Below are 72,089 nucleotides of genomic sequence, written 5' to 3'. Positions count from 1 at the left end.
GAAAGAGGCTACAATCTCTCAGAAGCAGGACAAATCACTTCCTCAACAAATAAGAACTTTTCACAGACAGTTGCTAAATTGATATAATCATGATGAGACTCACTAATTGATTATTTGAATGCACTGAAAGTTTTTTAATACATTTTAATTCAAGTTTGGTCTCTGTGATGGGATCATTTTTCTTTTTGTTATTATTTATTTTGATGTAATTTTGAATGAACAAGCAATGCGCCTGAAGTAAATTTCTGTGCAGACAATAAAGTGAATTGAATAGTTTTACTGTCCCATTTCATACAAACATGAGGTACCACCGACAGTTGCAATCTTCACATGTACGGTGGCTGCATGAGGTAATGTGAGTAAATTATTATTGCAGAGGTGACTAATAGTGACTATGAAACCACAGGATTATGTTCAAAATCCAACAGGTTTACTAGTGTTCTTTTGGGCATCTTTACCTGGTCTAGTCTATATGTGACTCCAGCCCACAGCGAAGGCATGACTTTTAATTGCAAAGTGAAATATCCCAGCAAGTCATTCAATTGTATCAAACCACTACACAAAACTATAGCAGGACTAAAACTGGATGGACCACCCATGAGTAACCCTGACACCAGACAGAACAAAGGCATGTTGATTAAAGTCAACCTTGCTTTGAATAACATCTGGGGCCTTGTGCACAAACTGGGGAACTGACCCATATATCCATCATTCTGACATAGTCAAATATCGCAGCGGCTAGAATTCTCCAACCTCTCCTTTGGTTGGAATTCTCCGGTTCTGCTGCTATGAATGGAGATTTGGCTAAGTGCCAAATTCTCCATTCTTGCTGCAGCGGTAACAGCGGCATGAAAGATTGGAGAAATCTGGCCAGAATCAGCAACATTGCTCCAATAACATCCAAAACCGTGTACTTTCCTAACACTAGGACGGACCCACCAAGGGTGACTGCAGAATTTGCAATATTGATTATAGACCCCATGAAGTCCCGTGGCATTAAGTAAAAAATGGACAAAGAAACAATCTACTGATTACCATCTAACCACCCTCTTCTTAGCTGAGGAATCAGTACTCCTTCACATTGAACACCAGTTGAAAGAAGCACTGAGGGTGGCAAGGGCACAAAATGTACTTTGAGTTGGGGACTTCATTGTCCATGATCAAGAGTGGCTTTGTAGCAGCACTTCTGACTGGGCTATCTGAGTCCTGTAGGACATAGCTACCAGACTGTGACAAGAGGTGGGAGAACCAAAAAGACAAGAATGTCATGTTCACTAACCAACATTTACTGATGCATGTATCCATGACAGTATTGACAGAAATGACCATTACACCACTCTTATCAAAGCAATGAGACAAGTATTGTCTCGGCAAGTTTACTAAAAGGGAAAATAACAGTATCAGTGGGGCATATTCATAAAGTAACTTGTGGTTCAGAACCAGTTTTTATGCTGAAATTGCACGGAAAAGCTTTGGACAACTAAAGAGATAAAATACCTAAACTGGAATAAAATAAAATATGAACATGTTGAAGAAATGCACAGATCTCTTACCGACTGCACATCAAAAACTATCTTTTATTGGTGTAATCATTCCTCATAATTTAATCCTTTTAGTCCAAATATCATTCTGGCAAACCTCCTCTGTACTCCCTCCAAGATCAATATATCCTTTCTAATACATGGTGTTACGAATTCCTTATGAACTCTAGGTGTGATCTAACCAGGGCTTTGTACAACTGAAACATGACTTCCACTCCCTTGTATTCTCATCCTCGAGGTATAAAGGTCAACATTCCATTAATTAACTATGAATCAGGACTCTGAGCTTTTGTTGAACCTCAATTGTTTCTAGCTTTTTACCATTTAGTGCCATGTTCTTTTTTAGTTCCAAAGTGGATGATCTCACATTTGCTTACATTCAGATCCATTTAGTGATCCATGAATTTCTTAATCATTTTCTGATTTTATCTCATCTCGTTGGTGTCAGTTATTTAAAACGAGGCTGACTTCTGCTGGGTTTCATACTTTGTGTGTCCTCAGGTTGCTCACCAGGGCCAATCCTGGAACCACAGCTCCTTGACGAGAGGAGAAGAGTTGCCACGAGGAAGAGGTGCTTCTTAAGACATGGTTCTGCTGTCTCTTTCCACTTTTGTCAGCAGCAGAGTTCATGTGGTTAGTTTCTGTCTGTGTTGTGGATGAAGTGCTGCTACATGGTGTGGTTTGTAATAAGTTCCTCCCATGCATTAATGCCAATTAATTACCCATTACTAAAAACCTGCAGAGTTTCTGTGGGATTGGCTGTTACTCTTGAGTTGTGAAAAGGAGATTCTACTTTGGAAGGCAATTATTTGGCGTGTGGATGCAATGTCCAGACCAGCAGAAGTGATTCTGAATAATCCCAGTTGTGATGTTGGACGAACTGGCTTCGGTAAGGATGCCGGAGTTTGTCCTCCTGTCTTCCCACTTGATTTTGAGTATCTTGTGGAGACACCACTAATGAAAATTCTCTTATGCCTCGAGTAACCTGAGGCTCAATAACATTGATTTCCATCTGCATTGCTCATACACTGCCAAACATGGTGTCGTTTGAAAATTTGGAGGAATGGTTTTCTCTTCCATCATCTAAGTTAATAAAGACAGTGAATAGCTGAAACCCCAACACAGATCCTTGATTGACACCTCTAGCCAATTAAAGTACCATTATCGCCTTGTGCTGCCTCCAAGCACTCAGTCAGTTTCTTAAACATGTCAATAATTTATCTTGAATTCCACAGGCTTCAAATTTAACTCGTAGTTTATTCTGAGGGATGTTATCTGGAAATCAAGGTAAATAATATGCATTGATGTCCATCACTTTAGTGGCATCTTTAAAAAACTTCAGTCAGGTTAATCAAACATGACTTACCCTCTACAAATCCCTGCTGGTTCTCTAATCAGCTGAAAATGCCCCATGCCACATCCCACGAATATATGAAAACAAATAGGCTTTTGTGTACCCTCCATTCACACTCTACAGTAATGGTTCTCAATCAGTATGTATGCCATGAGGACCCCCGAAGTGTGCTGTGAAAAAAGCTACAAAATGAATGTAATTATACTCAAACTAACTGTAATAATCTTACTGATAAGGATAGCATCAGGGTGGTAGTAAGGGATGATATAGGAACCAAAGAGCAGAAAGTGGAATCGTTGTGGGTGGAGATTAGGAACAGCAAAGGGAGGAAGACGTTAGTGGGTGTCATCTATAGGCCCCCAAATAATGATCTGGAGGTAGGGCGGGCTGTTAACGCACAAATAAATGCGGCGTGCAGGAATGGAACGGCGATAATTATGGGGGATTTCAATCTACATATTGATTGGTCGACCCATGTTGGACGCGGTGGGCTTAAGGAGGAGTTCTTGGAATGCTGCTGGGATAGTTTCCTTGAACAGTGTGTGTTGGAGCCAACGAGGGAGCGAGCTATCTTGGATCTGGTGTTATGTAATGAGGCGGGTAGAATTAGGAATCTTGTGGTGAAGGATCCTCTTGGGAAGAGTGATCATTGTATGGTGGAGTTTCTGATGCAGATAGAGGAGGAGAAAGTGGGTTCCCGGACATGCGTCCTTTGTTTGAACAGAGGGGAGTACGGTAGGATGAGAGAGGAATTGGTGAATGTTGACTGGGGGAGCGCGTTGGAAGGTAGGTCTGCTGAGGAGCAGTGGAGGACCTTTAAGGAGATCTTTCTTGGTGCTCAGCAGAAATTTATTCCGATGGTTAAAAAGGATCGTAGGAGGAGAGATAATCAGCCGTGGATAACGAAGGAGGTGAAGGAAAGTGTTAAATTAAAAGCGGATGCGTTTAGAGTAGCTAAGAGTAGTGGGCGAGAAGAGGATTGGGAGAGGTTTAAATGTCAATAAAGAATGACAAAGAAGTTGAGAAAGAAGGGTAGGAGAAACTATGAAGCTGGGCTAGCGCTTAATATAAAAAAGGATAGCAAGAGTTTTTATAAATATATAAAAAGGAAGAGACTGGCTAGGGTGAACGTTGGACCCTTAGAGGATGAGAGGGGGGACTTAGTGGTAGGGGATGGGGAAATGGCTGAGGCCTTGAATAACTTTTTTGTTTCGGTCTTCACGGAGGAGGACGTGAATAATTTGCCGGGTGTTAGAGATGGAAAGGTGGTAGGACTGGAGGGTCTCGATGACATTACTGTTACTAGAGAGGCGGTGCTCGACAGACTGGAGGGACTGATTGTGGACAAGTCCCCAGGACCGGATGGAATGCATCCAAGGGTTCTGAAAGAAATGACGGTGGTGATAGTAGATGCCTTGGTGATTATTTTCCAAACGTCGCTGGATTCTGGGGAACTGCTGGAAGATTGGAAAGTGGCTAATGTTACGCTGTTGTTTAAGAAGGGTGGCAGGCAAAAGACAGTGAATTATAGGCTGGTTAGTTTAACGTCTGTTGTAGGTAAAATGTTAGAATCCGTCATCAAGGAGAAAATAGCGAGGCATCTTGAGGAGAATTGTTTGATAGAGCAGATGCAGCATGGTTTCGTTAAGGGGAAGTCGTGTCTGACGAATTTATTGGAGTTCTATGAGGATGTGTCTAGGGCGGTGGATAGAGGAGAGCCGGTGGATGTGGTGTTTCTTGATTTTCAGAAGGCGTTTGACAAGGTGCCTCACAAGAGGTTATTACAGAAGGTCAGGGGGCATGGAGTTGGGGGTAGGGTGTTAGCGTGGATAGAGGATTGGCTGTCAAATAGGAGGCAGAGTGTGGGGGTCAAAGGGTGCTATTTGGATTGGCGGTTGGTGACTAGTGGAGTGCCCCAGGGGTCAGTGCTGGGGCCTCAGCTATTTACCATTTATATAAATGATCTGGAGGAGGGAACCGAGTGTATGGTGTTGAAATTTGCTGATGACACCAAGATTGGTGGAACGGCAAATTGTGCGGAGGGTGTGGAGAGTCTGCAGAAGGATCTAGATAGGCTGGGCGAATGGGCCAGGAACTGGCAAATGGAATTTAATGTTGGCAAATGTGAGGTTGTCCACTTTGGTAGGAATAATGGTAGGAAGGACGATTAATTACATGGAGAAATACTGCAGCATGCAACGGTGCAGAGGGACCTCGGAGTCCTTGTGCATGAGTCGCAAAAACCCAGCCTGCAGGTGCAGCAGATGGTCAGGAAGGCAAATGGGATGCTGGCCTTCATAGCGAGGGGCATTGAATATAAAAGTAGGGAGGTCTTGCTGCAGCTGTATAGGGCACTGGTGAGGCCGCAGCTGGAGTACTGTGTGCAGTTTTGGTCGCCGCACTTATGCAAGGATATTTTGGCCTTGGAGGGAGTGCAGAGGAGGTTTACTAGGCTGATTCCAGAGTTGAGGGGGTTGAGCTATGAGGAGAGGCTGAATAAACTAGGCTTGTACTCGTTAGAGTTTAGAAGAATGAGGGGAGATCTCATTGAGACATATAAGATGTTGAATGGGATGGATAGGATAGAGGTGGAGAGGCTCTTCCTGCTCAGAAAGGACAGTAGGACTAGAGGGCACAGCCTCAAGATAAAGCGGGGGTGGTTTAGAACGGAGTTGAGAAGGAACTTCTTCACTCAACGGGTGGTGAATCTCTGGAATTCTCTGTCCGTTGAAGTGGTGGAGGCTGCCTCGCGAAATATTTTTAAGATGCGGGTTGATAGGTTTTTGATAGGCAAGGGGATTAAGGGTTATGGGGAGAGGGCGGGAATGTGGAACTGAGACACGACAGACCAGCCATGATCTTATTGAATGGCGGGGCAGGCTCGAGGGGCTAGATGGCGTACTCCTGCTCCTATTTCTTAAGCCCTATGTTCTGAGGCTAGTCTTCTGTCACCAATCACCCTAGATTTACAGTGTGTTTGGAACGCCATTCAATGTCTGCAGAGGGCAGGTCAGCTCTGAGTCTTTCAAATGCCACCTAAGTGGACCCAGCTGGTTTTAAGCACCACCTCTGTTCCTTCTGCATTGGGCAACCCTCTACTCACCTAATAGTGAGCTTGTATTCTATGAGAATATGAGGAGATGTATTGATGATCTCCCATGGCCAGCAAAACACTAATCTTCATCTTCAGTTCTGTGATTGGCACCTTAAAGACCTGACAAATATTGTGCCTCCCATGCAACTGAGAAAGAGCCACACATGTGTGGTTTAGATTTTTTTGATGTAGGTCAGGCCCTTGTGATGGCCAATGGGACTTGGAGCTGAAAACAACAGCCCCATATACTCATAGAAAAAGCAAAAACTCAAAAAGGGTGCAAAAACCCTGGGAGAAGTGAGACAGGGAAAGGTAAAAAAAAGATGAGAGGACAGAGAGAAGTTAAAGACAAAGTTCCCAGTAATGGAAGAAGACAGAGAAAATATGAGACGCGCCTCAAAATTCTTTTATAGACTTGAGGTGTGCCATGACATATAAAAGTTTGGGAACCACTGCTCTACACACCTGAGGTTCTCCGACTTAAAATCCTCTTCACACATTGCGACACTCTCACTCTCCCCCTCAGATATGCCTGAAGACCCACTCCTCATTCCTCCCAGATATAGTTTTGTCACACAGCCCCTCATGTACTCATACTATCCCACTTCACGCTCCCCTCAGTTCCACTCTACACCACGCTCAGGATATTACCACACAAGTTCACAAAATTATGTCCTACCACCTTCATCTGTTTCATGAATAGCCTTTCCTCCATCAGAAGTGGGAATGTTTGCTAATGATCATACAATGTTCAGTTTAATTTGACTTCTAAGCTATTGAAGCAGTTTTTGCCCGCAATGCAGCAACGCTTGGACAACATACAGGTGTGAGTTGATATGTGACAAGGAATATTTATGTTTTACAAGTGCTAGGCAATAGCTATCTCCACAAGAAAGAGTCTAACTATTATCTCTTGACATTCAATAGCAGCACCATCGTCAAATACCCCAACATCAACATCCCGGGATTACAATTGACCAGAAACTGAACTGGACTAGCCATATCAATACTGTGGCTACAACAATTGGTCAGAGCTTGGGTTTCCATGATCAGTAACTCACTTCCTGTCTTCCCAAAGCTCATTCAGCATTTACAAAGCACAAGTAAGGAATGTGATGGAATATGCTCCACTGGATACTGCAGCTCCAATTAACAATCTCGAAGTTCAACACCATCCAAGACAAAGTAGCCCAGATCCATCACCTTAAACATTTATGCCCTCCGTCATCGAAGCACAGTGGCAAAATCTTGACAAGACGCGCTGCAGCAACTCATCACAGTTTCTTCCACAGCACTTTCCAAACCTATATCATCTATCATCTAGAAGTACATAATAACATAGTTATTTGCATGTTTCCCTCTAAGCCACACACCATCCTGACTTGGAACTATATCGCCATTCCCTCACTGTCACTGGGTCAAACTCCTGAACACACATCATGCACAGCAAGAGTTCAAGAATAAAGCTCAGTGCCAGCCTCTCAAGGGAAATTGGGAATGGCAATTGGAGCTTTAGCAGTAATGAGCACATTTCAACCGACTATATCTTATTAAAAAAAAATTCAGTCCCTATCCCACTCGGGTCGGCCAACACTTCACTTTCATAGAATACACCTACAGTTCCACAGCACACTCTCCTCATTTACAACATCAGCTCCACTCCCTTTCCCCTTGGGTATTCCCACAGTTCATTCCATACTGTCTCAGGTTATCTTGCATTCCCATTCTATTCAGATTTTTCTATACTTCCAATCTACACCCCATCATCAGATATTCCAACCAAGTCAGTTTGTATATCAGGTAGTCTGACAAGTTAGTCCTCAAATTCCTCCCTCCTCATGCTTTTCACAGTTCGAATCCCACTCTAGGTCTCAGCAGAGCACTCTTTAATCCCAATTCATTTCCACTTCAGTTACTCCGAGAAATCCTGCTCCACACATTCTCAATGCAGAATCTCTGCAGTTCCACTCAGATCCAATCAACTACCCTGAGACCCCAACACCAAGCAGCCTTCTGCTCTTCCTACAGTCCCAGTCCATACTTCCCTCAGTTACACCTACACTGTCCAATTCATCTCTCAGTCACCTGTCACCAATTAGTCATTTATGAGGGGACCTTTCCAATTTGTCAATTCCCCTCCCAGGCAAGTCTTGAGCTGTCAGTGTGGTTTTTGACACTGGGTCAAATCCAATACATTCACCTGTTTTTTCAATGTCACGTTTTGCTGCTTATTTTAAACATGTCATTTTAAGTCATTTTGCGTTCTTCTTGAAGAGGCAGAATGGTTAAATCCAAGAATTTGTCAGTGACTTTTGCTGACCATTTCTTTGAATTGCAAGTGTAGAATATTTAGCTTTTTTAACTTTGTGTTTAATATAATTACACAGAGCTGTAATCAGAAACAAATGGGACACCAAGTCAATGGAGATAACAGTAAGGGTGTTGAAAACCGCTCAGTGAGGTGGATTTACCACTCTATTTTCCTGGTGGCCTGTCCTGCTCAAATTAAACATCACTTTTCTTTATTTCATCTCTCTGTTTTGTGCAGGGGCACAATCGTAAAAATAGAAACTCCAACCCCCCCACCCCTCCCCCCGGCCCCCGCCCCCTGCCCCCACCACCCAACCTTATTGAATGCTCTCCAAAGCTGCTTGTGTGTGTGTGTGTGTGTGTGTATGCTATTTGATTAACATTTCAGATGGTGAGGAAAGTTTCTGGAATCCTTCGTATCAAGTTACACTGCAAAGGACATGAGAGAATCAGGACTGCTGGAAATGTACAAACTGAAAATGTTGGCAAAACGTAGGCAGAGATTCCAGATGGAAGTTCTTCATCAGGACCATCTCCACTTGGAACTTGGACCTATTTTTATTTTGACCTTTGTTTTCAGTTCCCCGACAAGGAGCTGTGTTGTTGTGTGTGGCTCAGACCAGCAGGTGGTGCTCTGAGCTCCCAATGAGGAGCAGCTTGCCGGTGTATGGTTCTGGCCACACTCTTTCTGCAAGTCCGAGCTCTTTTCTATATCGGTGTGCACAGAATTAGAAGCAGTGCAGTTGCTGAAGACTTTGCTGAGTCATAATGACAATCTCTGTTTGATAGTTAAATAAAATGAAAAAGAGCTTGCCATTAAGTTAGTTTCTTTCACAACTTCAAAACATCCAAAGTGTGGTCCCTGGTGTCATGCAGGAAATGTGAATTCTGTAGACTAATGACGATCTGAGAGAATAAAAGCATGCTCCTTAGTTCAGTCTTAATGGGAGACCACTAATTTTTAAATTGTGTCCTTGGTCGTAGAATCATGCACAACGGGAAACATCCTCACAGCATCCCACTCAGTCAAAGCCCATAGGATAATATATGTTTCAGTCAGATCAACGCTCTTCTAAACCTCAATGGGCCAATCTGTTCAATATTTTCTCATTAGATTACACCTTCTCCCCAGTGATCTGTCCAGTGAAACTTCTCTGAACTATTTATTTTATAAGAAGATCCCTTTTTAAGTATAGAGACCAAAACTATATACAGTGCTCCAGATGTGATTTCACAAAAGTCCTGTACAACTGCAGCATAACTTTCCTACTTTCATTTTTGATTTTCATTGCAATGGACCCTGACATTCCATTTGCCTTCCTAATCACTTGCTGCATCTGCATACCAACATACTGTGACCCTTGTTTAAGGGCACCTGTTACTCAGAGTTTTGAAATCTCCTTCCTTTGAAATGACATACTTTATAATATTATAACATATTTTAAGTGTGTAACTTAAATAATTAGATGAAATGTATTACTGTCGGAAGACATTGGAAAGCAGTATCTGAAGGTCCAGATTTTCTGTGTATAACTTTGTATTTTATTCCTTATTTAAATTCATAGAATTTTACAGCACAAAATGCCACAGGATATAGTTGAGGCTGAAATATTGTCTGATTTCAAGAAGAAATTAGATCTAGCTCTAGGGATATAGGGGGAAGGGTGGAATCATGATATTGAATTTGATGTTAAGCCATGATCAAAATGAATGACAGAGCAGGTTCAAATGGTTGAATGGCCTTTTTTTGCTCCTAGTTTCTATGTTTCTATTAGCAGGATGTTCAGCTCATCCTGCTCTTTTTAGCTGTGGTGGAGGTGGGCAATTAATACAATTCCCCTTGCTCTTACCCCATAGCCCTGTAATTTTTTAACCTGAAGTACCTATCCATTTTATTTAGTCTGTTAGTATATCTGTTTCCATCTTCATGAACTGCTTCAGGCACTGCATTCCAGATCGCAACAACTCATTGCAAAACTAAATGTTTCCTTGTGTTGACTTTTGTCAATCACCTGAATTCTCCAGTTACTAACCCCTAGGACACTGAATACAGATTCTTTACTCTCCAAAAACCAGTCAGAACTGCTTTTTGTTCAGTGACAATACTCTCACCTCTGGATCAGAAGTCATTGGTATGAGTCTCAAAGTTGATGATCTGAACTTGGACTCCAGATTCAGTGCGTGGTAGAATCCACAGTTACAAAGCTTGTATTTTTTGGATCAGACTCTAATTGAAAGCATTATGAACATTCAGGTCTCTAGGAAAACTGAAATACAAACATAAATGGAAATCAGGTATCTGGAGAATTGAATCCTCCTTCAAAGTTTGAAGAGAATATATGTGCACAAATGAATACCCAGAGCGATGATAATTCTATGATGTTTGGATCCTGCTAAATTCTAATTGAGCCTACTGTTCCTACTAATTGTTAATTTGCTTGTCTTACCACATGTTACCTATACAATTTGTAATAAGTCATTTTTAAAATGTTTATGATGTTAGGAATTTACTGTACTTTGAAGCTTCTGGAAAAAAATTCACTACGGTAAATCTTTTTTTCCAAAGGTGAGGGGAGGGTGGGGAGAAATAGTTTGATGGAAGCCATGGTATAAAAGCTTGTATTTTTTATCTTAGAATCAAATTAAAGGGAAATTGAATCACCAGTCTTCATGGGAAATTAGAACTTAATTTAAATCTAAATCTGAAAGTAAAAGGTAAATTTTAGGTTGCTAGGGAAACTGAAACTGGTTGAAACAAAATTACAAGCCAGACCCAGCCAAGTTCAGATCCCAGTGGTGAAATTCAGGCAGGCTGAAGAAAATGAAAATTGAACCTAGGAGCTGGCAATAAGCAAATATAAAATTTTGGTGGCATTTTCCATCATTTAAAAATACGATAAAACATACAGGGCCCAATTTTACCATTTTGATTTTAAGTGCTGGGCGAACTTGAATCTGGGAGTGTTTCGGATCCGCCTTTTAGACTCGTTCTCCAGCGCCCCCATACAGACTCTGCCTGAAAAAAAAATCAGCGATTCTGAATTGTGGTGCAGAAGCCTGTGGTACTTGTCACACCCAAAACCCTACAGCAGTGATGAAAGCGTTCAACTGTGCATGCACAGTTCTAAAAAGTAGAAAAACATTCTTTTGTCATATCGCTCTTGGGCCGGATCATGTGTCCCCCTGGTCTCCTCAGACATTGTCCCATCCCCACAACGTTACTGATGCCCTTAACCCCCCACTCTCACCTCACTACTCAGACTGATTGCCCACCTTCCCCTCCACCAATCGCACGCAGGGTGGCAGCAGACCCCTCCTTCTGCTCCACCGATCACTCACAGAGTAGCAACAAACCTCCCCTGCCTTAACACCCTCCCCCGACCACCGGAGAACCACTTGACCCATTCCTTCCCCCACACCAGAGAGCCATCTGACCCACCTCCCTACTCCCTCAGTGACTTATCTGACCCGCCTCCTTCACCCCCACCACAGAGCCACCTGACCCCTCCCTCCACCCACGACAGAGACCCATGTGACCCACTCTCTCCCCCTCCACCAGAGAGCCATCTGACCAGCCTCCCTCCCCCCACTGCGAGCCAGCTGACCCACCTCTCTAACCCCTCCACCAGAAAGCCTTTGACCCATCTCTCTCCTCCTTCCACCAGGGAACCATCTGACTCGCCTCCCTCCCCCACACCAGAGCGCCATCTGACGCAGCTCCTTCCCCCCGAGTAAGCCATCTGACCCGCCTCCCTAAACCCACCAGACAGCCATTAGACCTGCCTCCCTCCCCCAACACCAGTGAGCCATTTGACCCGCCTCCCTAACCAATCTGAGTCAGAGAGCACTTGGAAGCTCTGAACATACTTCCTCAGAAGCTGGAGTGTCTGAATTGGACCTTTATGGACCATGTCTGTTTTGCGCCAAATCTGGATGGGCGAACGCTGTGGTAAAGGGGAAAGTGCTGGTAAGTTTGAGTGTGCAGCCCAGTAAATCAATTTAAATGCTGTCCCAATGGTGCAGTCCCAACGGCGGCCATTTTTGGCGATTGATAAAGGGGGAACAGGTGCAGAGGCGGGCACAGATCGCGTTACTCACCTCACGTCCAACTTTACCAAGTTTTTGTGCCTGAAAACGGGTGCAGCTTGATGGTAAAATCGAGCCCACAATGTCAGGGTTATAAATAAGAAATTTATGAAATGTTATGAGAAAAGCCAAGGACCCGGGCTTTTACCTTTTGAGAGAAGCGCAACTAATGGGATCAGAAGTGGATGCGATTTCCACTCATGCCCAGGATTGGCTCCTGGCATCAAGTATACATTGGCTGGTCAATTACATGCCAGCCATGAAGAAACATGTCCTGAGAAGCCTTAATTTTGTCGGTCAGAGTAGGAAGATGATGGGCAAAGCGACCAATAAGGGTGCAGGTGAAGGTTTAAAATACCTGAAGCGTGGTAGTTGGTATTGAAGAGCCTCAAGGAGTTACTTTGACATTCAATCTTTGGATTACATTTACTTGTCTTGTGACAATAGTGTGCATTTCAGAATTGTGTTTTTTAAATCATGTTCTCTGCAGTTAAGCAACACTGGGTTTTTATTGTTGCCGAGCTGTCTGCTAAAGTCCTTTTACTGTTGCTTCAATGGTTTAAATAGAGTTTTGTTTATTTTTACTTTGGGCAATTTCTGGGATTTTTTTATGACCCTGCACTGTTAGGGGGAAGATTGATTGACAAGCCAAAGTCAGGTGGCTCCTCCCCAGAAGAATCCAAGGATTCAGTAGTAGTTTTGGGTTTCGAGTTAGAAGCTGTCCTGGTTGTCAAGTGGCAGGCAGGCTTTCTCTCTCCTCTCCTTGGTCTTGTAAATTCTGCCGGCTAGCTGGAAGCAAGTCTCCTGGCCTTCCTGGAATGAAAGTTGTTTTGAAGATGGTTTGCTAGTTAGTAACTAGAGTCTCTCTCTCTCTCCCCCCTGATAACTTCAAGCTTGTCTGTGTGTGTATCAAGAGAATTGCAGCATCCATCAAAGGATTCCAGCATCATGTAAGCATTTGTATTTTCTGTGCTAAACCAGTAGCAAATGTTTTATTTATGGGTTTTTTTAGTTGGAACGGTATTTAGCTGCTAAGTTTATGCAATGTCATGGTTGAGTTTTCTCTGGTTTGTAATGGGTAAAAGGTATTGCAAATTTTCTTTCTATACATGTTAACCGTATTCTTAAATAAACTTTGTTTGATAAAATCTCTCTAGTGGGTCATTTGAATCATACTTGAAGTGCAAAATCTCATGTTTACCCTTGCCAAATTCAAATTGCAAAATTTATGATCCAGATGGGCTTCATAAAATGCTCTGGAGTTTCTGACCTGCGCAGTGCTGTCACGGTGGACAGTATGTCACGCACACTTGGAGCCCATGCCAGGCAGAATGAGACTGTCTGGAACCAGTCTGTCACCACACCTGACTTCTCCAACAGTCAGGTCTCACAAGAGATAATTTCTCATTAGTATATTGGTAAATAATGTATCTTTGTCTTTGTTAGTAAAATTTCAGATAATGTGCTTCATGAAATTATTAGGAAAGAGGCCTGGGAATCATGTTGCCCTCACATAGAAGTCTACAAAGTTTATTTCAGAGTTTCAGACTTGGGTGGAGGGTGACAGGGTTGCCTCATCAGTACCAGCTAAGGTGCTGTTTCCATGCCATCACCCTGCCTCCTTGCTTTAGCAGAACAGAAAGTCCTCTGAACAAGGCCTCCCTGCCTCCCATGAACATCCTCACATTGGTCTCTACCTCCTCACCATCGTGCTTCTAAGACCCTGGTATAGCTTGCTTAAAGGTTGCCAGTGCCAAATATTTTTCTTAGGCTATTGACTTCATGACTGTTGACACAGTTGCACTACCATAAATGATCATTGAACAGTAAGTTGCTACAGAAACACCCTTCAAATTCCTTGGACAAACACCCACCTCCCCCAGTTCTGAAATGCGCCCTCCAGCAAACAGTGTCACACACAGCTGTCCCTTTGAACCCACTACAGCTCATTGGGACAGAAACTAAACTCAGTGGAACCTACTTTAGCCTTGGCAGATCTAAGAATCCAGGTGGCCTACAGTTCATTGACAATCTCCTCCTCCAGGCTGCTGAGCAAGGCAGGAAGTCCTCTTACTGAAGACTGATGGGAAGAGACTTTCTCAATGAATAAAATGAGGAAGTAGTGGAGGCAGTCAGCAGCTGTCCAGAAAACCTGGATCCATTACCAAAAGCAGATCAAAAAACCTCTTCACAGGATCAGGGTGACTGACAACATTAAGAACAGAAAAAATCGGAGCAGCAGTAGACCATTCAGCCCCATGATCCTACTTCAGTGGTCAATAATATCTGAGGCTGGAGGCACACTGGCACAAAAGGGTTTTAGGCATTGATAAGGTATATAGTCAACATCTTTTCTCAAAGGTAGCAGAGTCTAAAACTAGAAGGTATAGATAGGTTTAAGGTGAAAGGGGAGAAACACAAAAGGGTCCAGAGGGACAATTTTTTCCACACAGAAGGTGGTGTCTGGAATGAGCTGGTAGAAGCAGTAGTAGGGGCAGGTACAATTATGCCTTTTAAAAAAAGCATTTGACAGTTACATGGCTAAGATGGGTATGGAAGAACATGGGACAAATGTGGACAATTGGGATTCATTTAGTGGTTATAAACTGGGCAACATGGACAATTTGGGCCAAAGGACCTGTTTTCATGCTAAAAGCCTCTATGACTCTATGCGAAGCAGCAGGTAGGTTCATTTAATAGATGTTCACATTATAGTGTTCAAAACCCAACTGCTGGCAATCTGCGGAGGCCCAGATCATGTCACAGAGCGATCACATGACTATCCTCCGAAAAGGACCATGCCACAACACAATAATTCCCCAAATGCATGACAAAAAAAATTATGACTGATCTGAAGTGGCCTTAACTCTTTAATTTTCCTACCTGTCCCTCATAACGTTGACTCTCTTGTCAATCAAAATTCCATCTAACACAGCTCTGAATATGTTCAAAAACTCACCTTCCACTGCACTTTATGGACAAGTATTCCAAACACTCCCAACCCTCCAAGAGAAGACAGTCCTCCTCACTTCCACCTTATTTGATAGTCTGCCCTCTTGATCTAGATTGGCTATGAGGGGAAAAGTGTTTTCAGCATGGCACAGTCGGCCTGTGGAAAGGTTGCTGCTGAGTGGCAGAACGACACTGATCCTAGAAGCTGAAGCAAGCGGGCAAGGTGATGACATTGTGATTTCTATAGTCTGAATAATGAACCCATTCCATGCATTTCCACAGAAGAGGGCCCAGAATTTCAGAGAGAGGGCACAGATTGGTGGCAGTGTCCCCTAATTGTCATTCTAATAACCATGGAGGAACAGATGCTGCAGCTGGCTGGCTACCAGGAAGACTGCGCCATCACTGATGGTGAGGCTGGAGCACCCATGGAGGAACATGAGTCCCTGCAATGAGCCTAATGGGGATCAATTAGAAATTACAAATGACAGTAACAAACAGGTGCCTAAGCTGTAGGCTCTGTGGGCTTACATTGGAATGGTCAGTGCAGTGACAGGCAGCTATTATCTCCGGGTCATACCCCAATCTGAGGAGGAGGAAGAAATGGATGGAGGTTCTCAGAGGGTGCACCATCCCACTCTTACTCTACACTCTCCACCAGCTCAAATACTGTCACCTCAGAGGGCATGAGGCAAGTTACAGAATTAGGGTCATCACCTGGTTTAAGCACTGTACGAATATCAGAGCAGCAGTCTGCCCTCTGACCCTCAGAGGACTGTGGGAGACTTAACCAATGCTGATCCCCAGGCTGATGATGAAGCTCTAGAGCTGTGACAAAAGAGAAAGTGCCTGGGGCTCTGCAGAACCCCCTCCCCTACCCCCCGCCCCACCCCACCCCAATCCCATATGTGACAGGATCTGGTAGAGAATCCAGAAAAAGTGATTGGCTGCACTGACTGCGGAATGTAGAGCTTTGGTTCACTAGGTTGCTGGAGTTCAGAAGAAGCTTTCATGATCAGAATTTTGTAAGCCTCCCTGGCATTTACAGCTTGCAGCATTCCAAGTGGAAGGAGAAGCAATCAAGCAGGGCTGCTTCATCCCAGATGGTGTTGAGCTTCCTGACTGTTATTTGAGCTGCACTCAGCCAGGCAAGTGGAGAGTATTCCAATGCACATATGCCCTGTAAATGGTGGGCAGGCTTTGGGAAGTCAGGAGGTGAGATACTAACAGCAGGATTATTAGCCATTGTGCATAAAATGTTTGCAATTAAATTTTGAAGAAACTTATTTGGCTTTGCATTGGACCTTCTCAAATGGTGAACAAAGTTAACATCTCGCTTGCAATCCATTGCACATAGATTGGTGTTCACATGTGACATCAATGACGAAACCTAACGTCATCTAATTCCATTTTACAGTCCCTTCCTCTGCCATAAGTAAATTCCCAATCCAGCCAGAGCTTGAAGTTACACACTTTCCTAAAACAAACATGTCCAAGTCACCTTCTCATAAACCTAAATGTTCAAATCTTCCAGCATTTTCCATAGTCCGGTGATACACTGTTTAGCATTGCTGTCTCCCAGTGCCAGAGACCCGGCATCAATTCCGGCCTTGGGTGACTGTGTGGAGTTTGCACATTCTCCCCATGTTTGTGTGGGTTTCATCTGGGTGTTCCGGTTTCTTCCCACAGTCCAAAGATGTGTGGGTCAGGTGGATTGGTCATGCTAAATTACTCCTTAGTGTTCAAAGAGGTATAATTTAGGTGGATTAGCCACGGTAAATATGCAAAGTGTGGGATAACCTTTCGCAGAGTCGATGCAGACTCAATGGGCTGAAAGTCCTCCTTCAGCACTGCAGGGATTCTATGGTTTTATGGTTTTCTAATCTTGCTTCAATGTAGCTCGTGAAAAAAAAAATCCAGTACAATCATCAAGATGAAATGTTCAGCATTTATTGCATCAGTACATGGCGTGTGGATATTACCTGTCCAAGTTAGTACACGATTGGCAACACTAATGTTGTGGAATCTCATTTAATACAGAATTTTCCACACACCTGTTTTCTAAACTGTGGCTTACAATACAACAAATCATGTCCATGTTTAGAATGTTACAATTAAATTGTTCATTACTTTCACTTGATTCGATTACCAGCAGTTTTGAAAATTACCAATAAGCATAAGTTCTCAATTAATACAGCAAAATATCTTTAATTAATGTCAAACAATTTCCAGAGTTATTGGCTGGAATTTTCTGACCTTATCCACAGCTGTGATTTTCCAGGCCCGCTGCAGTGAATGGAGTTTTGGCTGAACACCAAATTTTCCATTCTCGTTGGCTGTGGGGGAAGGCCGAACGAGATCAGGGAATTCTGGCCATTCTCATCAACTAACAAGAAATGATACAAATGAGTCAATGTCAACTAAATTAAGTTGAACCAAAATATCTGCAATGGAGGTTAAGAAGACAACGGTTCACATCAGTAATATTAATCCATTGTTGATATCGGTGACATTGGAGCATATGAGGTTCCAGTGAGTTAGTGTAACACATTCCAATACTTCTCCTGCCACAGTAACTGCTCTTCTGCTGCTATTTCAGGTCACTTTCCTCTTCCTCTTTCCAGCCAGCTGGAGCTAATGTATTGGCCATCATTCTGACAGTGAGTTTCACTCACTCTCTTGATCAATGTGTTGTCCATATAATGATGAGTGTCAGAGATGGCATCATTGCATGTCTGAAAGGTAGTGGCTGCTTTGGAGGATAGAGACACAAACCCCAATCAAAGAGTTTATGACAAATCAGAGCTTCATAGGGCATTGTTCCACAATGGAGTTGAAGTGATTATGTAACGTTGTTCAGCATTGGCTGGAGGTTATTGATTGTTACTGTGGTACAACTCACCCCCAGCCCAGATGAATCCTAATCCACCATCTGTAACATCTGCTTCTCTCCAATCAGTCACTGAGGATCAAGCGCCAATTTTGTTTGGTGGCAAACAGTACAGTAAATTTTGTGTTTACCTGGCATTTTACCAAGCCAAATTCTCTACTAACCAGAATTGCTGATGTCCCCTTCGTAGTTGTCACTTTACCAGCCAGAAGAAATTCGAAAGCTCTCCCATATATGTATATTACATTATTTTATATTTTAATTTTTGTTTGAAAGTACAGTTGAAGGTTTGAAGCAAAGAATAATGTTCTTTACTTTTGGAGCATTCACATATTCATTCGTGTTACAAGTATTTTGCTGTCTTCCAGTGGTAAAAGGACCCCCCATTATCTGGAATTTTTGCCTGACCAGCAAACCCATTTCTCGGGTATGCTGGAAGCAATGAAGAGTGATATTGGACTAGAAATGTTCATTTCTAGTCTCCACAGATGCTGCCAGGCCTGTTGAGTTCATTCAACATGTCTGTTTTTCAGATTTCCAACATTTGTAGTTTTTAGTGAAAATCTCAGCAATACTCAAAATACGTCATAAAAGGAATGTTCATAATTAACATACTTCCTCTCATTCCCATTCCCAGAGGTTTTCCTGTTCATGGTTCTCAGCTCTTCACCAAGTTAGGATGATGGACAGTCTGCATGAAGGACGGTCAGTGTGAGGGATCATCTGTGTGAGGGATGATAAGGATGATTCTATATCTGGGTGGTGTCCCTATGACAGGGAATCTGTGTTCTCACTGCTGACTACAGTCTGATGCTGGTGCCTCTTCTTTACTGTTCCATTCTTGGAATCTGCTGCTTCTTGGACAGAACAAGATTCATTGGACTGGTAGAGAATTAATCCCTTTTCAAACAGACACTGTTTGCTGCAGCAATGGTTCTAAAACTAGGACTGAGACAGATGTTCAGTGTAAGTGGATAATGGTTTAAAAACATTGGAAAATTGACTTCCTCTTAATAAATCTCTTTATTGTGTTCAGGGTGTGCCGGAAGAAAGACTGCATTGTTAACCTCATCACTGTTGGGAATAGAATTTGGCAATAAATGAGGCAGGAAAAAATAGCCAAATAATTTATCAAAAGGTGAACAAAACATATAATCCCAGTGCTTTTGACTCCACTATAGACCCAGGACCATCCATTTCAGTAATGATGCTGTTATGAATCAATCAGGGACATTGCAGAAAAGGGACTGGACATTGACAGTGATGGATTCAGTGCCAATGAAGAATACAAGCATTTCTAACACAAGCACAATGGGCTGAATGGCCACTCCTATGGTCTGATTCTATAATTCTTGGAACAAGGCAAATTTCCTGGTATTGTATTTAATGAAAGGAATTGTATGGATGGCGTGAATTTCTGATGTTGACTGGATTCCTTTAAAGTTCACAGGCGGGATTTTCCGGCCGCACTTGTCCCAAAACCAGAAAATCCCACTCGCGGTCAACGTACCTTCCTATGGTCTGCCCCTCATCCACTTCGATTCCTGTGGCAAGTGGAACGGGAAAATTTGCCTCCACAGCTTTTGGGTTCTCTCCTTAGATTACACCTAGACAAAATCTTTCACAAAACACTACAGCATGGAAATAGTTTCTTAAAATGGGCCAGTAAAAGGGAATATGAATGTCCAGTGTTAGACCCCTTTAATATATCAGCTACGGCATTGATTCATTGAATTGATGTTTGCTTTGGATCATTTTCATCCGTCCCAAATGCAGCTTTCACCACTCTCCGTGCATTCTCTGTGAGATCATCCAGTGCTCCACTCAGCAACTTGTAGGTCATAAGCAACGATGATCCTGCTCCAAAGATGGATCCTACAACTGGAATGACGTCAAGTGCAAGCTCAACACCAGACACGACAACAGCAGTGACTCCCCATGCTAATCTGTTCATTATATCTGGAGTTATTTCACCCACCATGGGACCTTTCACCACAGCTTTCAGTTCTTCCACAGGTTTCCCTGCCTTATTGGCCAGTCTTCGAAGGGAGGCATCATCCAAACCCAGACATTTACGGAAATGTACGATTCCTCCAATCAGTATCCCAATATCACAACCAAGGGAGACTCCAGGAACTGGCACTGCTCCCAATATTCCAGAAAGTGATGCCAACATCCAAACTCGCTTCTTTAGCTCTTTCTTTTTCTTCTCCACAATTTCCAAGGTTAGGTTGGGAAGGGCCAAAATGTACACACTTCTCTTTGAATTGGGAAGATCATCTTCAAGAACTTTACTTAACAGGTCAAAATCATACAGATGCAGGTCAAAGTTTGAAATCAGGAAAACTTGGGGTGATGAGATCCCTGCCTCTTGCAAGCTCGTGATACAGTAACTCCTGATCTTTTCCAATTCTTCCTCTTCATTAAATTCCCTCCTTCCCCTTTTCATTGAATCAAGGTCACTATCAATTTTAGATCGAACGAAGTAGAAATTCTTCCCCAGCCGTTTAATCTCTTGAGTGAGTTTTACATCATTTTCTGTGAATCGACAGTGCGAGATAATGATGAAGAAATCGTATTTTTCAAATTTCATTTCCTTTAGGTATTTATTCGCTGGGAATTTCTTTGTTCCAATTCCTGGTAGATCCCATAAAATAACATTTGGCAAACTGGGATGCTTGTATCCGGTTGGTTCCATTGTGGTTTCTGTGTTACCAACCTCAGCAGCATCCTCATCATCGATTTGAAGTCCTCTCATCGCATTGATGAAGGAGGATTTCCCTGCGCCTGTTTCTCCTGTCACTGCAATGTTCAGCTCTGTGTTGTCCAGGTCATTAACTTTTTTCTGTATCAGCGGTGTTACCTTTTCCACCCCACCTGATTCAAAATTAGATTTCAGATTCTTCAGTTCATCCTCACTGAACAATGAAGTGTTTGAAGCTTCAGCACTTTGATCTCTGAAAGGAAACATTTTACATGATTTGCACCAATTGAAAATAACTCCTATTTACAACACATTGTCACATCTTCAGAACGTCCTTACACACCTCATTGAATCCTTTTGCAAAACAAGCACAATTGTCACGCAGCTTATTAAGACAGCTAATTTATGCACAGCAGATCCCAGAGTGAGCTATTAGATGAATGACCAGTTAAGTTGTCTTTGCGTGAAAGTTACCTTTCCCCTTTTTAATTATGGACCCTTTAAATACTGATCCCGAGATGCCCCAGCTAAGGGCAATCATCTCCTGTTTCTCCAGACAGCAGCAACTACAGACTCATCTCCCAGCCCAAATTCCTCTTCACCATCTGTGAAACACCTTAGCCTGCCCTCAGTCTGACTGAGGCCTCCCCAGTGGTGCCTCTTACTTACTGATTGTGAGGTTCAGATGCATTGATAGGACTTGTGCAATGAGGGTTGGTTGAAGTCCAGACTAAGGGCCCTGTTTCTTGAGGCTTCACCTCCTCTGCTGAAGGGCTGAAGGAGAGGTTAATGGAGGTACATGACCTGTAGAATTGCTCACGACATTCTCATTAATGTGCTGACATTGAGCAATGGCAATGTTTTGCAATAACAAGTTGTGATGTAACTAAAGGAACTGAAGAGATACAATATGAGCAGTTTCTTGACCAACCTGGAGCTGGCTCCTCCCATCCTGCTTCTCTTTCTCTCGCTGCTTCCCTTGTGTTAGCGTCCAGTGATTCCAGAGTTTCCTCCCCAAAAAGGGCGAGAGGGCAGAGTCTTGTGGCTGCTCCCCCTGATGTCACTTCTTTAACTTTGGTTATGTTGGGTTTTCTCCTTTGAGAGGAAAGTAGAGAGTGACTATGAGTGGCAGAACTTTATTTACCATCAGATAAAGGACAAGACTGGTGTGAGGAATCATCTTTAATCAGGCTGTGAACGGGAGTAAACTGCAAAATTCCTAATGAAGGTTTTTCCATCTTCGCGAATTCAGAGTGTGAGGGAAGGAATATGGTAACAAAAATATTGAAATGTTTATGTTCTCATTACTGAATTGAAGCACTTCAAGTGTGCATCTTGATCTCTGGAGAAAATTCTGAGTATCATTGCACTTTCTTGCTATGACAATTTGCTATGACAGAAATTAATTTTCTAACACAGTCCATTATAAAGTCAGTCAGGTATTTCCTCTTCCTCTGGGAGTAACACAGCTCAACAGAAGGTGCCCCAATAGCAAGGGTGAATTTGGTTTGAATTTCAGGGAGCAGACTTCCAATTTGTAAAGATGCATCAGTGCAGATCACTTCTCCAGTTCCTACTGGAACATTACTCGGTCCTTCCTCAGACTGAGTTTTCTCCATACTGCTTTCAACCACGACAATATCACTGGTGTGCAGATTTTGGGTAGACTGCCTCACTGGTTCTCCATGTGACTCCCTTCTTCTCAAATGATCGAGATACTTCTTCAGTCTTTTATCTTGAACTTATATTTCATATGATACTGGGCCTGTCCTGGCCATGACAACACCTGGGCCCAACTCTGACCAGTCCCAAAATTTTCTATTTGTATTAGATTATCAGCTTTGGGTGTTTTCTCAGACTTTGTTGAATCATGATATTTCTTTCACACACTCTGTTTAGCCTCCACCCTCCCCGCTAAATTTGGAAACACCAGAATTGGTTTGAGTACACCTATCCATCACCAACTCAGCAAGATTTGGACAAAGGAGAGCCAGTGGACGTGATTTCTTTGGATTTCCAGAAAGCCTTTGACAAGGTGTGTTACAGAAGGCTGCTAAATAAGCTAAGGGCCAATGTGTTAGAGTCAACTGGCATGGATAAAAGATTGGCTGACAGACAGAAAGCAACGAGTGGGGATAAGGAAGCCCTTTTCAGGATGGCAACCAGTGACTAGTGGTGCTCTACAGGGGTCAGTGTTGGGACCACAACTTTTCACTATGCACATTAATGAGCTGGAAGATGGAACTGATACAAAAATATGTAGAGGGACTGGTAGTGTTGAGGAAGTGGGAGGCTGCAGAATAAATTGAACAGGCTGGGAGAGTGGGCAAAGAAGTGGCAGATGGAATACAATGTGGGAAAGTATGAGGTTATGCACTTTGGTATGAAGAATAGAGGTGTAGACTATTTTCTAAATGGGGAAAGGCTTTGGAAATCTGAAGCACAGAAGGACTTGGGAATCCTGGTTCAGGACTCTCTTAAGGTTAACATGTAGAGTCAGTTGGCAGTTAGGAAGGCAAATTCAATGCGAGCATTCATTTCTGGAGGTCTAGAGAACAAGAGTGGAGATGCACGGCATCGTGGGGGTGAAGCGGAGCAGGGTTTGAAATGCGTATACTTTAATGCGAGGAGTATTCGCAATAAAGTGGATGAACTTGCAGCGTGGATGAGTATCTGGGGCTTTGATGTTGTGGCCATTTCAGAGACATGGATAGAGCAGGGTCAGGAATGGTTGTTGCAGGTTCCAGGGTTCAAATGCTTCAGTCAAAGTAGAGAAGGAGGTAGAAGGGGGGGAGGGGTAGCATTATTAGTCAAGGATTGTATTACGGTGTCAGAGAGGAAGTTTGATGAGGACTTGTCTGTTGAGGTAGTATGGGCTGAGATTAGAAATAGGAGAGGAGAGGTCACCCTGTTGGGAGTCTTTTATAGACCTCCTAAAAGTTCTAGAGAGGTTGAGGAAAGGATTGCTGAGACGATCCTGGATAGGAGTGAAAGTAATAGCGTAATTGTTATGGGGGACTTTAACTTTACTAATATTGGTTGGAATAGCTATAGCTCTAGCTCATTAGAGGGGTCAGTTTTTGTACAAAGCATGCAGGAAGGTTTTTTGACTCAGTATGTAGATAGGCCAACTAGAGGTGAGGCTATATTGGATTTGGTGCTGGGAAATGAGCCAGACCAGGTGCTAGACTTGGAAGTTGGTGTGCATTTTGGTGATAGTTACCACAATTCGGTTACGTTCACCTTAGTGATGGAAAGGGATAGGCATGAACCTCGGGTCAGTAGTTTTAGCTGGGGGAAGGGTAATTATGAGGCTATTAGGAGTGAATTAGGAAGCATAGGTTGGACTAGGAGACTACAGGGTCTCGGAACGTCCGAAATGTGGAGTTTTTTCAAGAAGCAGCTACTGCGCGTCCTTGATATGTATGTCCCTGTCAGGCAAGGAGGAATTGGTCGAGCTAGGGAACCGTGGTGCACTAGGAAAGTTGATTCGCTGGTTAAAAAGAAAAAGGAGGCTTATGTCCGGATGAGACTTGAGGGCTCAGGTAGTGCACTAGAAAGCTTTAGATTGGCTAGGAGGGAGTTAAAGAGTGAGTTAAGAAGGGCTAAAAGAGGACATGAGAAGACTTTGGCTGATAGGATTAAGGAGAATCCTAAGGCGTTCTATAGATATGTTAAGAACAGAAGGTTGGTTAGGGCAAGATTAGGGCCAGTTAGAAACAGCAGTGGGAATTTATGTGTGGAACCAGAAGAGATTGGAGAGGGATTGAACCAATATTTCTCTTCGGTGTTCACGCAGGGGGACATAAATGTAGCTGTGGAGAACACTGGGTTACAGGGTTGTAAACTGGACAGTATTGCAGTTGATAAGGAGGATGTGCTAGATATTCTTGAGGGTTTGAAAATAGATAAGTCCCCTGGGCCGGACGGGATTTACCCTAGGATTCTCTGGGAGGCAAGAGAGGCGATTGCAGAGCCTCTGGCTCTGATCTTCAGGTCGTCGTTGGTCACTGGTATAGTGCCAGAAGATTGGAGGATAGCGAATGTTGTCCCATTGTTTAAGAAGGGGAACAGAGACTTCCCCAGGAATTAAAGACCGGTGAGTCTTACTTCTGTTGTGGGCAAGGTTTTAGAAAAAATTATTAGGGACAGGATTTATAGTTATTTGGAGAGTAATGAATTGATTGGAGATAGTCAGCATGGTTTTGTGGAGGGTAGGTCGTGCCTTACTAACCTTACTGAGTTTTTTGAGAAAGTGACCAAAGAGGTGGATGGGGATAAGGCAGTTGACGTGGTATATATGGACTTTAGTAAGGCATTTGATAAGGTTCACCATGGAAGGCTTCTGCAGAAAATGCAGATGTATGGGATTGAGGGTGATTTAGGAAATTGGATCAGGAATTGGCTGGCGGATAGGAGACAGAGGGTGGTGGTTGATGGTAAGTATTCGTCATGGAGTTCAGTTACGAGTGGTGTGCCTCAGGGATCTGTTTTGGGGCCACTGCTGTTTGTAATTTTTATAAATGATCTGGATGAGGGTATAGTTGGGTGGATTAGTAAATTTGCTGATGACACCAAAGTCGGAGGTGTGGTAGATAGTGAGGAAGGGTGTCATAGTTTACAGGGAGACTTGGACAAGTTGCAGAGCTGGGCCGAGAGGTGGCGGATGGAGTTTAATGCGGAAAAGTGTGAGGTAATTCACTTTGGCAGGAATAATGGATGTGTAGAGTATAGGGCTAACGGTAGGACTCTGAATAGTGTGGATGAACAGAGGGATCTAGGAGTATGTGTACATAGATCCCTGAAAGTTGGGAATCAAGTAGATAGGGTTGTTAGGAAGGCATACGGTGTCTTGTCATTTATTGGTAGGGGGATTGAATTTAGGAGCCGCGGTGTCATGTTGCAACTGTACAAAGCTTTGGTGCGGCCGCACTTGGAGTATTGTGTGCAGTTCTGGTCCCCACATTACAGGAAGGATGTGGAGGCTTTGGAGAGGGTGCAGAGGAGGTTTACCAGGATGTTGCCTGGTATGGAGGGGAGGTCCTATGAGGAGAGACTGAGGGATTTGAGGTTGTTTTCGTTAGAAAGAAGGCGGCTACGAGGGGACTTTATTGAAACATATAAGATGATTAGAGGTTTAGATAGGGTGGACAGTGATAGCCTTTTTCCTCGGATGGAGAAAGCGAGCACGAGGGGGCATAGCTTTAAATTAAGGGGTGGTAGTGATAGGACGGATGTCAGGGGTAGGTTCTTTACCCAGAGGGTGGTGAGGGATTGGAATGCCCTGCCTGCTGCAGTTGTAAATGCGCCTAGTTTGGGGGCGTTTAAGAGATCCATGGATAGGTTTATGGATGGAAAGGGTTTGGTTTAGGTTAGAGGGTCATTGCTTTTTAACTGGTCGGTGCAACATTGTGGGCCGAAGGGCCTGTTCTGCGCTGTAATGTTCTATGTTCTATGTTCTATGTTCTATGTACTGCTGAGGCTGTATAAGGCTCTGGTAAGACCCTAATTGGAATATTATAAGCAGTTTTGGGCCCCATATCTAAATAAGGATGTGCTAGCCTTGGAGGGGGTCCAGGGTGTGTGGGGGGTTGGGGGGGCTGCTGGTTCACAAGAATGAAGGCTTTGTCATATGGGGAGGAGTTGAGGAGCCTGGATCTATACTCAGTGGAGTTTAGAAGGATGAGGGGAGATCTAATTGATATTTACACAATACTGAGAGGCCTAGATAGAGTGGGCATGGAGAGGATATTCCCACTAGTGGGAGAGACTAGAACTTGAGGGCACAACTTCAGAGTGAAGGGATACACCTTAAAAATTGAGATGAGGAGAGATTTCTTCAGTCAGAGGATGGTGAGTCTGTGGAAATCATTGCCACATAGGGCTGTGGAGGCCAGGTCATTTAATGACTTTAAGTCAGACATATATAGGTTCTTGATCAATAAGGGGATCAAGATTATGAGAAGAAGGCAAGAGAATGGGGATGAAAATCATATCAGCCATTATTGAATGGCAGCTCAGACCCAATGGGCCAAATGGCATATTCTGCTCCTATATCTTATGGTCTTATGTGGGGCGTCATTCTATAGGTAATAAGAAAACTCATTAACTTGGTCTGTAGGAATGTAAGTGTTGTGTTTTCATGGCTGCTTTAAAAGTTTGCATTGCCCTCTCTGCCAATCCCTTTGAGGAATGTGGTATGGTGTAGTATGTATAGGCTTGATGTCAGTTGACCACATGAAATGCTGGAAATCTTAGCAGGTAAATGCTGTCCCATTGTCCAAAACCAACACCTCCAGCAAACCATGCATGGTGAAGGTTTGCCTTACCTTGTTAAGGTAAGTTAAGAAAGCCTACCAATGCCTCTACTTTCTCAGAAGACTATCACCAATTTTTACAGATGCACCATTGAAAGCATTCTTTCTGATATGTTATAGCTTGATATAGCTCCTGCTCTGCCCAAGATAACAAGGAACTATAAACCATCATACAAACCAGCCTCCCATCTATTGGCTCTGTTTACATTTCCTGTTATCTCAACAAAGCAGCCAGCATAATTAAGAACCCCACACACCCACACATTCTCTGTTCCACCTTCTTTCTTCAGAAAAAAGGATACAAAGTCAGAGGTCACGTACCAGCTGACTCAAGAACAGCTTCTTCCCTGCTGCTGTCAGACTTTTGAATGGACTTATCTTGCATTAAGTTAATCTTTCTCTACACTCTAGATATGACTGTAACACTACATCCTGCACTCTCTTGTTTCCTTCTCTATGAACGGTATGTTTTGTCTGTATAGAGCACAAGAACAATACTTTTCACTACGTGTTAATATGTGACAATAATAAATCAAATCAAATCAAAAATATATGCAGTTGCCTTCAACCACCTCCCATTGCTGGAAAGTATGCTGCCCCTGCCAGTGCCACATGAAATTATCCTTGCCTTGAATTTCCTTGACACAATACCCTGCATCATCACAACAAATCAAATACTGGGCTCAGAAGAATTCAATATTGTCCAAGGTTAAGCATATGGCTCTTCATGGCTGATGTTGACTAAACAACTAAAGCCTTTTCAAACAAGAAAGGATGAATTGATTCGTGAAGGCAGTGTCCTTCTGTGGGGAGTGAGGGTGGTCATCCCCATACCTAACTGAAAGTTATTATTGGAGGAACTACATAGCACCCACCCAGGGATGTCCAAGATGTAAATGTTGACTCACAGCTATGTATGGTGGCCCAGGTTAGATGCAGACATAGAAAGCATGGTTGAATACTGTGTCAATGCCAAGTACAACAAAGCTTACCATTTACAGCTCTAATGCACCCTTGTGAGTGGTCAGGTCAGCCGTGGGTGCGACTCCACATTGATTTTGAAGGCCCATTCGGCATGGGGGGATCAGGACAGGTTATTAGTGATCTGGACATCTAAAAACTTGAAGCCCTCGACCCTTTCTACTTTATCCCCATTGATGTAGACAAGAGCATGTTCTCCTTTACATTTCCTAAATTTGATGACATTCTCCGTTGTTTTGATAACATTAAGGGAGAGATTATTTTTGCCGCACCAGATTCTCTATCTCATTCCTGTACTCTGTCTCAGCTTTGCTTGAGATCCAACCTACTATGCCAGAAAACTTCAAAATCAAATTAGAGGGGAATTTAGCCGCACAGTCATAGGTGTATAAAGAGTAAGGAGCTGTGGTTGCCTATCCTTACTGATGGTTGTCTGTGAGTTAGGAAGTCCAGTCACAGAGGGAAGTGCTGAGGATCAGGGTATAGAGTTTGGAAATGAGTTCTGTGGGAATAATAGTATTGAAGGCTGAGCTGTAGTCAATAAATAGGAGTCTGACATAGGTATCTTTGTTATCTAGGTGTTCCAGGGTTGAGTGCAGGGCCAGGGAAATGGCGTCTGCTATGGACCTGTTGCAGCGGCATGCAAACTGCAGTGAATTTAGGTAGTCCAAGAGGCTGGAATTGATTTGTTTTTAACCTTTCAAAGCACTAGAGTGTCATTAGAGTGTCAGAACCACCGGCCGATAGTCATTAAGGCACGCTGCTTTGTTTTTCTTAGGTACCAAATGATGGCCTTCTTGAAGTAGATAGGAACCTCAGATTGTTGTAAGGAGAGGTTGAAGTTGTTGGTGAATCCTCCGCGCAGGATCTGAGTGCACATCGGGGTACCTCATCTGCTTTCTGTGGTTTGACCTTCAAGAAAACTGCTCTGACATTTGCAATGGTGAACCCAGATACAAGTTCATCCAGGGCTTCCAGGGTAGAGGGCACGCTCTCGCTGACCTCTTGCTCAAAATAGGCGCGAAATGCATTGAGCTCATCAGGGAGGGGTACGTTGGAGCCTGCAATTTTACATGCCTTCATCTTGTAGCCTATTAAGTCTTGCAAACCTTGCCACAGTCAGCAGAGGTCGTTGCGGCTAGCCTGGGACTCTAGCTTGGTCCGGTATTGTCTTTTGGCATCTTTGATGGATCTCCTTAGATTGTAACTGGCTTTCTTGTACATGTCAGGGTCCTCTGACTTGAACACCTCAGACCTGGACTTCAGCAAGCAGTGGATATCCCTGTTCATCCACTGTTTCCGATTGGGGAACATACAGATTTGCTTCTTTGGTACACAGTCCTCTACACACTTACTAATGAAGTCAGTTACTGTACTGACATACTCGTTCAGGCTGGTCACAGTGTTTTTAAATACTGACCAGTCCACTGACTCCAAGCAGCAGCATAGGACATCATTCAATTCCTCAGACCAATGTTGCATGACTTTCTTTGATGGATTCTCCCGCTTCAGTTTTTGCTTGTAAGCTGGGAGCAGGAGACCTTGTGGTATGTTTTAATATCTGTGTATCTGGTTTGTATATTCTTAAGTGGCCAACAATAAAGCCCAGTGTTGTATCCTTGTTGACAATATTGGAGGGATGGCTTTATCTTCTCTAAATAGGCCTAAGAAGGTTATCTGTAAATATACTGGTGGAATTTCTTTATCCCAGTTTTGATAAAAAAAATCAGGGTGTCCTGTTGGAAATGCGGCATTACCATTAATACAGGGGGAGGAAACTAATTAGGAACAGAAGAAAAGAAACAAAAAGTACAGATTTCCTCTTGTCATTATTCAACTTTCCTTTCGGTCTAAGATTTGCAAATAACCTTTTAATGAGATTTTAAAAATATTGTTTAGTGTGATGTGAGCATCACTAGAAAGGCAAGTCTTTGCTGTCATTATATTACTGTTTGATATGTTAGGAAATGAATACTTAGCGCATTCATAAAAAGTCATCTAGACTCAAAACGTTGGCTCTATTCTCTCTTCACAGGTACTGTCAGACCTTTTGAGTTTTTCCAGCTTTTTCTCTTTATGTTGCATTCATAATATTCCTCTGTATTTTCTCACAGGAAATCATTTTCAATGGATTTATGAATACTCATAAACTTGCGTTCATGTCTAAACAGTCATAGTGTTGGATTAAATACTCTTCACCCGATGGTGAGCTTGGAGGTGGGGAGGACATTTAATGTGGGGAGCATTGCGCCAGACCCCCAACACCTTTCCCCACAACATCAATTATGCCCGTGGTAGACATGCCTGAGTATACCTTCCTCGTCTCAAGTAGCAAGTTAAAGCCATTTCTGTTCTCTTTTATTCATTCACAGATGTGGGTATTGCTGACAAGGTCAGCATTTGTTGCCCATCTCTAATTACCTGAACTGAGAGATTTGTAAAGCTATTTTACAGGCAACAGAGTCAACTGCATTGCAGTAGATCTGGGGTCACATGTAGGCCAGACCAGGTAAGCTTGACAGATTTCCTTCCCTAAAGGGCATTAGTTAATGAGATGGATTTTTACAACAATTGATAGTTTCATGATCATCATTACTGAGACTAGCTTTATACAACAGTTTTATTAATTGAATTGAAATTCCACCAGCTGCTGTGGTGGGGTTTGAACCTGTGTCTCTTTTAGAACATTAGACTGGGGCTCTGAATTACTGATTCATCGACAAAGCCACTACACCACCATCTCTCCAGCAGCTTACTGACCTTCATTAGAATTAAGCAACATGCAGGCAGGACTATCACCACATAGGGAGCATGACATGCTCTTTGCTTCTAGTCTCAGGCTGATATGTTTATTCAAAGGCATGCAATGCTTGAATGACAGGCCAGACATCAGAAAGGGCAGTATCTTCTGAGCAACATCTCCCTGCTCTTGCTGCTGATCCCATACAACACTGTCTTCTACAACCCTCACCCTGTGAAACCCTTCCCACCTTCACTTACTTGTGGCCTCTATCCAAGTGTGATCTTTGGTTTCCAGTGGGTGTCGTTCCATCAGCTGCCATCATCTTTCCTGATCCCATGGAAGGCCCACCATTGGTCTGTTAATTGCCTGATTGGCATGTAGTATTCAAGCCCTCCTGAAGGGAGGGAACACAGGTCTCTCTCCAGCCAGCAGCTGACACCGCCCTTTGCCTCCATGAAATTGTCCCCACACAGAGTAACACCTCGTCTCTGCTACTTGCAGTCTATACACTGACTCATGGGTGAAGTAAAGGGAGCCCAATACAAACTCCTGCTCACTCACCCTGTCTGGAAAAATGATCACAGCCAATCATTGAGCTGCCCCTTCTTCTAGTTCTCACATCCAGCTGCCAATCAAAATCACCAACTCCAGACTGAACTGATTCTGTGATCTTAACCTGAAAACTCTGTCTGTTTGAAGATTCTGTCAGTCCAGCTCAGAACAACACATTGTACCAGTCACAGTCAATCAAACAATAATTTAATAATGTCCAAGTGAGAAAGTGAATCTTCAAAAACTATCTACGCATCACACCAAAATCTCTTAATGAGATTCAGTCGATATAAGCAGAATAATCTCTCTGTGATTGAAGATAAATTATAGATTTTCCCCATAGGGTGGAGTTTAATTGACATTCATCAAAGGCAGATGGTGGGCTGGAGAAGCAGTGTTGAGTCTGTCGATGGTAATGGTTGTTTCCATGCTGTATCATATGGCACTGAGACAAAAACATTTTTGGTCACAGGATTCACGCTGACTTGGTGATGGGCAACCTCTGATTCACCCACTTTACCATCACCCCAGTGCATTAATAATAGGGATGCTACATTTAAAGGTTTCCACAGCACTCACCAGCTACTTCTCGTTGGTCAATAGCAAATGGTGACTGCTGCCAAGTTTTCTGAGCCTCTCTCAAGAGATATAGGAGGAATCAGACAGGGGTAAATCAGAAGGAATCTAAGGTGGAGTCTATTTACAAAAATGCACAGAGTGGTAAATGAGGTCAGTGAGCTGCACATATTACCACATAGAACTATAATAATGGCTATGTAGAGGGTGGTGAATGATCAACAATTAATGAAACTATGATAGTGCTGACATAATTGGGGGCCATAACCAAAATCCATACAGTTTGAATTAAGGAACAACAGAGGAAATATGACACTATTGGATATACACTAGACATCACCAAGCAGTGGGAAAAAGCTGCAGGGAAAATACAGAAAGGTATGAAAACCACAGAGTAGTGATAATGGAGTTTCAATTACAGATATTCGGTGACAATGATCATAGAATCCCTACAGTGCGAAAGGAGGCCATTTGGCCCATCGAGACTGTGCTGAGAACAATTCCACCCAGGCCCCCCGTACCCCGCAATCCCACGCATTCATCCTGCTAATGACGCTAACACTAAGGGACAATTTAGCATGGGCAATCGACCTAGCCTTCACTTCTTTGGAGTGTGAGACGAAACTGGAGCACCTGGAGGAAACCCAAGCAGACATGGGGAGAACATGCAAATTCCATACAGACAGTCATCCGAGGCTGGAATTGAACTCCGATCCCTGATGCTGTGAGGCAGCAGTACAAACCACTGTGCCACGGTGCTGCCCATGATGTGCCCACATTGTACATATATTTTTTGAAGGAGGGAATAGAGCACCATGCTCCTGTTAGCCTTGAAGAGTTCCTCAGAACATTTGCTTCAACGCGCTAATAATCTGCTCCAGGACATTCCTTGTGGTAGCATTGCACTAGGTCTATTAACTTGCTGTTTTGATTGGTAGAGTAGAATCATCAGCTGTGGAGACAAGGCATATTTATTAAGAACATACAAAATAAGTGCAGGAATGGGCCGTCCACACCTTGAACTTGCTCAGCCATTCAATACGAATAAAGTTTTAAAGTTTACTTATTAGTACAAGTAGGCTTACATTGCAATGAAGTTACTGTGAAAATCCCCCAGATGATCATGGTTCATCTGCTATCTCAAACCACTTTCCCATCTCCTGCCCATATTCATAGTTTCACTGAGAGGTCAAAACTCTAACAATCCTAGTTTTAACTACACCTAATGAATTGGAATCCACAGGGCCGCGATTCTCCCAAAAGTTCTGAATTGGTGGGAAAACTGTTCTAAATCCTGACTGTTTTATCAGTTCAGCTTCTCACCCAAATCTCTGCACTCTGTGCACTGTAGAGGTCCCAGTCATGAATATAATTAAAAACCCAAGGGGACAGGGCACATTCGCGCCAGAGTCTGACGTTGTGGAATTCTGCACATGAGCAGTGGCCCCGATCTGTCAGACTCCCTGTTTGCTAACCAGCTCAATCGCTGGCCAGCCTGGGACCCCTGCCACTCCAGTCAACCTCTCTTCCCCACCCCACAGTCCAATCGCAGTCTCGCAACAATTCCCAGGCCAGCCCTGATATCCCTGTTCCAGGGCATAAGAACATAAGAACATAAGAAATAGGAGCAGGAGTAGGCTATCTAGCCCTTCGAGCTTGCCCCGCCATTCAAGAAGATCATGGCTGATCTGTCGTGGCTCAGTTCCATTTTCCCGCCCTCTCCCCATAACCCTTAATCCCCTCGCTTATCAAAAACCCATCAACCCGCATCTTAAAAATATTTAGCGAGGCAGCCTCCACCACTTCAACGGGCAGAGAATTCCAGAGATTCACCACCCTTTGAGTGAAGAAGTTCCCCCTCAACTCCGTTCTAAACCGCCCCCCCTTTATCTTGAGGCTGTGCCCCCTAGTCCTACTGTCCTTTCTGAGCGGGAAGAGTCTCTCCACCTCTATCCTACCCATCCCATTCATCATCTTATATGTCTCAATGAGATCTCCCCTCATTCTTCTAAACTCTAACGAGTACAAGCCTAGTTTATTCAGCCTCTCCTCATAGCTCAACCCCCTCAACTCCGGCATCAGCCTAGTAAACCTCCTCTGCACTCCCTCCAAGGCCAAAATATCCTTGCTTAAGTGCGGCGACCAAAACTGCACACAGTACTCCAGCTGCAGCCTCACCAGTGCCCTATACAGCTGCAGCAAGACCTCCCTACTTTTATATTCAATCCCCCTCGCTATGAAGGCCAGCATCCCATTAGCCTTCCTGACCACCTGCTGCACCTGCAGGCTGGGTTTTTGCGACTCATGCACAAGGACCACGAGGTCCCTCTGCACCGTCGCCTGCTGCAGTTTTTCGCCAAGTAAGTAATAGTCCTTCCTACCATTATTCCTACCAAAGTGGACCACCTCGCACTTGCCAACATTAAATTCCATTTCCCACCCCAACCCCTCCAAAACTAATCCCAGTACCTCATCTTTCCCTTATATTCCTGAAAACATTTTCCCTTCATGAAATGATCCAATCACCTTTTGAAAGACACGATTGCATTTGCCTCCACCTCAGGTAATGCATTTGAAACCCTAACCATTCGCTGTGTGAAAACTATTTTCCTAATGTCACCTCTGGTTCTTTTACCATTTATTTCCTGTCAGTATCTTGTAGTCCTCCATCTTTTCACCAATGGAAACCAAGTTTTGCCCTCTCTATTCTGTCTAGATAATTCATGATTTTGAACATCTCTGCATCAAATCTTCCTTTCTGTCCAACTTCTTCAATGTATCTACTCAACTGAAGTTTGCCCTTCCCCCCCACCCCGGAACAAATCTCTTTAATCCTTTCTGCACTCCTTTAATACCTTTGTATTATTTCTAAAATCCAGGGCCCAGAATTGATTTGATTTGATTTATTATTGTCACATGTATTAACATACAGTGAAAAGTATTGTTTCTTGTGTGCTATACAGACAAAGCATACAGTTCGTAGAGAAGGAGAGAGTGCAGAATGTAGTGTTACAGTCATAGTTAGGGTGGAGAGAAAAATCAACTTAATGCAAGGTAGGTCCATTCAAAAGTCTGATGGCAGCAGGGAAGAAGCTGTTCTTGAGTTGGTTGGTATGTGACCTCAGACTTGTGTACGTTTTTCCTGATGGAAGAAGGCGGAAGAGAGAATGTCCAGGGTGTGTGGGGTCCTTAATTTTGCTGGCTGCTTTGCTGAAGCAGCGGGAAATGTAGACAGAGTCAATAGATGGGAGGCTGGTTTGTGTGATGGATTGGGCTACATTCATGACCTTTTGTAGTTTCTTGTGGTCTTGGGCAGAGCAGGAGTCATACCAAGCTGTGATATAACCAGAAAGAATGCTTTCTATGGTGCATCTGTAGAAGTTGGTGAGAGTTGTAGCTGACATGCCAAATTTCCTTAGTCTTCTGAGAAAGTAGAGGCGTTGGTGAGCTTTCTTAACTAGTGTCAGCATGGGGGTCCAGGACAGGTTGTTGGTGATCTGAACACCTAAAAGCTTGAAGTTCTCACCCCTTTCTGCTTCGTCCCCATTGATGTAGACAGGAGCATATTATCCTCTATGCTTCCTGAAGTTGATGACAATCTCCTTCGTTTTGTTGGCATTGAGGGAGAGATAATTCTCGCCGCACCAATTCACCAGATTCTCTGTCACATTCCTGTACTCTGTCTCATCATTGTTTGAGATTTGTTCTACTACTGTGGTGTCATCAGCAAACTTGAAAATCGAATTGGAGGGGAATTTGGACACACAGTCATAGGTATATAAGGAATATAGTAGGGGATTGAGAACACAGCCTTGTCAATAGAGGATGAGGATGATTGTGGGGGAGGTGCTGTTGCCTGTCCTTGTTGATTGCGGTCTGTGAGTTAAAAAGTTCAGGATCCAGTCTCAGAGGGGGGAGGCAAGGCCCAGGCCATGGGATTGGAGATGAGTTTCATGGGAATAATAGTGTTGATGGCTGAGCTGTAGCCAATAAATAGGAGTCAGACATAGATGTCTTTGTTATCTAGGTGTTCCAGGATTGAGTGTCGGGCCAGGAAGATGGCAGTAGGCAAACTGTAGTGGATCCGGGTAGACTGAGATGCTGGAATTGATTCATGTCATGACTCGTCTTTCAAAGCAATTCATAATGATGGATGTCAGAGCCACCGAATGATAGTCATTAAGCTACTCTGTTTGGTTTTTCTTAGATAGCGGGATGATGGTTGTCTTCTTCAAGCAAATAGAGACCACAGATTGTTGTAAAGAGAGGTTGAAGATTTGAAGGAAGGAACTGAAGGCACTGTGGCTAAATTTGCAGATGATACAAAGATACGTAGAGGAACAGGTAATATTGAGGAAGCAGGGGGGCTGAAGAAGCACTTGGACAGGTTAGCAGAATGGGCAAAGAAGTGGCAGATGGAATACAATGCAGAAAAGTGTGAAGTTATGTACTTTGGAAGGAGGAATGTCAGCATAGACTATCTTCTAAACGGGAAAATGCTTGGGAAATCAGAAATACAAACCGACTTGGAAGTCATTGTTCAAGATTCTCTTAAGATTAACAGGCAAGTTCAGTCGGCAGTTAGGAAGGCAAATGCCATGTTAGCATTCATGTTGAGTGGGCTAGAATACAAGAGCAGAGATGTACTTCTGAGGCTGCATAAGGCTCTGGTCAGACCCCAATTGGAGTATTGTGAGCAGTTTTGGGCCCATATCTAAGGAAGGATGTGCTGGCCTTGGAAGGGTTCAGAGGAGGTTCACAAGAATGATCCCTGGAATGAAGAGCTTGTTGTATGAGTAACATTTGAGGACTCTGAGTCTGTACTCGTTGGAGTTTAGAAGGATGAGGGGGGATCTTATTGAAACTTACAGGATACTGCAAGGCTTGAATAGAACAGGCATGAAGAGGATATTTCCATTAATGGGAGAGGCTAGAACTTGAGGGCACAACCTCAGGTTAAACGGACAATCCTTTAAAACAGAGATGAGAAGGATTTGTTCAGCCAGAGAGTGGTTTATCTGTGGACCTCATTGCCGCAGAAGGCATAGAGTCCAGGTCATTGAGTGAGTGTCGTTAAGACAAGAATAGATAGGTTCTTGATTAATAAGGGAGTCAAGAGTTATGGGGAAAAGGCAGGAGAATGGGGATGAGAAAAATATCAGCCATGATTGAATGGTGGAGCAGACTTGATGGGCCGAGTGGCCTAATTCTGCTCCTATGTCTTATGGCCTTAACTCCAGGCTCTTCTGCTCCTTCAATCGCTTTAGAATTATATCCTTTATTTCATATTTCCATTCATCCTGCTAAAATGAATCACTTCACATTTTTCTGCAAAATTAAATTTAGTTGTCATGTATCTGCCCATTCCATCAACCTATCCTGAACTCTGGAAGTCAATCACTATCTTTCTCACAGTTTGCAACTTTTATTACATATTTGGGTGTTACCAGCAAATTTTGAAATGTGCACACCCAAAGGAGATGAAGAAAAGCAATGGTTTTAATACTGACCCTTTGGGTCATTTACCTCTGTCCTTTTAGAAAAATACAACTTTCAATTTTCTGTCATTCAGCCAATTTCATATCCCTACAGCCACTGACCCTTTTGTTCCAAGTTATATTATTTTATCATAACAGACAAGCTGTTAGATGGGACTTTCCATTTTTGAAGTCCATGTGTACCACATCAACTGCATTATCTTCACCAACCCTCTGTTACTTCATTAAAAATAAATTACATCTTTTAAACAAGAATGCTAACTTTCTGTGTCTCTTGTGTATAGAAGAAAGGCTGTCTGAATATTAACATTTGAAAATTTCATACCACTGCTGAGTTCCAAAGTGCATAACCTTACATTTACAACATCATACTTCATCTGCTACTTTGTTACCCATTCACTTAGTCTGTCTCTGTTACACAGCAATCTCTTTATGTCTTGCACACAGGTTACATTCCCAGGTAGTTTTGTATCGTTTGAAAACTTAAAAAAAAATTTGTAGGATCAAGAGAATATTCTGTCTCTTTGTCTGTCATTAATATAAATTATAAATAGCTGTCAGCCAGCACTAATCTTTGCAGCATTCCTCTGCCAACATGAAAATGCCTCATTTATCTCCACTCTCTTCTATCTTTCCTAAAACCAATCGTCCCTCCCAGTTGCAGTCTGCAACTGCAAGTGGTCAGATAATGCTTAATCCAAGGCTCTGACAGTAATTCTGCCCTGATTAGTTTATCCTTTAAGTTGTGATAGTTCTCTGCAATTCTCTACCGATAACTGATAAATGTACCAATACTTCCTCGCTGACTTTTGAAATGCCTGTTATATTTAATCCAATTGAAAATGGTATTTTTTCACAAATTGAAGAGAAAGACAGTTCATGAGACATTGCATCGATCTCAATAGCGATATATACTGCCTCATTAGTATAGTACTTAGTTAGCGTTAACCCTTTATATTACAATGAGAGGCAGTCGCCTCTTTTATTCTACTGTACACCATCATGTATTCCTTTCTTTCAGAGATCAGATGGTTCAATCTTCGAACCACTTCTTCTTCACTCAGGAAGAGCTCAATAAACTGAATTCTGTCTTTGAAACCGGTGGCATGGAAACATTTGTTACAGAAGAAGTTAGATGACCTGGATAATACAGAACTGAACATTGCTGTGACAAGCAGCGAAATCTGCCTTCGTCAATGCCAAAAGAGGATTTAAGAATGATGATGAGAGAGCAGCAGAATTTGGAAGAAACCATAATGGAGCCAATTGGAGACAGGCATCCCAACATGCCAATTGTTTGCTTCTGGGACCTGCCAGGAACTGAAACAACAAAATTCCCAGCGAATTTTGAAATTTGAAAGGTATGATTTTTTTCATTATTATCTCAGCCTGTCGATTCACAGTAAATGATGAAAAACTTGCCAAAGAGGTTAAAAGGCTGGGGAAGAAAATCTATTTAATTCAATCTAAAATTGATAATGATGTCTATTCAATGATGAGGGGGAGGAAATTTAATGAAGGGGAAGAACTAGAAAAGATCACGAATAACTGTGTCAGCAAGTTGGAAAATGCTGGCATTTCATCACACTGTGTTTTCTGATATCAAACTTTGATCTGAATTTGTATGATTTTAATCTTTTAAATGAAGTTCTTGAAGATGATCTTCCCAGCGTAAAGAGAAGTGGAGCTTGATCCTCAGTGACTGACTGTAGAGGAGCTGATGTTAGAGATGGTGGTTTGGGATTTATGAGTGTTGGGGTGGGGGGGGGGTGGGAGCGTGGTTGTCCCACAGTAACAACCAATAACCTCCAGCCAACGATGATCACCATTACATAATCACTTTAACTCCATTGAGGTGAAACGCCTTCTGTGACTTTGATTAGTCATAAACCTTTTGAGTGGGGTTGTCTCCTTCAAAGCAGCCACCACCTTCCAGATACGCAATGATGCCATCACCGACACTCGCCAATATGTCGACAACACATTGACCAGGAGAGTGAGTGAAACTCACTGTCAGAATGATGACCAACAATAGTTCCAATTGGCTGGGGAGAGGGAGAGGAATGTGATCTGAAGTAGCAGCAGAAGAGCAGATACTGCGGGAGGAGAGGTGTGGGAGTGTGTTACGCCAATTTACTGGATCCTCATGTCCTGCAATGCCACTGATATGAACAATGGATTGACAAGTGCTAGTGACAATAAGATCCACCTAATCACCATCTTTCTCAGCTCCTCTGAAGAAGTCATACATGTTCAAAATGTTGGGGGCGATTCTCCAATTCCGACCCGCCAATTTTTTGGTGGTTCGGGCCGGGAGATTCGCATGTGTGCCAATTCGCAGGATTTACGCATGTGTTCTTGATGTGCAAGCATTTCCCAAGGACGGAAATCCGGAGTGGCAGGGACCAGAAAGGAAATGATTTTAATCATATTTTAATGTGATTTAAATGTAATTATCGGGCCTGGGACTAGATTCGCTGGACCCAACAGCATCTCCCATCCTGCCAGTTCAATTTCACTCTGGCAAGGTTTACAGTAGCTCCCCACTTTCGAGGAACTAGCGGGAGATCCCACTGGAATGGAAGGTGGGACAATCGGGGTCCCCCAAGGAGTCAGCAGTGGGGGGTGGTGGCTTCTGGGCATGGGAACCCTGGTAGTGCCAGCCTGTGCCCCCGGCACTGGCCAAGGGGCAAAGTGACCATGACCAAGGGGCACCTTGGCACTGCCCATCGGGCATGGGGCAGTGCCAAGAGGGTGGGATCTAGGGGGGCAATGCCAAGGGGGCAAGGTCTAGGGCCAGAGCCAGCTTCAAGTAGGGCCTAGGAGCTGATCAATGGAGGTGGCGCGGTCTGCACATCAAATTGATCAGAACTCGAGGGAGGCCAATGATCCGGGTGGGCTGGGGGGGAGGGGGTGGTCTGCTGGGAGGATCTGCTAGGTGCGGGTAGTTTGCCTGGGTGGAGGCGGGGTGGGGGGATCTTCACTGTTGGGGGGGTAGCTGAAGATCGGGATGCTCCATGATGGGAGGGGTGTCAAGTCAAGGAGTCGTCGTGGGAGACACAATAGGGTGGGAATGGGTGGGTGAGGTGGGGGCAGCAGTGCGAGGGTCCCAGGCTGGCCAGCGATCAAGCTGCCAGCAAACCAGAGGTTGATAGTACAGGGCCACTGCACATGTGCACAGGCGCAGAACAGTCAGTCTCTGGCGTGAATAGGTCCCACCACCCCCTCCCGCCCCCGAGCGTTTAATGGTTTCATGATTGTGACCTCTGCAGTGCACAGAGTGTGGGGGATTCGAGTCTGAACTCCCACTGAAAAAACAATCATAATCTACACCATTTTGCCCATGAATTCAGCACTTAGATCTTTTTTGGGCAAATCACCCCCATTAACTCTGTTCCTTTCTCCACAGATACTGCCAGACTTGCTGAGTTTTTTAAAATCATTTTCTGTTTTCATCCAAAGTTGTTAAATACTCAGTATGACTATCCAACATCCAGTACTGGATAAGCAGAAATTTCCTCCAATTAAATAGTATAAAGATTGAAGCCATTGTTTTTCAAGCCTTGTTCCAAGCCAAAATCCCCGAAGATGAACAGTGTCATACTTTGTTTCCAGATGGCCCTGTGAAACACCTTGGGATGTTTTATTATGTTAAAGATATTCAACCAACTATGAGTTGTTTATATTGTTGTTACTGGCATGAAATATTGGGTGGGATTGTCTGGCCTACCCATGGGGTGGTTCTCAGTGGCGCGCCGGTCGCAGGTGGTGGGATCTCCTGGTCCCACCACTGTCAATTGGATTTCTCATTGATTCCATTCCATAACTCCAGAAAATCCATGGCGGGTGTGCGCTGTCACAGGACCGGAAGATCCCAGCGGCGTGACCGGCCATTAAATTCAGGCCATTGTATCTTTACTGTGATTCTGTTGAATTAATTGTACTTAAGTAATTTATACCTATATGTATTTTTCAATAATTGTATGTCCTGCTGTTTTTTTCAGCTAACAACACCACATCAATGCAAACATTTTGTGGTGTTAATTGTGAACGCATGCTTTTTCATTATTAACTGTACTGATAGTAATTAGATCAAGTGTGACTGTTGAACTATCCAATTGTGTTATATGTAATGCAATAAAAGTTATATTTTAAGTTGATGTGATTCTCTCTTTTAGAGCTATGTTTATCTAGGAGTTGATTTTGGTAAAGCAGCTGGCTTCCAGTAAATGACCCTGTGGCCTCGTTGACTGGGAGGCTAACAGTAGAATTACTAATAATCAACCAGAGATTAATAATAGGGGTTAGTAGATTATGGCTGTGACTTTGTTTGAATCAAGAGTTTTATTTTTTAATACTACAAGCTGGAGGACACAAAGTCTTGCATTCTAATCAGTATTCTGTAAACTGTGTGTGACTTTATATGCCTTTCTCTGATCAGAACCTTCCGCACACCTGATGAAGGAACACCGTTTCCGAAAGCTTGTGGGATTTACTATCAAATAAATTGGTTGGACTTTAACCTGGTGCTGTGAGACTTCTTACTGGTGTTTACCCCAGTCCAACGCCAGCATCTCTACATTACCCTGTGCAATTACCATGGCTAATCCACCTAACCTTCACATCTTTAGACTGTTGGAGGAAACTGGAGCACCAGGGGGAAACCCATGTAGGCACAGGGAGATCGTGTATATGAACGATGGATTGATGTTATTGACGTGGATAACGAAGGAGGTGAAGGAAAGTGTTAAATTAAAAGCGGAGGCGTTTAGAGTAGCTAAGAGTAGTGGGCGAGAAGAGGATTGGGAGAGGTTTAAATATCAACAAAGATTGACAAAAAAGTTGATAAAGAAGGGTAGGAGAAACTATGAAGCTGGGCTAGCGCTTAATATAAAAAAGGATAGCAAGAGTTTTTATCAATATATAAAAAGGAAGAGGCTGGCTAGGGTGAATGTTGGTCCCTAAGAGGATGAGAAGGGGGACTTAGTGGTAGGGGATGGGGAAATGGCTGAGGTCTTGAATAACTTTTTTGTGTCGGTCTTCACGGAGGAGGACGTGAATAATTTGCCGGGTGTTAGAGATGGAAAGGTGGTAGGACTGGAGGGTCTCAATGACATTATTGTTACTAGAGAGGCGGTGCTTGACAGACGAGAGGGACTGATTGTGGACAAATCCCCAGGACCGGATGGAATGCATCCGAGGATTCTGAAAGAAATGGCGGAGGTGATAGTGGATGCCTTGGTGGTTATTTTCCAAACGTCACTGGATTCCGGGGAAGTGCCGGAAGATTGGAAAACGGCTAATGTTATGCCGTTGTTTAAGAAGGGTGCCATGCAAAAGGCATGGAATTATAGGCCGGTTAGTTTAACGTCTGTTGTGGGTAAAATGTTAGAATCCGTCATCAAGGAGGAAATAGCGAGGCATCTTGAGGGGAATTGCTTGATAGAGCGGACTCAGCACGGTTTCGTTAAGGGGAAGTCGTGTCTGACAAATTTACTGGAGTTCTATGAGGATGTGTCTAGGGCGGTGGATAGAGGAGAGCCGGTGGATGTGGTCTTTCTTGATTTTCAGAAGGCGTTTGACAAGGTGCCTCACAAGAGGTTATTGCAGAAGGTAAGGGGGCATGGAGTTGGGGGTAGGGTGTTAGCGTGGATAGAGGATTGGTTGTCAAATAGGAGGCAGAGAGTGGGGGTCAATGGGTGCTATTCGGATTGGTGGTTGGTGACCAGTGGAGTGCCCCAGGGGTCGATGCTGGGGCCTCAGCGATTTACCATTTATATAGATGATCTGGAGGAGGGAACCGAGTGTATGGTGTCGAAATTTGCTGATGACACCAAGATTGGTGGAACGGCAAATTGCGAGGAGGGTGTGGAGAGTCTGCAGAAGGATCTAGATAGGCTGGGCAAATGGGCCAGGAACTGGCAAATGGAATTTAATGTTGGCAAGTGCGAGGTGGTCCACTTTGGTAGGGATAATGGTAGGAAGGATTATTACTTACGTGGCAAAAAACTGCAGCAGGTGACGGTGCAGAGGGACCTCGAGGTCCTTGTGCATGAGTCGCAAAAACCCAGCTTGCAGGTGCAGCAGGTGATCAGGAAGGCGAATGGGATGCTGGCCTTCATAGCGAGGGGGATTGAATATAAAAGTAGGGAGGTCTTGCTGCGGCTGTATAGGGTATTGGTGAGGCCGCAGCTGGAGTGCTGTGTGCAGTTTTGGTCGCCGTACTTACGCAAGGATATTTTGGCCTTGGAGGGAGTGCAGAGGAGGTTTACTAGGCTGATGCCGGAGTTGAGGGGGTTGAGCTATGAGGAGAGGCTGAATAAACTAGGCTTGTACTCGTTAGAGTTTAGAAGAATGAGGGGAGATCTCATTGAGACATATAAGATGATGAATGGGATGGATAGGACAGAGGTGGAGAGACTCTTCCCACTCAGGACAGTAGGACTAGGGGGCACAGCCTCAAGATAAAGGGGGGGCGGTTTAGAACGGAGTTGAGGAAGAACTTCTTCACTCAAAGGGTGGTGAATCTCTGGAATTCTCTGCTCGTTGAAGTGGTGGAGGCTACCTCGCTAAACATTTTTAAGACGCGGGTTGATGGGTTTTTGATAAGAGAGGGGATTAAGGGTTATGGGGAGAGGGCGGGAATGTGGAACTGAGCCACGACAGATCAGCCATGATCTTATTGAATGGCGGGGCAGGCTCGAAGGGCTAGATGGCCTACTCCTGCTCCTATTTCTTATGTTCTTATGTTCTTATTATGTGAAATGTTTTATTTTTAATCTAAAATTGGCTTCACTGTGATTCTGTCAGATCAATTAAACTTAATTAACATTTACCAATGTGTAGCAAGCAATTTTTATTAAACAATAATTGCACTTTGGGACATTTTTTCTATGCTAAAGGTTCAATAAAAATGCAAACAGTTTGCTGTATTAATTGTCCTCATATTTATCTATGATTAGATGGTAATCTATCTAAGTGAAACTGATGAACAATGTCATTCTACCACAAGATATTCTGAACATGAATGCAATGGTCTTTGCTCAGGTGAAATATGTTCCCCGTCATAGCTTTGGTAAACAGGTGTAATGGAAAACATTGCAGTGTATCAGATTCCACAGTATGGGCATTGTTATTGAGATAATACTGAATCAACTCAAACAGGTAACAGTCACGCATTAAACGCCCAACCCTCCACCCTGAAGATTGTGCTGAGCATTTGTCACTTGCTACACTGAAGTCAGAATGTAGTGTTTCACATTCATGAATAATTTTGGAAGAACTGAACAAATGCAGGAGAAGAAAAAGTGATCCTTACACATGCACATGTCAAAATAGGTAGGAGTAGGAGTAGGCCATTTGGCCCCTCAAACCTGCTCCGCCATTTAATAAGGTCGTGGCTGGTCTGACTGTGGTCTCAGCTTCATTTTGCTGTCTGCCTCCCAGAACCCTTGATGCTCTTGCTAATCAAAAAATCTATCAAACTCTTTCTTTAACATATTCAATGACCCAACCCCCACTCTTTTATGGGGAATAGAATTCGGCAGACTAATGACTATCTGAGAGAATAAAAGCATGCTCCTTAGTTCAGTCTTAATGGGAGACCACTAATTTATAAATTGTGTCCTTGGTTGTAGAATCATGCACAACGGGAAACATCCTCACAGCATCCCACTCAGTCAAAGCCCATAGCATAATATATGTTTCAGTCAGATCAACGCTCTCCTAAACCTCAATGGGCCAATCTGTTCAACATTTTCTCATTAGATAACAACTTCTCCCCAGGGAAACTTCTCTGAACTATTTATTTTATAAGAAGATCCCTTTTTAAGTATAGAGACCAAAACTATATACAGTGCTCCAGATGTGATTTCACAAAAGTCCTGTACAACTGCAGCATAACTTTCCTACTTTCATTTTTGATTTTCATTGCAATGAACCCTGACATTCCATTTGCCTTCCTAATCACTTGCTGCATCTGCGTACCAACATACTGTGATCCTTGTTTAAGGGCACCTGTTACTCAGAGTTTTGAAATCTCCTTCCTTTGAAATGACGTGCTTTGTAATATTATAACATATTTTAAGTGTGTAACTTAAATAATTAGATGAAATGTATTACTGTTTGGAAGACATCGGAAAGCAGTATCTGAAGGTCCAGATTTTCTGTGTATAACTTTGTATTTTATTCCTTATTTAAAGTCATAGAATTTTACAGCACAAAATGCCACAGAATGTAGTTGAGGCTGAAATATTGTCTGATTTCAAGAAGAAATTAGATCTAGCTCTAGGGATATAGGGGGAAGGGTGGGATCATGATATTGAATTTGATGTTAAGCCATGATCAAAATGAATGACACAGCAGGTTCAAATGGTTGAATGGCCTTTTTTTGCTTCTAGTTTCTATGTTTCTATTAGCAGGAGGATGTTCAGCTCATCCTGATCTTGCTAGCTGTGGTGGAGGTGGGCAATTAATACAATGCCCCTTGCTCTTACCGCATAGCCCTGTAACTTTTTAACCTGAAGTATTTATCTATTTTGTTTAGTCTGTTAGTGAATCTGTTTCCATCTTCATGAACTGCTTCAGGCACTGCATTCCAGATCGCAACAACTCATTGCAAAACTAAATGTTTCCTCGTGTTGACTTTTGTCAATCACCTGAATTCTCCGGTTACCAACCCCTAGGACACTGAATACAGATTCTTTACTCTCCAAAAACCAGTCAGAACTGCTTTTTGTTCAGTGACAATACTCTCACCTCTGGATCAGAAGTCATTGGTATGAGTCTCAAAGTTGATGATCTGAACTTGCACTCCAGATTCAGTGTGTGGTAGAATCCACAGCTGCAAAGCTTGTATTTTTTGGATCAGACTCTAACTGTAAAGATTATGAACATTCAGGTCTCTAGGAAAACTGAAATACAAACATAAATGGGAATGTCAGGTATCTGGAGAATTGAATCCTCCTTCAAAGTTTGAAGAGAATATATGTGCACAAAGGAATACCCAGAGCAATGATAATTCTATGATGTTTGGATCCTGCTAAATTCTAATTGAGCCTACTGTTCCTACTGATTGTTAATTTGCTTGTCTTACCACATGTTACCTATACAATTTGTAATAAGTCATTTTTAAAATGTTTATGATGTTAGGAATTTACTGTACTTTGAAGCTCCTGGAAAAAAATTCACTACGGTAAATCTTTTTTTCCAAAGGTGAGGGGAGGGTGGGAGAAATAGTTTGATGGAAGCTATGGTATAAAAGCTTGTATTTTTTATCTTAGAATCAAATTAAAGGGAAATTGAATCACCAGTCTTCATGGGAAATTAGAACTTAATTTAAATCTAAATCTGAAAGTAAAAGGCAAATTTTAGGTTGCTAGGGAAACTGAAACTGGTTGAAACAAAATTACAAGCCAGACCCAGCCAAGTTCAGATCCCAGTGGTGAAATTCAGACAGGCTGAAGAAAATGAAAATTGAACCAAGGAGCTGGCAATAAGCAAATATAAAATTTTGGTGGCATTTTCCATCATTTAAAAATATGATGTGGGTATGCCGGCGTTGGACTGGCGTAAACACAGTAAAAAGTCTGACAACACCAGGTTTTAGCCCAACTAAAACCTGGTGTTGTCAGACTTTTTACTGTTAAAAATATGATACAGGGCCCAATTTTACCATTTTGATTTTAAGCGCTGGGCGAACTTGAATCTGGGAGTGTTTCAGATCCGACTTTTAGTCTCGTTCTCCGACGCCCCATACAGACTCTGTCTGAAAAAAAAAATCAGCGATTCTGAATTGTGGTGCAGAAGCCTGTGGTACTTGTCACACCCAAAACCCTACAGCAGTGATGAAAGCGTTCAACTGTGCATGCACAGTTCGAAAACGTAGAAAAACATTCGCTTGCCACATCGCTCTTGGGTCGGATAATGCGCCCCCCTGGTTTCCACAGACATTGTCCCATCCCCACAACATTACTGATGCCCTTATCCCCCCCACTCCACTCACCCCACTACTCAGACTGATCACGGCCCCTTGCCCACCTTCTCCTCCACCAATCGCACGCAGGGTGGCAGCAGACGCCTCCTTCTGCTCCACCGATCACTCACAGAGGAGCAACAAACCTCCCCTGCCTTAACACCCTCCCCCGACCACCAGAGAACCACTTGACCCATTCCTTCCCCCACACCAGAGAGCCATCTGACCCACCTCCCTACTCCCTCAGTGACTTATCTGACCCGCCTCCTTCACCCCCACCAGAGAGCCACCTGACCCCTCCCTCCACCCACGACAGAGACCCATCTGACCCACTCCCTCCCCCTCCACCAGAGAGCCATCTGACCAGCCTCCCTCCCCCCACCGCGAGCCATCTGACCCACCTCCCTAACCCCTCCACCAGAAAGCCTTTGACCCATCTCTTTCCTGTTTCCACCAGGGAACCATCTGACTCGCCTCCCTCCCCCACACCAGAGCGCCATCTGACGCAGCTCCTTCCCCCCGAGCAAGCCATCTGACCCGCCTCCCTAAACCCACCAGAGAGCCATTAGACCTGCCTCCCTCCCCCAACACCAGGGAGCCATCTGACCCGTCTCCCTCCCCCCTCCAGTAGAGACCCATCTGACCCACCTTCCCACTCCCCACACCAGACAGCCAATTGACCCGCCTCCCTAACCGATCTGAGTCAGAGAGCACTTGGAAGCTCTGAACATACCTCCTCAGAAGCTGGAGTGTCTGAATTGGACCTTTATGGACCATGTCTGTTTTGTGCCAAATCTGGATGGGCAAACGCGGTGGTAAAGGGGAAAGTGCTGGTAAGTTTGAGTGTGCAGCCCAGTAAATCAATTTAAATGCAGTCCCAATGGTGGCCATTTTTGGCGATTGATAAAGGGGGAACAGGCGCAGAGGCGGGCACGGATCGTGTTACTCACCTCACGTCCAACTTTACCAAGTTTTCGTGCCCAAAAACGGGTGCAGCTTGATGGTTAAATTGAGGCCACAATGTCAGGGTTATAAACAAGAAATTTATGAAATGTTATGAGAAAAGCCAAGGACCCGGGTTTTTAGCTTTTTGAGAGAAGTGCGACTAATGGGATCAGAAGTGGATGCGATTTCCACTCATGCCCAGGATTGGCTCCTGGCATCAAGTATACATTGGCTGGTCAATAACATGCCAGCCATGAAGAAACATGTCCTGAGAAGCCTTAATGTTGTCGGTCAGAGTAAGAAGATGATGGGCACAGCGACAAATAAGGGTGCAGGTGAAGGTTTGACATACCTGAAGGGTGGTAGTTGGTATTGAAGAGCCTCAAGGAGTTACTTTGACATTCAATCTTTGGATTACATTTACGTGTGTTGTGACAATAGTGTGCATTTCAGAATTGTGTTTTTTAAATCATGTTCTCTGCAGTTAAGCAACACTGGGTTTTTATTGTTGTCGAGTTGCCTGCTAAAGTCCTTTTACTGTTGCTTCAATGGTTTAAATAGAGTTTTGTTTATTTTTACTTTGGGCGATTTCTGGGATTTTTTTATGACCCTGCACTGTTAGGGGGAAGATTGATTGACAAGCCAAAGTCAGGTGGCTCCTCCCCAGAAGAATCCAAAGATTCAGTTTTAGTTTTGGGTTTAGAGTTAGAAGCTGTCCTGGTTGTCAAGTGGCAGGCAGGCTTTCTGTCTCCTCTCCTTGGTCTTGTAAATTCTGCCAGCTAGCTGGAAGCAAGTCTCCTGGCCTTCCTGGAATGAAAGTTGTTTTGTTGATGGTTTGCTAGTTAGTAACTAGAGTCTCTCTCTCTCTCCCCCTGATAACTTCAAGCTTGTCTGTGTGTGTATGAAGAGAACTGCAACATCCACCAAAGGACTAAGTTCCAGCATCATGTAATCATTTGTATTTTCTGTGCTAAACCAGTAGCAAATGTTATATTTATGGGATTTTTAAAGTTGGAACGGTATTTAGTGGCTAAGTTTATGCAATGTCATGGTTGCATTTTCTCCGGTTTGTAATGGGTAAAAGCTATTGCTAATTTTCTTTCTATACATGTTAACCGTATTCTTAAATAAACTTTGTTTGATAAAAGCTCTCTAGTGGGTCATTTGAATCATACTTGAAATGCAAAATCTCATGTTTACCCTCATCAAATTCAAATTGCAAAATTTATGATCCAGATGGGCTTCGTAAAATGCTCTGGAGTTTCTGACCTGCGCAGTGCTGTCACGGTGGACAGTATGTCACGCACACTTGGAGCCCATGCCAGGCAGAATGAGACTGTCTGGGACCAGTCTGTCACCACACCTGACTTCTCCAACAATAAGGTCTCACAAGTGATAATTTCTCATTAGTATTGTATATTGGTAAAAAATGTACCTTTGTCTTTGTTTGTAAAATTTTAGACAATGTGCTTCATGAAATTATTAGGAAAGAGGCCTGGGAATCATGTTGCCCTCACATAGAAGTCTACAAAGTTTATTTCAGAGTTTCAGACTTGGGTGGAGGGTGACAGGGTTGCCTCATCAGTACCAGCTAAGGTGCTGTTTCCATGCCATCACCCTGCCTCCTTGCTTTAGCAGAACAGAAAGTCCTCTGAACAAGGCCTCCCTGCCTCCCATGAACATCCTCACATTGGTCTCTACCTCCTCACCATGGTGCTTCTAAGACCCTGGTGTAGCTTGCATAAAGGTTGCCAGTACCAAATATTTTTCTTAGGCTATTGACTTCATGACTGTTGACACAGTTGCACTACCATAAATGATCACTGAACAGTAAGTTGCTACAGAAACACCCTTCAAATTCCTTGGACAAACACCCACCACCCCCAGTTCTAAAATGCGCCCTCCAGCAAACAGTGTCACACACAGCTGTCCCTTTGAACCCACTACAGCTCATTGGGACAGAAACTAAACTCAGTGGAACCTACTTTAGCCTTGGCAGATCTAAGAATCCAGGTGGCCTACAGTTCATTGACAATCTCCTCCTCCAGGCTGCTGAGCAAGGCAGGAAGTCCTCTTACTGAAGACTGATGGGAAGAGACTTGCTCAATGAATAAAATGAGGAAGTAGTGGAGGCAGTCAGCAGCTGTCCAGAGAACCTGGATCCAAAACCAAAAGCAGATCAAAAACTTCTTCACAGGATCAGGGTGACTGACAACATTAAGAACAGAAAAAATCGGAGCAGCAGTAGACCATTCAGCCCCTTGATCCTACTTCAGTGGTCAATAATATCTGAGGCTGGAGGCGCGCTGTTACTATTGAGAAGGCACAAAAGGGTTTTAGGCATTGATAAGGTATATAGTCAACATCTTTTCTCAAAGGTAGGGGAGTCTAAAACTAGAAGGTACAGATAGGTTTAAGGTGAAAGGGGAGAAACACGAAAGGGTCCAGAGGGACAAATTTTCCACACAGAAGGTGGTGTCTGGAATGAGCTGGCAGAAGCAGTAGTAGGGGCAGGTACAATTATGCCTTTTAAAAAAGCATTTGACAGTTACATGGCTAAGATGGATATGGAAGAACATGGGACAAATGTGGACAATTGGGATTAATTTAGTGGTTAAAAACTGGGCAACATGGACAAGTTGGGCCAAAGGACCTGTTTTCATGCTAAAAGCCTCTATGACTCTATGCGAAGCAGCAGGTAGGTTCATTTAATAGATGTTCACATGATAGCGTTCAAAACCCAACTGCTGGCAATCTGCGGAGGCCCAGATCATGTCACAGAGCGATCACATGACTATCCTCCTAAAAGGACCATGCCACAACACAATAACTCCCCAAATGCATGACAAAAAAAATTATGACTGATCTGAAGTGGCCTTAACTCTTTAATTTTCCTACCTGTCCCTCATAACGTTGACTCTCTTGTCAATCAAAATTCCATCTAACACAGCTCTGAATATGTTCAATGACTCACCATCCACTGCACTTTGGGGACAAGTATTCCAAACACTCCCAACCCTCCAAGAGAAGACAGTCCTCCTCACTTCCACCTTATTTGATAGTCTGCCCTCTTGATCTAGATTGGCTATGAGGGGAAAAGTGTTTTCAGCATGGCACAGTCGGCCTGTGGAAAGGTTGCTGCTGAGTGGCAGAACGACACTGATCCTAGAAGCTGAAGCAAGCGGGCAAGGTGATGACATTGTGATTTCTATAGTCTGAATAATGAACCCATTCCATGCATTTCCACAGAAGAGGGCCCAGAATTTCAGAGAGAGGGCACAGATTGGTGGCAGTGTCCCCTAATTGTCATTCTAATAACCATGGAGGAACAGATGCTGCAGCTGGCTGGCTACCAGGAAGACTGCGCCATCACTGATGGTGAGGCTGGAGCACCCATGGAGGAACATGAGTCCCTGCAATAATGAGCCTAATGGGGATCAAGTGGAAATTACAAATGACAGTGACAAACAGGTGCCTAAGCTGTAGGCTCTGTGGGCTTACATTGGAATGGTCAGTGCAGTGACAGGCAGCTATTATCTCCGGGTCATACCCCAATCTGAGGAGGAGGAAGAAATGGAGGGAGGTTCTCAGAGGGTGCACTATCCCACTCTTACTCTACACTCTCCACCAGCTCAAATACTGTCACCTCAGAGGGCATGAGACGAGTTACAGAATTTGGGTCATCACCTGGTTTAAGCACTGTACGAATGTCAGAGCAGCAGTCTGCCCTCTGACCCTCAGAGGACTGTGGAAGACTTAACCAATGCTGATCCCCAGGCTGATGATGAAGCTCTAGAGCTGTGACAAAAGAGAAAGTGCCTGGGGCTCTGCAGAACCCCCTCCCCTACCCCCCGCCCCACCCCACCCCAATCCCATATGTGACAGGATCTGGTAGAGATTCCAGAAAAAGTGATTGGCTGCACTGACTGCGGAATGTAGACCTTTGGTTCACTAGGTTGCTGGAGTTCAGAAGACGCTTTCATGATCAGAATTTTGTAAGCCTCCCTGGCATTTACAGCTTGCAGCATTCCAAGTGGAAGGAGAAGCAATCAAGCAGGGCTGCTTCATCCCAGATGGTGTTGAGCTTCCTGACTGTTATTTGAGCTGCACTCAGCCAGGCAAGTGGAGAGTATTCCAATGCACATATGCCCTGTAAATGGTGGGCAGGCTTTGGGAAGTCAGGAGGTGAGATACTAAGAGCAGGATTATTAGCCATTGTGCATAAAATGTTTGCAATTAAATTTTGAAGAAACTTATTTGGCTTTGCATTGGACTTTCTCAAATGGTGAACAAAGTTAACATCTAGCTTGCAATCCATTGCACATAGATTGGTGTTCACATGTGACATCAATGACTAAACCTAACGTCACCTAATTCCATTTTACAGTCCCTTCCCCTGCCACAAGTAAATTCCCAATCCAGCGAGAGCTTGAAGTTACACACTTTCCTAAAACAAACATGTCCAAGTCACCTTCTCATAAACCCTAATGTTCAAATCTTCCAGCATTTTCCACAGTCCGGTGACACACTGGTTAGCATTGCTGTCTCCCAGTGCCAGAGACCCGGCATCAATTCCGGCCTTGGGTGACTGTGTGGAGTTTGCACATTCTCCTCATGTTTGTGTGGGTTTCATCTGGGTGTTCCGGTTTCTTCCCACAGTCCAAAGATGTGTGGGTCAGGTGGATTGGTCATGCTAAATTACTCCTTAGTGTTCAAAGAGGTGTAATTTAGGTGGATTAGCCACGGTAAATATGCAAAGTGTGGGATAACCTTTCGCAGAGTCGATGCAGACTCAATGGGCCGAAAGTCCTCCTTCTGCACTGCAAGGATTCGATGGTTTTATGGTTTTCTAATCTTGCTTCAATGTAGCTCGTGAAAAAAAAATCCACTATAATCATCAAGATGAAATGTTCAGCATTTATTGCATCAGTACATGGCGTGTGGATATTACCTGTCCAAGTTAGTGCATGATTGGCAACACTAATGTTGTGGAATCTCATTTAGTACAGAATTTTCCACACACCTGTTTTCTAAACTGTGGCTTACAATACAACAAATCATGTCCATGTTTAGAATGTTACAATTAAATTGTTCATTACTTTCACTTGATTCGATTACCAGCAGTCTTGAAAATTACCAATAAGCATAAGTTCTCAATTAATACAGCAAAATACCTTTAATTAATGTCAAACAATTTCCAGAGTTATTGGCTGGAATTTTCTGACCTTATCCACAGCTGTGATTTTCCAGACCCGCTGCAGTGAATGGAGTTTTGGCTGAACACCAAATTTTCCATTCTCGTTGGCTGTGGGGGAAGGCCGAACAAGATCAGGGAATTCTGGCCATTCTCATCAACTAACAAGAAATGATACAAATGAATCAATGTCAATTAAATTAAGTTGAACCAAAATAACTGCAATGGAGGTTAAGAAGACAACGGTTCACATCAGTAATATTAATCCATTGTTGATATCGGTGACATTGGAGCATATGAGGTTCCAGGGAGTTAGTGTAACACATTCCAATACTTCTCCTGCCACAGTAACTGCTCTTCTGCTGCTATTTCAGGTCACTTTCCTCTTCCTCTTTCCAGCCAGCTGGAGCTAATGTATTGGCCATCATTCTGACAGTGAGTTTCACTCACTCTCTTGATCAATGTGTTGTCCATATAATGATGAGTGTCAGTGATGGCATCATTGCATGTCTGAAAGGTAGTGGCTGCTTTGGAGGATAGAGACACAAACCCCAATCAAAGAGTTTATGACTTATCAGAGCCTCATAGGGCATTGTTCCACAATGGAGTTGAAGTGATTATGTAACATTGTTTAGCATTGGCTGGAGGTTATTGATTGTTACTGTGGTACAACCCACCCCCCTGCCCACATGAATCCTAATCCACCATCTGTAACATCTGCTTCTCTCCAATCAGTCACTGAGGATCAAGCGCCAATTTTGTTTGGTGGCAAACAGTACAGTAAATTTTGTGTTTATCTGGCATTTTACCAAGCCAAATTCTTTCCTAACCGGAATTGCTGATGTTCCCTTTGTAGTTGTCACTTTACCAACCAGAAGAAATTAGAAAGCTCTCCCATATATGTGTATTACATTATTTTATATTTTAATTTTTGTTTGAATGTACAGTTGAAGGTTTGAAGCAAAGAATAATGTTCTTTACTTTAGGAGCATTCACATATTCATTCGTGTTACAAGTGTTTTGCTGTCTTCCAGTGGTAAAAGGACCTCCCATTATCTGGAATTTTTGCCTGACCAGCAAACCCATTTCTCGGGTATGCTGGAAGCAATGAAGAGTGATATTGGACTAGAAATGTTCATTTCTAGTCTCCACAGATGCTGCCAGGCCTGTTGAGTTCATTCAACATTTCTGTTTTTCAGATTTCCAACATTTGTAGTTTTTAGTGAAAATCTCAGCAATACTCAAAATACGTCATAAAAGGAATGATCATAATTAACATACTTCCTCTCATTCCCATTCCCAGAGGTTTTCCTGTTCATGGTTCTCAGCTCTTCACCAAGTTAGGATGATGGACAGTCTGCATGAAGGATGGTCAGTGTGAGGGACGGTCTGTGTGAGGGATCATCTGTGTGAGGGATGATAAGGATGATTCTATATCTGGGTGGTGTCTCTATGACAGGGAATCTGTGTTCTCACTGCTGACTACAGTCTGATGCTGGTGCCTCTTCTTTACTGTTCCATTCTTGGAATCTGCTGCTTCTTGGACAGAACAAGATTCATTGGACTGGTAGAGAATTTATCCCTTTTCAAACAGACACCGTTTGCTGCAGCAATGGTTCTAAAACTAGGACTGAGACAGATGTTCAGTGTAAGTGGATAATGGTTTAAAAACATTGGAAAATTGACTTCCTCTTAATAAATCTCTTTATTGTGTTCAGGGTGTGCCGGAAGAAAGACCGCATTGTTAACCTCATCACTGTTGGGAATAGAATTTGGCAATAAATGAGGCAGGAAAAAATAGCCAAATAATTTATCAAAAGGTGAACAAAACATATTATCCCAGTGCTTTTGACTCCACTATAGACCCAGGACCATCCATTTCAGTAATGATGCTGTTATGAATCAATCAGGGACATTGCAGAAAAGTGACTGGACATTGGCACTGAATCCATCACTATCAATGAAGAATACAAGCATTTCTAACACAAGCACAATGGGCTGAATGGCCACTCCTATGGTCTGATTCTATAATTCTTGGAACAAGGCAAATTTCCTGGTATTGTGTCTAATGGAGGGAATTGTACGGATGGAGTGAATTTCTGATGTTGAGGGGATTCCTTTAAAGTTCACAGGCGGGATTTTCCGGCCGCACTTGTCCCAAAACCAGAAAATCCCACTCGCGGTCAACGGACCTTCCTATGGTCTGCCCCTCATCCACTTCGATTCCTGTGGCAAGTGGAACGGGAAAATTTGCCTCCACAGCTTTTGGGTTCTCTCCTTAGATTACACCGAGACAAAATCTTTCACAAAACACTCCAGCATGGAAATAGTTTCTTAAAATGGGCCAGTAAAAGTGAATATGAATGTCCAGTGTTAGACCCCTTTAATATATCAGCTACAGCATTGATTCATTGAATTGATGTTTGCTTTGGATCATTTTCATCCGTCCCAAATGCAGCTTTCACCACTCTCCGTGCATTCTCTGTGAGATCATCCAGTGCTCCACTCAGCAACTTGTAGGTCATAACAAATGATGATCCTGCTCCAAAGATGGAACCTACAACTGGAATGATATCAAGTGCAAGCTCAAGACCAGACACAACAACAGCAGTGGCTCCCCATGCTAATCTTTTTATTATATCTGGAGTTATTTCACCCGCCATGGGACCTTTCACCACAGCTTTCAGTTCTTCCACAGGTTTCCCTGCCTTATTGGCCAGTCTTCGAAGGGAGGCATCATCCAAACCCAGACATTTACGGAAATGTACGATTCCTCCAATCAGTATCCCAATATCACAACCAAGGGAGACTCCAGGAACTGGCACTGCTCCCAATATTCCAGAAAGTGATGCCAACATCCAAACTCGCTTCTTTAGCTCTTTCTTTTTCTTCTCCACAATTTCCAAGGTTAGGTTGGGAAGGGCCAAAATGTACACACTTCTCTTTGAATTGGGAAGATCATCTTCAAGAACTTTACTTAACAGGTCAAAATCATACAGATGCAGGTCAAAGTTTGAAATCAGGAAAACTTGGGGTGATGAGATCCCTGCCTCTTGCAAGCTCGTGATACAGTAACTCCTGATCTTTTCCAATTCTTCCTCTTCATTAAATTCCCTCCTTCCCCTTTTCATTGATTCAAGGTCACTATCAATTTTAGATCGAACGAAGTAGAAATTCTTCCCCAGCCGTTTAATCTCTTGAGCGAGTTTTACATCATTTTCTGTGAATCGACAGTGCGAGATAATGATGAAGAAATCATATTTTTTAAATTTCATTTCCTTTAGGTATTTATTCGCTGGGAATTTCTTTGTTCCAATTCCTGGTAGATCCCATAAAATAACATTTGGCAAACTGGGATGCTTGTATCCGGTTGGTTCCATTGTGGTTTCTGTGTTACCAACCTCAGCAGCATCCTCATCATCGATTTGAAGTCCTCTCATCGCATTGATGAAGGAGGATTTCCCTGCGCCTGTTTCTCCTGTCACTGCAATGTTCAGCTCTGTGTTGTCCAGGTCATTAACTTTTTTCTGTATCAGCGGTGTTACCTTTTCCGCCCCACCTGATTCAAAATTAGATTTCAGATTCTTCAGTTCGTCCTCACTGAACAATGAAGTGTTTGAAGCTTCAGCACTTTGATCTCTGAAAGGAAACATTTTACATGATTTGCACCAATTGAAAATAACTCCTATTTACAACACATTGTCACATCTTCAGAACGTCCTTACACATCTCATTGAATCCTTTTGCAAAACAAGCACAATTGTCACGTAGCTTATTAAGACAGCTAATTTATGCACAGCAGATCCCAGAGTGAGCTATTAGATGAATGACCAGTTAAGGTGTCTTTGCGTGAAAGTTACCTTGCCCCTTTTTAATTATGGACCCTTTAAATATTGATCCTGAGATGCCCCAGCTAAGGGCAATCATCTCCTGTTTCTCCAGACAGCAGCAACTACAGACTCATCTCCCAGCCCAAATTCCTCTTCACCATCTGTGAAACACCTTAGCCTGCCCTCAGTCTGACTGAGGCCTCCCTAGTGGTGCCTCTTACTTACTGAGTGTGAGGTTCAGATGCATTGATAGGACTTGTGCAATGAGGGTTGGTTGAAGTCCAGACTAAGGGCCCTGTTTCTTGAGGCTTCACCTCCTCTGCTGAAGGGCTGAAGAAGAGGAGAGGTGAATGGAGGTACATGACCTGTAGAATTGCTCACGACATTCTCATTAATGTGCTGACATTGAGCAAAGGCAACGTTTTGCAATAACAAGTTGTGATGTAACTAAAGGAACTGAAGAGATACAATATGAGCAGTTTCTTGACCAACCTGGAGCTGGCTCCTCCCATCCTGCTTCTCTTTCTCTCGCTGCTTCCCTTGTGTTAGCGTCCAGTGATTCCAGAGTTTCCTCCCCAAAAAGAGCGAGAGGGCAGAGGCTTGTGGCTGCTCCCCCTGATGTCACTTCTTAAACTTTGGTTATGTTGGGTTTTCTCCTTTGAGAGGAAAGTAGAGAGTGACTGTGAGTGGCAGAACTTTATTTACCATCAGATAAAGGACAAGACTGGTGTGAGGAATCATCTTTAATCAGGCTGTGAACGGGAGTAAACTGCAAAATTCCTAATGAAGGTTTTTCCATCTTCGCCAATTCAGAGTGTGAGGGAAGGAATATGGTAACAAAAATATTGAAATGTTTATGTTCTCATTACTGAATTGAAGCACTTCAAGTGTGCATCTTGATCTCTGGAGAAAATTCTGAGTATCATTGCACTTTCTTGCTATGACAGTTTGAAATGTTTTCTAACATCGCTTTCAGATACTTTATGAATAAAGTACATTGTTTGTAATCATAATAAAAGGACAGTTGGATGAGACCTGGGAAGAAGTCCTGTCTGGAGACAAGATGCATCTCTTTAACCTATGCTTAATGCTATCTCCACTCACATTGTCTGCACCTTTAAGACTTGAATAGCAGGTTGGCTGTAAAGACTTGCATTCTAATCAGTATTCTGTAAACTGTGTGTGCCTTTATCTGCCCTTCTCTGATCAGAACTTTCCACTCACCTGACGAAGGCACAGCGTTCCGAAAGCTTGCGGGTTTACTATCAAATAAACTCCCTGGGCTTTAACCTGGTGTTGTGAGACTTCTTACTGTCTTTACCCCAGTCCAATGCCGGCATCTCCATAGAATGGGCATTACCAGTGATTTGCTGTGGCCCTTTTGACCGTGTGGTCAGAGGCAGCAGACGGTGTGTTATTCAGTGACTTTGTTACCCATGAAAGCAAGTCAATGGCCACTTTAAAACCGTTGAAAACAAATGTGTTCTTTTAAAAAGCTGGCAAAGTATTAAACATCCATGCAATAATATCGAACAAAGTACTTCCTTCTTCCAAATTTTTCATCAGCTCTGCAAAGTAACAAAACATGAGCTGATCTGCCCACATCGCAACCACCGAAAACGGAAAGTTGCTGAACTCCTCTATTCACTAACAGCATTCAGATTGAGCTTTATCTATCTCTGTTTTTATATGGTTTCCACTCCCCAATCCGATAAACATGCGGCCCGTCATTTCCTGCACTGTTTGTAAGTTTCACTTTCGCTGGCTGTCCTGAATCCTGAATATAAAACTTGCTTTTTGGCAACTTTTGAATTTTGAACACAGCCAGACCTTGCAAGGAAAGGGAACCTGATGGAGTGAAACACGCGCGAGTACAATCTTTAAAAGTTGTGCTGGAATTCTCTTCAAACCTGTTGAATATAATTCACCCTGAATTTTGACCACCGCGCCGAGTTTCAATGTCTTGATTGTTACCTGTGCGGCTCCTTGGCGAGAGGAGAGTGCTGATCAGGGAAATTCTCCCTCTATGAACATCTCCGTACAGAGTGCTTCCGTCTCACATTCGCGCTGGGAATACAGTCGCAATGAATAGATCAATTAACAGCTTTTCAATAAGTCAGTGGGTATGTTCCTGCACACTATCCAATGACAATCAAAACCCTGGAAGATCACTCGTTACCAGGGAGAATTTGCTTTTCCATTTTCCAGGCTGGAAGTATGAATCACAAAAGGTGCTCACTCACTCACTCAATAGTTTGAAAACTGGATGCTCTGAGTCTGAATTTCAGATAGTTGCTCTCACTAGGTGGAACAGATAGATGGGTTCAAGCACTTCCTACTCCCCAAAAAGATTGTGTTCTGCTTAAAAAATATCCTTCGTTCATTTCCTTCATCTCTTCAGGTTTTACTTTGCTGGATTCCAAACACTGAATAGCATCTGGATATCACTCAAGCCGACAATATACAAATAATTTCCAGCTAATATTCTGCACTAAACACAACCCAGAAATTTCATGACACATTGTTGTTCAAAGGGCTATACAACAGCACTCCTGCACCTATCCTTCTAATGAAATGTTTAACAACTACATTAGTCAAAATCAATTGACAAACACTGGTCCTTTGTCAAACTGATAGAAATAGATTGTTGAGTAACTTGTGGTTCATTGTTATGTGAGCAGCAATACAAACTATAAAATAGCGGACATGAGGTCAGAATATTAATTGTCCTGCCTTGGCACATTAGAGTGGTAGTACTGGTGAATGTTGGTGATACAAAGATCATTTGTAGAAACCTACTGTGACCAGGTCATCAATAGAATTCAACAGAAGCAATTTTGCAATTTATTAGACAGGCTAATTATATCCTTCAAGCAAGAGAACTGATCCTCTGAAAAGTATTGTTGTCTTGTACAGATCTTAGATGGGACATCCCTTGTTTAAAAACTGCGTCCCCTAGTTCTAGATTCCCCCATGACGGGAAACAGAATCTATCCTGTCAAACCCTCGATAATCTTCCTTCATAAGAACATAAGAAATAGGAGCAGGAGTAGGCCATCTAGCCCTTCGAGCCTGCCCCGCCATTCAATAAGATCATGGCTGATCTGTCGTGGTTCAGTTCCACATTCCCGCCCTCTCCCCATAACCCTTAATCCCCTCGCTTATCAAAAACCCATCAACCTGCGTCTTAAAAATATTTAGCAAGGCAGCCTCCACCACCTCAATGGGCAGAGAATTCCAGAGATTCACCACCCTTTGAGTGAAGAAGTTCTTCCTCAACTCCGTTCTAAACCGCCCCCCTTTTATCTTGAGGCTGTGCCCCCTAGTCCTACTGTCCTTTCTGAGCGGGAAGAGTCTCTCCACCTCTATCCTATCCATCCAATTCATCATCTTATACGTCTCAATGAGATCTCCCCTCATTCTTCTAAACTCTAACGAGTACAAGCCTAGTTTATTCAGCCTCTCCTCGTAGCTCAACCCCCTCAACTCCGGTATCAGCCTAGTAAACCTCCTCTGCACTCCCTCCAAGGCCAAAATATCCTTGCGTAAGTACGGCGACCAAAACTGCACACAGCACTCCAGCTGCGGCCTCACCAATGCCCTATACAGCCACAGCAAGACCTCCCTACTTTTATATTAAATCCCCCTCGCTGTGAAGGCCAGCATCCCATTCGCCTTCCTGACCACCTGCTGCACCTGCAGGCTGGGTTTTTGCGACTCATGCACAAGGACCCCGAGGTCCCTCTGCACCGTCGCCTGCTGCAGTTTTTCGCCACTTAAGTAATAGTCCTTCCTACCATTATTCCTACCAAAGTGTACCACCTCGCACTTGCCAACATTAAATTCCATTTGCCAGTTCCTGGACCAATCGCCCAGCCTATCTAGATCCTTCTGCAGACTCTCCACACCCTCCGTGCAATTTGCCGTTCCACCAATCTTGGTGTCATCAGCAAATTTCGACACCATACACTCGGTTCCCTCCTCCAGATCATCTATATAAATGGTAAATAGCTGAGGCCCCAGCACCGACCCCTGGGGCACTCCACTAGTCACCAACCGCCAATCCGAATAGCACCCATTAACCCCCAATCTCTGCCTCCTATTTGACAACCAATCCTCTATCCACGCTAACACCCTACCCCCAACTCCATGCCCCCTTACCTTCTGCAATGACCTCTTGTGAGGTACCTTGTCAAACGCCTTCTGAAAATCAAGAAAGACCACATCCATCGGCTCTCCTCTATCCACTGCCCTAGACACATCCTCATCGAACTCCAATAAATTTGTCAGACACGACTTCCCCTTAACGAAACCGCGCTCCGTCTGCTCTATCAAGCAATTCCCCTCAAGATGCCTCGCTATTTCCTCCTTGATGACGGATTTTAACATTTTACCTCCAACAGACGTTAAATGGACTGCAGGGAATCGGAGTCTCTCCTGGCAGACACTGTGCTTTAGGTGGAGTACATCCAGCACAGGATGTCAATCCATCGCAGGGCATCACTCAATAATCTTACACATTTGAATAAGATCATCTCTCATTCGTCTAAGCTCCAATAAATATAGGCTCAACCTGTTCAACCTTTCCTCACATGACAAAGTGCTTCTGAATTATCTCCAATGCAAGTATAACCCTCCTTAACTTAGGAGATCAAACCTGTTTGCTGTTATCCAGGTGTTCTCTCACCAATGCTCTGTACAGTTATTGACAGATTCCCTATTTTTATGCTCCATGTCCCTTGCAATAAATCCCCGAATTTGACTTTATCTATTTTTTGTTATACCTGTGTGCTAACCTTCAGTGATTCATGTTTGAGGCTATCCAAATCCCTTTGTACTGCAGCATCCTGCAGTCTCTCTATTCTTCCCCTAGTGTCCAATGATATGCAGGTTATGTGGACTGGCAATGATTAATGCGTAGGGTTAGGATAGGGTGGGGGTGTAGGCCTCGGTAGAGTGATATTTTGGAGAATTGATGCAGATGTGATGCTTCAAATGGACTCCTGCACCGTCGGGATTCTGTGGTTCCCAAACACCATAATTTGCAATCCCACATTTTTACACATTATTCTCCATCTGTCTGTTTTTTGCCACTCATGTAATCTACCTAAATCCCTTTGCGTTCTCCTTTCATTCTTCTTATAGCCTGCTTTCCTAACTTTCTTTGTATCATCAGCAATTTTGGCTGCAATACCCATAAGCCCTTCATACAAGTCATCAAATATAGGTTCAGCAGTTTGTAAAGCTGTTTGTAAAGATGAACACCATCCAACCTTCAGCTGCCTGTTAATTAACCAACCTACATTAATATATTACTCCAACACCATGAGTTCTGCTGTAGTAACTGTTTATGTGGCATCTTAATGAATACACTTTGGAAATCCAAATACAACACATCAACTGGTTCTCCTTTATCCACCTTGCTTGTTACCTCCTTAAAGAACTTTAATGTATTCAAAATAATTTCACTTTCATCATTGACTAAGTGTATTAAAAAGCAAATTCTCACACTCTTCCTTACAGGTCATCCATTCATTCTGTGAACAGTGACAGATGGACGAGAATACTATGACTGCTGAATGATTTGGTGTACACATTTGCTATTATGGGATACTTAGCATCCAATGTGAAAAAGCAAAGAGATTATATGCATGATATTGGGAATTATAATGTGGGAGCTAAAAACAAAACAGGACATGTTGTTATGTTCTTATTACATCATTAGATTTTCTGCTTCCATCTGCATTGTGACTGGAAATTTCCACAAAAATCAACAGACCTTTTGCTGGTTCATCAAATTATCCATCCTACCTATGGTGCACAGCAAGTAGGATGGGAAAATTTAAGCCTTAGTGCGTGTAATGTGGATAATAATTGTGAAATGATTCACCAGCTTTGAAAGCAACCATTGATTCACCATGGTACACCCCAACTTAAGTAGTTTTTATCCCAAAACCATTTGTCATCTGAATTGCTATGTGACAATGAAAGGAACATTACAAGTCAGTTTATTTCAAGGGAGATATCAGGAGAAAGGCTTAATTCTTTTGTCAGGTGAATTTAGGAACAACCTTGACTGGTGAGGCTCTCGCCCCTCATGCTGGTGATAGCGGACTTACTTGTATTCTCATCTAGGTTGTCCAATAAAATCTGTCAATTATTGGGTTTTGATTGGTTAATTATGGAGTCGTCCAAACTCATTTCACACTGTCAGCATCCTGAAATGGGGTTCTCCGAATGTTTCCAGCAAATTGCCTTGATGATACATGTATCCTGGGAGAGGTCCAATGGGTGACCAGGATTTTGCTGTGAATTATGTTATGGGCAGTGGAGATTTGGATGAGCTTCAGTTCATGCTGTTGCTGCAGACATGGAGGCCAGGATTCTCTGACCTCAACAGTCTTTCTTGCGGTTTGAACTTTGTTGTAAAGCCTTAAAATTCAAGGTAACAACTTTGAATCATGAACACAACCTCACCAACAATGCTTATTTCTTTCATGTTAAGAAAACTTAACATCTCAGGGCTCCTTTGCTTGTGAGAAAACACAAAATCATTCAGAAATTGGTTGGTTTGTCAGATCTACATTAAGTTAACGAATTTGATTCTCCTGTTGACTTGGCTAGAGAGGAGAAAATTGGGTTCTTTCTTTGGTCAGTGCCCACCAATGCTTGCTAAAAGCATAGCTGTTTGAACATTGAATTATTGTGTGGGACACACACAGATGCCACAGTTCCCACAGGCACATAACCAGGCACTGCTGTCCTGGCTCGGCTTAGAAAGATATTCACAAAACATGGCAGATGCTGGAATCTGAAACAAAACAGTTAGGATTCTCCGGTTCTGCTGTTGAGAATGGAGATTTGGCTGAGCACCAAATTCTCCATTCTTGCTGGCAGTGGTAGCGGGGCGTGAACATCCAGACAACCCCAGCTAGAGTTTTAATACTCACAATGCAATCTCCAGAATGAACGTTTCACAAATCAGACTTGCAGCCTCAACTCCAAAGATCCAGACTTCACCCACTGTCGGAGGTGAAATTTGAAAGTAAACAATTAGAGCTTCTGTCACCTGTTGTTGGTGAGAATTCACCAGAAAAACTACTGTGATTTCCATACAGGATTCAATGTGTTACACTCCAGAAAGGTGAGAGCTGAGAACAGAGAATGTGGAACTCCCAGTGACAGAGAGATTCAGAAAGAAAGAAATTATGTGTTTCAGGGAAGTTAGTTAAGGTTTGTGAAGGGTAGGTCGTGCCTTACTAACCCTATTGAGTTTTTTGAGAAAGTGACCAAAGAGGTGGATGGGGGTAAGGCAGTTGACGTGGTATATATGGACTTTAGTAAGGCGTTTGATAAGAACATAAGAACATAAGAAACCGGAGCAGGAGTAGGCCATCTAGCCCTTCGAGCCTGCCCCGCCATTCAATAAGATCATGGCTGATCTGCCGTGGCTCAGTTCCACATTCCCGCCCTCTCCCCATAACCCTTAATCCCCTCTCTTACCAAAAACCCATCAACCTACGTCTTAAAAATATTTAGCGAGGTAGCCTCCACCACTTCAATGGGCAGAGAATTCCAGAGATTCACCACCCTTTGAGTGAAGAAGTTCCTCCTCAACTCCGTTCTAAACCGCCCCCCCTTTATCTTGAGGCTGTGCCCCCTAGTCCTACTATCCTTTCTGAGCGGGAAGAGTCTCTCCACCTCTATCCTATCCATCCAATTCATCATCTTATACGTCTCAATGAGATCTCCCCTCATTCTTCTAAACTCTAACGAGTACAAGCCTAATTTATTCAGCCTCTCCTCATAGCTCAACCCCCTCAACTCCGGTATCAGCCTAGTAAACCTCCTCTGCACTCCCTCCAAGGCCAAAATATCCTTGCGCAAGTACGGCGCCCAAAACTGCACACAGTACTCCAGCTGCGGCCTCACCAATGCCCTATACAGCTGCAGCAAGACCTCCCTACTTTTATATTCAATCCCCCTTGCTATGAAGGCCAGCATCCCATTCGTCTTCCTGACCACCTGCTGCACCTGCAAGCTGGGTTTTTGCGACTCATGCACAAGGATAAGGTTCACCATGGAAGGCTTCTGCAGAAAATGCAGATGTATGGGATTGAGGGTGATTTAGTTAATTGGATCAGGAATTGGCTAGCAGATAGGAGACAGAGGGTGGTGGTTGATGGTAAGTATTCGTCATGGAGTTTGGTTACAAGTGGTGTGCCTCAGGGATCTGTTTTGGGGCCACTGCTGTTTGTAATTTTTATAAATGATCTGGATGAGGGTATAGTTGGGTGGATTAGTAAATTTGCTGATGACACCAAAGTCGGAGGTGTGGTAGATAGTGAGGAGGGGTGTCATAGTTTACAGAGAGACTTGGACGAGTTGCAGAGCTGGGCCGAGAGGTGGCGGATGGAGTTTAATGCGGAAAAGTGTGAGCTAATTCACTTTGGCAGGAATAACAGATGTGTAGAGTATAGGGCTAACGGTAGGACTCTGAATAGTGTTGATGAACAGAGGGATCTAGGTGTATGTGTACATAGATCCCTGAAAGTTGGGAATCAAGTAAATAAGGTTGTTAGGAAGGCATACGGTGTCTTGGCGTTTATTGGTAGGGGGACTGAATTTAGGAGCCGCAACGTCATGTTGCAACTGTACAAAACTCTGGTGCGTCCACACTTGGAGTATTGTGTGCAGTTCTGGTCCCCACATTATAGGAAGGATGTGGAGGCATTGGAGAGGGTGCAGAGGAGGTTTACCAGGATGTTGCCTGGTATGGAGGGGAGGGCCTATGAGGAGAGACTGAGGGATTTGAGGTTGATTTCGTTAGAAAGAAGGCGGCTAAGAGGGGACCTTATTGAAACATACAAGATGATTAGAGGTTTAGATAGGATGGACAGTGATAGCTTTTTCCCTCGGATGGAGAAAGCTAGCACGAGGGGGCATAGCTTTAAATTAAGGGGTGGTAGTTATAGGACGGATGTCAGAGGTAGGTTCTTTACCCAGAGGGTGGTGAGGGATTGGAACGCCCTGCCTGCTGCAGTTGTAAATGCCCCTAGTTTGGGGGCGTTAAAGAGATCCGTGGATAGGTTTATGGATGGAAAGGGATTGGTTTAGGTTAGAGGGTCATTGCTTTTCAATTGGTCGGTGCAACATCGTGGGCCGAAGGGCCTGTTCTGCGCTGTAATGTTCTCTGTTCTATGTTCTAAGTAGGTGTGAATGAAAATAGAAGGTGCTACAACCACCCACCAGATGAAGGTCCCCAAAGTTCTTGATCCTAAAGAGACCCTTCAATTTGTTATCATCTGGCTGGGATACCCCCAAATTGTTACAAACCCAGTGAGGAGGGATGAACTTCCACTCACTGTCTTTATCTGACTCACCCCCTTTGTTGGTTACAACATTTAAACTGAAAAGGATCCTTTTTCATGGATATCTTTTCCCAGACCCAATAGCTATGTTTTAAAAGGAGCACATTTAACCAGGTTTTCTTGTGGTAAAGATTGAGTTTATTAATTACAAAAGGCAAGAAAATGCTCAAATACATGCATTTACATTCAGAGTGAAAAGGAGAACTCTGTTCAAAATAAGCTAAAAAAAGAAAGGTATACAGAACAGCTTTTGATCCATGAGTAGGAGATGATGAAGAACTGCAGCCATTATGATTCAAGATTCCAGCAGAGTTGACTTCACAAAGTGAATAGGTGGTTCTGCAATTGCAGTGTTCTGTAGTTTGACAGTGAAGATTCCCAGTTCTCTTTTCTGCCTCGATTTTTTTTATGGACTGGGCTGAGTTCCAATCATCAGGCAGAGATTTTTGTGGTCAGACCGAGAGGACATGTCCTCTTTTCTTCATGCCCTGCCACTTTTTTGTGATGCCTTGGCCTTATCTTGTGGCTTGTTGTCCTCTTGCTTCCCGGGCCTTTTCCTTCTTAAAAATTATATATTATTATTCATGTTTGTTTCTTCTTACGTGGGATGGTGAATGGGGGGAGGGGTACACCCACGTCGCAGAGAGGAGGAGTAGGTGGGGGGAGATAAAACAAAGAAAAACAGGGTGGTGGTCTGCTTCTGTTGTATTTTAGATGGTTGGGGGAGGTGGTTGTTGAGGTCATGTGTGTTAGGTGGAGGGGGGTTGCTAAGTTGGGGATTTACGTGTTTCTGGGTGCTGGGATGGATGTCCAAGTGGTGTGTGTGCTGGAGACTTGTTTTTGGGGGTTTTCTGGCTGGGGAGGTTTTGTGTTTGTCGCTGAGTCAAATTCTGTTTTTCATGGTGGGGGGTAGGTGTAGATGGGGGGAAGGTTCTGTTCGAGGTTGGGTTACTGGGTAGTCGTAGTACTGGGTAGTACTGAGTAGTCAGTGAGATATTGGGACAGGGCAAGAGGTCAGGTGGTGGGAAAAAGTAGTCCTGGGGTTTCCTGAGAGGGATGTTTGTGGGTAGCTGTTGGCTGAAGGGTGGTTTGTTGTCCTCCCCTGCCTTTACACTTTCATTACCTGTGTGTGCCTGTTCGGGTGGGTGGGATGAGGGGGCTCCTAGAGCTGATGTGATGGGGTGATTTCTAATTTTTGTGGGTGTTTTATGCTGTGGTGGGCAGGAGAGAGAGAGAGAAATCTGCAAAATGGCTATTTGCTGGGGCATTGTGCGTCTGCTTACTGGCTCTTTTCCCTCAAAACATCCAGCACTTCCTCACATAGTGCAAACAGCGAACCTGGGGCAGCTTTCAATGGTTTTGAATCCATCTTTGTGTATTCCAAGTATACTCTTCGGGATCATTTCTGTAGTATTTTCCTAGAGAAATGTTTTTCTTCTTGGCCTGTTGGCTAAAATCAAGGGTAATAGTGTCAACATGTGTGCTTGGTTGAAGTCATTAGGTTACATTTTAGCATCATTTGAAGCCATTTTTAAAAGCGACATCTCAACCTTTTGGCTAAGATGCAAATGAGATCAAGCCTTGGAAGAGGAGCTATGCCTACTCCAATCAGCTTGGATCATGTAGATCAAGCCCAAGACAGGAGGTGAGATCCCTGTCTTGTCAGCTTGGATTGGGAATGTCCCAACTTGTTGAGCCTCTGAGTTGGACTTGATTTGATTGAATTGGAATAAAAACAAAAAGTGGGAAAGCGAATCCACAAAAAAAGAAGTTTGGGCATTCCACAGGAAATCCCTTGATGAGAGAGCCATTATGACTGTTTGGCTGTACCGGAGATGGCCATTAGTGTGTCGGGGTGATTTAGACATATCTTGTCCAGTAACAGAATGGGGTTTGATTGCCTATAAGAGAATTACTCTGCAGCAGTACAGCCAGAGTTTGTCTTTGTCAGTCATCTTTGGGATTGTGTATCCACTTAAAAAAAAATTCAGGTGTTATTTAAAGTCCAATATTTCCTGGTAGGATTCCATCTTTTTCCCCATAATCAGGACAAAGTGAATCGTGATGGAGTTGGCTGAGAAAGGTGGAAGATGGTTAGTGTGGAGCATGAACACCAGTTAAATGATCTATTTTTGCAGTGTGAAATGTTATGCAATTTTAGGTAGATGGAAATGAAGCAGAAAGAGTTTTATATTTATATAGCACCTTTCAGGACCCATGATAACTCAAAAGTGTTTTCCAGCCAATTATATACTTGAACAAGGCAGCTGATTGGCTCACAACGACCTCCACCCGCCACCCCCCGCCCCCCAAGAACAATGATATTAATGGTTAGTTTTTCTGTTGATTGAGGGTTAAATATTGCCCAGAACATGGGGAGGGGGACTTTCCTGCTCTTCTTCAGCACAATCCCATGGGATCTTTGACATCCACTCAAACAGGAAGATGAGTTTATTGTCTCATCCGATGTAAGTCACCCCTGACAATGCAACACTTCCTCACTACTGCACTGGAGGGTGGATTCTACGCTCAAGCCCTGGAGTGAGGATACAACCTCCGGAACCTTGTGATTCAGATGGGAATGTGCTACATGCTGAACCACAGTTAACACCGTGGAAAGGGCATTTTAAAATCCAAATCCTCCGCTGAAGAGTGGCACTTATTTGAAAGTAATTCACAATCGGAATGTATTTCTCAATATCAGTCTCACGATTTGTTTCCAAGCATTGAGCGGGAGTCGGAAATTTCTTTGACCCTCAGTCAGGATTGTAAAAGCAACCACCTCCCTTCGTTCCCCACTCCCAGCAACAAGTGAGCTCCCGATTTCATTGGATATCGTACAACAAACTGACATGACCATTGAAAGCTCTGTTCAATGTCACGACAGTCCTTACTCCTAATGTCAAAGACCCACCAGCGTCTTCCTCCCTTTGCTGTTCCTAATCTCCACCCACAACGATTCCACGTTCTGCTCTTTGGCTCCGATATCATCCCTTGCTACCACCTTGATACTATCCTTAATCAGCAGAGCTACGCCACCCCCTCTTTCCTCCTGCCTATCCTTCCTAAACACTTGATAGCCCTGTACATTCATCTCCCAGTCCCTGTCACCTTGCAGCCACGTCTCTGTAATGGCCACCAGATCGTATCCATTTGTGTCGATCTGCGCCACCAGCTCATCCACTTTATTCCGAATGCTTCGTGCATTCAGATAAAGCGCTTTCATCCCAGCCTTCACCTGGACCCTATTTGCCGTAACGCCACCAATTGGGACATCCTCGGCCTCTTCCCTTACCTGTACCCTATCCTTAACTTTAGACCTCGTAGCGTCACCTACCCTCGCACCCTCCCCCCCCCTAATTAGTTTAAAGCCCTGTCTACAGTCCTCTTTACTCGATTCGCCAACACTCTGGTCCCAGCACGATTCAGACCAACCCCATCCCGCCCGAACAAGTCCCACCTACCCCAATACTGGTGCCAATGCCCCATAAATTCGAACCCATTCCTCCCACACCAATCCCTGAGCCACCCATTCACTTCCTTTATCATGTCAACCCTACGCCCGTCTGCACTCAGTTCAGGCAGTAGCCCAGAGACGACCACCTTGTCGGTTCTACTTTTTAATTCCATTCCCAGCTTCTCATACTCCCTCCCCAGATCCTCAGTCCGCACTTTGCCTACGTCGCCGGCACCCACATGTACTACAACGACCGGGTTCTCACCCTCCCACTCCAGGTTCCTCTGCAGCCCAGCTGTGACATCCTGTACCCGAGCACATGAATAATGATCTGGAGGTGGGGCGGGCTGTTAACGCGCAAATAAGTGCGGCGTGCAGGAATGGGACGGCAGTAGTTATGGGAGATTTCAATCTGCATATTGATTGGTCGACCCATGTTGGACGAGGTGGGCTCGAGGAGGAGTTCTTGGAATGCTGCCGGGATAATTTCCTTGAACAGTGTGTGTTGGAGCCGACGAGGGAGCAAGCTATCTTGGATCTGGTGCTATGTAATGAGGCGGGTAGAATTAGGGACCTTGCGGTGAAGGATCCTCTTGGAGAGAGTGATCATTGTATGGTGGAGTTTCTGGTGCAGATGGAGGAGGAGAAAGTGGGTTCCCGGACACGCGTCCTTTGTTTGAATAGAGGGGAGTATGGTAGGATGAGAGAAGAATTGGCGAATGTGGACTGGGGGAATGTGTTGGAAGGTAGGTCTGCTGAGGAGCAGTGGAGGATCTTTAAGGAGATCTTTCTTGGTGCTCAGCAGAAATTTATTCCGATGGTTAAAAAGGACAGTAGGAAGAGAGGTAATAAGCCGTGGATAACAAAGGAGGTGAAGGAAAGTGTTAAATTAAAAGCGGAGGAATTTAGAGTAGCTAAGAGCAGTGGGCGAGAAGAAGATTGGGAAAGGTTTAAATGTCAACAAAGATTGACAAAGAAGTTGATAAAGGAGGGTAGGAGAAGCTATGAGGCTGGGCTAGCACTTAATATAAAAAAGGATAGCAAGAGTTTTTATAAATATATAAAAAGGAAGAGGCTGGCTAGGGTGAACGTTGGTCCTTTAGAGGATGAGAAAGGGGAGCTAGTGGTAGGGGATGGGGATATGGCGAAGGTCTTGAATAACTTTTTTGTTTCTGTCTTCACGGAGGAGGACGTGAATAATTTGCCGGGTGTTAGCGATGGAAAGGTGGTAGGAATGGAGGGTCTTAATGACATTACTGTTACTAGAGAGGTGGTGCTCGACAGACTGGAGGGGCTGATTGTGGACAAGTCCCCAGGACCGGATGGAATGCATCCGAGGGTTCTGAAAGAAATGGCGGAGGTGATAGTGGATGCCTTGGTGGTTATTTTCCAGACGTCGCTGGATTCCGGGGAAGTGCCGGAAGATTGGAAAACGGCTAATGTTACGCCGTTGTTTAAGAAGGGTGCCAGGCAAAAGGCGGGGAATTATAGGCCGGTTAGTTTAACGTCTGTGGTAGGTAAAATGTTAGAATCCATCATTAAGCAGGAAATTGCGAGGCATCTTGAAGGGAATTGCTTGATAGGGCGGACGCAACACGGTTTCATTAAAGGGAAGTCGTGTCTGACAAATTTACTGGAGTTCTATGAGGATGTGTCTAGGGCAGTGGATAGAGGAGAGCCGGTGGATGTGGTCTTTCTGGATTTTCAGAAGGCGTTTGACA

General features: G+C 43.6%; 1 protein-coding gene across 3 annotated transcripts; it reads right to left on the bottom strand.

Annotated features, from left to right (window-relative positions):
• Nucleotides 1-18,595: 18,595 nt before the first annotated feature.
• Nucleotides 18,596-59,606, bottom strand: LOC145342108 (interferon-inducible GTPase 5-like). Of its 3 annotated transcripts, XM_080187328.1 has the most exons (4): nucleotides 59,515-59,606; nucleotides 21,863-22,026; nucleotides 21,601-21,705; nucleotides 18,596-21,184 (listed from the first exon to the last, which is right to left on the bottom strand). In XM_080187328.1, exons 2-4 carry the CDS (start codon nucleotides 21,880-21,882, stop codon nucleotides 19,954-19,956), a joined length of 1,356 nt encoding a protein of 451 aa, XP_080043454.1. In that variant the 5' UTR covers nucleotides 21,883-22,026; nucleotides 59,515-59,606; the 3' UTR covers nucleotides 18,596-19,953. The 3 variants fall into 3 exon arrangements, with proteins under 3 accessions (XP_080043454.1, XP_080043455.1, XP_080043456.1); XM_080187329.1 differs by lacking the exon at nucleotides 21,601-21,705; XM_080187330.1 differs by lacking the exons at nucleotides 18,596-21,184; nucleotides 21,601-21,705; nucleotides 21,863-22,026 and adding exons at nucleotides 56,075-57,349; nucleotides 58,033-58,196.
• Nucleotides 59,607-72,089: the final 12,483 nt, after the last annotated feature.

The sequence above is a fragment of the Carcharhinus amblyrhynchos genome, chromosome 4, assembly GCF_965287045.1.
Source record: "Carcharhinus amblyrhynchos chromosome 4, sCarAmb.v2.hapA, whole genome shotgun sequence".
Classification (NCBI taxonomy): Eukaryota; Metazoa; Chordata; class Chondrichthyes; order Carcharhiniformes; family Carcharhinidae; genus Carcharhinus; species Carcharhinus amblyrhynchos.
The sequence above is the reverse complement of the archived record's forward strand: the minus strand, read 5'-3'. Positions and strand labels throughout refer to the sequence as shown.

Excerpts from the sequence above, each read along its gene's own strand:
- LOC145342108 (XM_080187328.1), bottom strand. The coding sequence starts at position 21,882 with ATGGGAGGAGCCAGCTCCAG. Across the intron at positions 21,706-21,862 it reads ATGGGAGGAGCCAGCTCCAG|CCCTTCAGCAGAGGAGGTGA; the intron begins GTTGGTCAAGAA and ends CCTCTCCTTCAG. Across the intron at positions 21,185-21,600 it reads GCATCTGAACCTCACAATCA|AGATCAAAGTGCTGAAGCTT; the intron begins GTAAGTAAGAGG and ends GTTTCCTTTCAG.